Source organism: Lygodium microphyllum, chromosome 7 (genome assembly GCF_053477565.2).
Source record: "Lygodium microphyllum isolate KBCC chromosome 7, Lygodium_microphyllum_v1.1.10, whole genome shotgun sequence".
NCBI lineage: Eukaryota > Viridiplantae > Streptophyta > Polypodiopsida > Schizaeales > Lygodiaceae > Lygodium > Lygodium microphyllum.
In genome coordinates, this window is record NC_141141.1 from 164,189,387 (window position 1) to 164,261,475 (window position 72,089).

The following is a 72,089-nucleotide window of genomic DNA, read 5'->3' on the forward strand; positions in this document are numbered from 1 at the left end:
AACAATAACGGTACCAACAATATGGAATTTTTCTTTCAATATTTAGACTCAGTATTCATTCTTCCATATATGCACTTAGTGTATCTACCATCTTGAGAGCCATATCTACTATCTATTAACAATAAATGTGAAAGGCTATAATAAAAGAAAAAGTTAAGAAAAATCAAACACAATCAAAACACAAGTACTAATACTTTTTTTTTAAAGGATATTATTTTTTGGAGCTTCAATGTATTATGTTTGAATACTTGTAGTTCTTCATGGATATATTATTAGTAGAGCTGTAGTATTTTATTAAAGCCGCAGGCTCACTTCCTTGCACATTGTAATCACCAATGAGCACACAAGGCTTCAGCAACAACAAGTACAAGTTCTTCTTGAACAAGAACATTACCAACAACAAGGAATTGTGCTTTCAATATTTAGGCTCAAATATTCATTCTTCCATATATTCATCTCGATGTATCCACCATCTTGAGAGCCATGTTTACTATTTGTTAACAACAAATATGAAAGGCTATAATCAAAGGCACATCAGGGAAAGTCAAACACAATCAAAGCATAATTTCTTGTAATATTATTTTTTGAAGGATATTTTGTTAAAATCTTCAATATATTATATTTGGATACTTGTGGTACTTCATGGGTACATTATTAGCATGGTTGTATTATTTTGTGAGAGTTGGGCCTACTTAGTTGCACATTGTAATCATCACATCCATAGTTGTATTTGTCGCATCTACAATAATTGTGTGGATTATGCACATGAATTTATAATTGGAATTGTCTCCGGGCAATTGTATAGGCTAGATCTAATTAGAGTAAGATTAAAGCATGCTTCAAGGGTAGACTAATCCTAACCCACCGTGATTTAGACCTATATGAGAGTGGGAGGTCTAAGTTATATTTATCCTTTTGGTGTGTCTATACTATGGAAACTCAGTTAATGCAACTATTGAAGCTTGCCATTCACTTCTTCTATTCTATTATCTTGTATCCATTGTTGAGAGTGAGGGAGAGAGAGAGTGAGCGATGTGTTGAGCAAGGGACTGGAGCAAGGTGAAGCTTTACATCTTGTTCTTGCTTTTCTTCTTCTTCTTCCCATATTCATGGTAAGATGTGTGAGGTTATGAAATTGCAAGAGAGTGAGGGATTTGACGAGGTGAAGCTCTTCTTCTTCTTCTTCTTCTCTATCTTCTTCTGTTATCATTAGCATACTTGGTGGTGGGTGAGAAGGAGGAATGGTATTGAATTGTATTACTTGGGTCGTGGAATCAACTTCAAGCCTTCTCACTTTCGGATTACAATGTGGGAATGTAAGTTGGTGAGCTCATTACATCTCATAGCTAGTCTTATATTCTTGCTTTCTTGGGATAGAGAGAAGGATGCATGGTTAGATAGAGTAGAGTGTTGAGAAGATAAGGTAAGAGCTTGTTATTAAAGTGAGTTGCAGTTTCCAAAAGAACAAAAGTCTATCTAATGTCACAATTATTGTGTGTTTAGTCTAATATCTTGATTCTATTGTTTGAGACAAAGAACAATGCAACCACCAAGGTATCTCACACTCCTTCCATGTGGCAAAACATAATACTTGTTCACTTGAGTGCGGATGGGTTCATAGGGTATCAATTATCCACGTTTGTGAATCGCATACTTCAAAACACATGCACCTAGTTTAGGAAGAATCAAAAGAAATCCGTTCATTGGGTTGAGATTAGAAAGGTTAGATTTGTTAGATTAAAAGAAAACACAAAACACAAATTCAAAGCAATAGAAAAACTTTTTAAAAAAATAAAAAGATGCAAAAATATAAAATGCAAAACTCAAAACTCAAACTCTTCTTGCTTAAATAAATCATGTGACATTATTGTGGATTGAAAATATATTATGCTTGTTTTGTTGCATATGTATTGAGGCAAAAATTAAGAGCAAGACATGAAGTCCAAAACCCTTAAAATGCACATCTCAAAATTTTAGAGAGTTTTGGATAGTTGATGGCTCGACTTTAATATTTCGAAAAAGCAAAGCCATCGAGCAGGACTTCATTCATGAAACACAGCTTTCATGAAAGAAGGTTCAAGGGAGGAGGCAAAGGTGTCTTGCTGACCCACGGAGGTAAGCATCAACTACAATTCTGACGTTTCGAAGTATTATGAAGGCTCAAATGTATCGCATCTAAGTTGCATCATCAATGCTTTTGTGTTGCACAGTCGTCGAGTGTGGTTGTCTGTGCACTGCAGCCCGTGATCAAGCTGTCGGGTACTGAACAGCCATCCTTGATCGAGTCGAATCAATAGGGCAATGATTTGTGCTTTGCATTGCCTTACAAGGCACGCCTGAAGCATTAGCAGGCTCTGCCTCGAGTCGTCTCAACACGTGGTCGACTCCACAGCCCACATCCAATCGTCCCTACCCAACAGCCCAGCCCTATCTGTGTCATCGAGTGGCACCTGTCGTCAAGTACACGTCCTTTTGTCATCGAGTAGCTAGCGTCACGCTGTCCTGCAGTCGTCGAGTGTGGTTGCAGCCCGTGATCAAGCTGTCGGGTACTGAACAGCCATCCTTGATCGAGTCGTCCACAAGCCAAGTGGTTGTCCAGTGATCACCATGTCATCAATATATTTATCAGGACCAAGTGCCCAAAACATCGAGTTCTTTGGGCATGGAGTGCTGACGCCGAGTCTGCACACTAATTGTGTGTGGCATTGTAGTCCATTGGCGTCACCATGCAGCGGCGATCGTGTTCGATAGCTATGATCGTTGACTATAGCAGTCGTCATCACCTTGCTGTTAGTTGTCGGTAGCATGTCGTGTGTACGTGGTAGGTCGTTGGGCCTTTTGGAAGCGTCAATTGCCCACAAAGCTGAGTCCATAACCATCATCCCGTAGTCGAGTCACGACTGCAGTTGGTAGTCGAGGCAGTTCGTAATCGAGTCCGTCGGCTCCGTCGGCCAAGAGTCATCTTGCCTGATCATATTGAGTCATAAGTCACACATTTGGGATTGGCCACATAGGTTGATACATACTTAAATTCGTCACGCGTGGGTTAATCGAGTCACATAAAGTTTAGTCACGGGTAGGTTCTTTGCATCACACTAGGATTAGTGGCGCCTTGTGGTAGTTTACATGATAGATAGGCGCTTAGCTGCATGATCACATAATAAATAGGGAACTTGCCTCTTTAGGTCACACTAGAAACTAGAATTCCCACACTTCCCTACTCACTCCCACATTTCCACTCCCACACATGCACATGCTTGTGTTCCCACACTATCCTTATTCCTACACACTCCCACACATACACCTCTACCCTCTACTCCACACTTGTCCTAGCATTCTTGAATTGGTCCTTGCATTCCTAAGCCTCCTTGCTTAAGGAGAATCCTCCTCCATCCAACTATCTATTGATAAGATTGTAAAGCTAGCAGCACAAGGGCCAGAATCACAACTAGCAGACTAGATGGAGATGTATAAATCCACAAAGGCTAACCTAAGATGCATTGAGTGTAGCATCACTCACATGTATAATGATTGTTTGATAGGCAAGGCTTCTAGTAGCACCCTAACCTCAACCTAGCATTCAGAAGGTCAAAGCCACAAACACTGACCTAGAATGATGAAGAGCTAATACCTCTGACATATCTTAGGGCCAAACTAACTACCATGGAAGAGCTCATCATTGATGCCCTCATTGATGAAGGTTTGAAGGTTTAGATTACAACACCCTGACTTATGATGTATAGATTGAGATGCATCAATCTGATCTTGTCTATCAAATGCACCTATCAACCATATGAAGAATCTATAAACTCCGGCCTCTTAGGCAAATGCAAAACTCTACTAACTATAAAGACTAACCATTATTTCTTATGAGCTTCCAAATTGAGAAGATATGGGGAAAGAAGTCTTACTTGGAAGACCTTTCAAGCATCCAACCCAATGCGAAGTGGACTACTTAGCACATCAAATTCACTTAAGCTTACCAAGTGTTAAGACAGTCAGCACTTTTAGTAAAATCAACCTTATTTCTCCTCAAGGGAAGGGCAAATCACTCATTTCTAAGTTAAGAGTCAAGAGGAAACTGCTCAATGTCTATCGTCATGGAACCACAGCAAAGACCAAGCTAAGAACCATACAATATTTCAAAGTTTCCAAGGAAAAGGACTATGTTTAGAAGGAAGAGGAAGCTCAAAATATACACTCACAAGTGTCGACAAAGAGTTAGCACATACCTAGGGAGTCTTAGCTCGCCTAAGTTAGACCTTTTTTTCCATCCTTTCATTTGATTCATCCACTGTCATCAATGCCTAGCAAGTTGAAAAATGTTCTTTATCATAAAGATAGCATTTGTATCAATTGGCATAGGTGGTTGATCTAGTAGAGAACCATGTGCTCCCTGTCTCCCAAAGTCACATGCACTTTTATCTCTTCATCCGATTCACCCAACGTCATCAATCCCTAGTAAGTTGGAAAATGTTCTTTAGCATAAAGATAGCATTGGTATCAATTGCCACATGTGGTTGACCTAACAGAGAACCAAGTGCTTCACAAGCTACTTGGATTGAACTCCATTTTTTTCTCCATTCTACCTTTTGGATTTTCATTGAATATTGCTCAACAACTCCCTTATCTTTATCAATTCAAGCTACCTTGTTGTATCATCCCATCATTAATAGAAGAACCCATAATCGTCTTCTAAGTAAGTAATAGTCTATGTAAGCACATGCACTCGTAGTATATTTGCCCCATAACCTATTCATGCTTTTGAGTCCACAAGTGTGGGACAACATTTTAGGCTTTTCTAAGGTTTGATCCATGCCCCAAACCAACAATAACATCTGTCATATACATGATTCAAAGAATAGCACTCTTCCCTAAGAAGTGAATGCATATGAGGCTTTACTTTGCAAGTACAAAATTTCATGGAGACTCATGGCTCATCACTTCTACGTCAATAGCTAAATCTCCATCTTCTACTACCTTCGATTCATTTTTTGTAAGCATTCAAGAGCTCTCTAATAGTAAGGATCATCAAGCACAAGTATACTATACACAATACCATCAATTTCTATAGGTTTTGTCACCAACAACATTTTCATCCTTTCCACCTACCACAGTATTAGTAACGTTATTTGTACCATCACCAAGCCATTATTTTCTTCATCATCAAAATAGTTCTTCATTCAATAATAGGTATTAATCATCTCTCAACACTTCATCAACTATTCCACCATTCCACATCTACCTTTGATGTGAGCACCATGGGATTTGTACTCATCTGAGAGGGACATAATGCTAACAATAAATATGGAAGGCTACAATCAATGGTAAAGTCAAGGAAAGTCCCAAACAATCAAAATGCAAGTGCTAGAATTATTTTTAGAATGATATTATTTTTTGGAGCTTCAATATATTATATTTAGGTACTATGGTACTTCACGGACATATTACTATCATGGTAATATTATTTTACGAGATCCATGCTCACTCTCATTCCATTAGCAAAAGTTTGAGGTCACTTTTTAACCTTTTAACATGTAGAGAGAGAGAGAGAGAGTGCACTTTCCTATGGGGAGAAGGCTTCTATTTATTAAAAAATGTTAGAAAATCATTTTGGTATTTTTTAAAAATAATTTAAAATTTTAAAATTATTATTTTTATTAAAATTACTAGAGTAATTGTTACTTTCCAAAAGTGAAGTTCATTAATTGTTAATTTCATTGAGATGGGTTGGAGTGATTGTCATTTTTCAATGGTAATGTTTTTTTGTCACATTTCAATCATCTCTCTTACTGAGAGGAAGAAAAGATAGTGGAACCCTCTTGTTTGAAATCTTTCAATATTCATTTATTTCTCTCCCTCCATTTAATACTCCTTAGATTTCCTATTTGTTTCCTCTCCACTCCGCTACATGTTTTTGCTCTCTATCTTTCTACTCCATGGAGGCATCTTCTCAGTGCAAAAACCTAGTGTTTCTATTGAGTTTATAGTCACTTATAGTATACTTGATTAATAAAACAAGTGGGTTCCCTTGACCATAACAATGGGAATTCAAATAATCGTGCAACAAAAAAAAAACGAAAGAGATCCTTAATAGTCGGGCCTTTCTTATCATATTGTAAGGGCAAAGTAATATATTTTTGGCTTAGTGGCTCCAAGAACACGATCAAAGAATGCATAAGAAGCTTCACCTTGAGCCCAATGCCTCTAACCTTCCTCTCCATAGACCCAACTATTAGTTTTAGTTGCATTTACTTTCTGTTATGAATAAATATTTGTGTTTCTTATTCATTTTGAATATGATAAGCCCATTTGATATTAACAAACTTGTATCACCACCAAGTCTCAAGAAGTGACAACCAATGGAATGTGTGGTAGCTACTCGAGATGTCATCTACACATCCATTGGTGAAGAGCTTTACAAGGAGAGGACCAAAGTGACACTAGCTAAGAAGAGCATATATTTTTACGACCATTCTTGCATACCGCCTCTAATGAGCAATGGGGAGCCTTGTCCAACCTTCCCCCTTCCACAATTTAGGAGCAGAGAGTGATCGTAGCCAGATATAAGATTAAGTGAGAGTTACAAGTGATAAAAATTTTAGGAGGTGCAAAAATGCCTAAATCTCAACATTTCAAGTTGGCAAAGTAAAATATCTACTCTTATGGCTATAGCCATTTTTGTAGACTTCTTCCCCAACATTGAAGTCCAATCCTCATGAACCATATTCCTAGTGAAGTGCCAAAATGTTGATAGTATCCAAGAGTTTGTGGATGTACGCTAGGATATAAAGATACAAGATCAAATCACCTGCAAGGTGCAACTAGATTTTATTGTGTGCAAGTATATTATCACCACTTGAAAGATTATCATGATATTTTTGTATAGAAGATGGTATCATGTTTGTGGGAAGTTGGTGCCCCTAGACCAAGACATAAGGGAATTTTCTAGAAATTCAATATAAAATATTAATGTTTGGTTGAATGGCGAACTTTTGATCATTATGAAGCTAGCGTCAATGTGCACATTACGACGATTGAGGACAAAGTTGCATAATGAAGACATCAAACTTCCTACTTCATTTAACTTCTATGTTGATGATAAAAATATGAAAGATTGTTTATATTATTTATTTTGATTTACATTCACAGAGCATCATTATAGATTATACTTTTTCACAATGAGTATTCTCCAAAAAACGCAAGGCTTTTTTTTTCACTCAAGATGCTAACTAAGTTTTCTGGAGATTGCAACCTTCTAGTAAATGTAGAAAAATTAATTTTGGTCAAAAAGGCATTTGCTTTTCACGTGTTTGGCATTAGGCATGGATGCCCATCTTTAAGGGTCCCTTACTACATATCATGTGTTGCTCACACCATTGTAGTGGGAGTTAAGTACGTAATTTTCATTCTTACTCAAAAAGAGAATTTCTTCAGCGCATAAAAGGCTTCATAGTAAACACATCACACATGTATTCTAATGAGTTTAAATCTATGGCCATGAGTTACTCCACTTTATATTGTCCAAACCCTTCAATGCTTAGTTTCTTCCTTGCTTATTGAGCACTTATCATCTCAGGTATAGAAGTTTGTTAAAACACCTAATGAAACATATCAAAATCTTTCATGTCAACCTGAAATGCTCTTAACTACCAAATTTCTTACTCTAATTACAAGTTGAAGTGTGTTAAGCCCACCATACCTTCATCACCCTTACCACTTGGTTGAAGAGCCCTATTCATTAGGGTGATAGAAACTCTCTCCATTTTTTTTCCCTTCACAATCTCAGTTTCATCCAAGTTGATAATACAAATGTAAATCCCATTTGCGATTATATGCTCTAGCCTATAAGACCTAATCATAGCTGTATATAAAGTCCTCAAGTCAAAAAATGTGTTGTTACAACTGTTATACTTCCATACTCTCTTTTTTCCAAGATAGCTATCTATGATGTGAAAGGGCTTACCAAGGACTTTAAAGACTCTCTAGTTGATGTTGCATCTTATTTATTAAAATAAATATGCCTTTGGAAGCAAAGACTCCTTGAACCTTTTGTTCTTCAATGACTTTTGCATAACTTGAAGAGTTGAGTGTACCTTTGTCTACTAATCCTCACTTTGTCCAAGGTACTTTGGATGTCCTCTTTATCAAGGCAAGATCTTTGAAAGAACTTTTTAACACATTGTTCCTTGGCCTTCCTAAACTTATTCTTGACCAACATATTCCTTATAGCTTTGTAAAGAATGGTGTTGTTGTAGCCTTGCAATGCTCTCTCCATGTTTCTCGTTTCTTTGTCTAGATTGGGAATGGCCCTACTAGTTACAACAAACACAATTGCACATATATAAGCATGGATTCATAATGCATTCACAAAATGAGCACTTATTTTAAACTTAATGCTTACAAAATACAATAGAAAACTATAACTAGTTTAGGGTGAGTGACCAATTGTTACCATATTGCTGTTATTTTTCTCCTACAACCTCCACTTCTAGCTTGAGTGTCTTGATATTCTTTAGACTTGCCTACCTTTTACACAACTCCCGAGCATCATTTTCTTCCATATCGTTGTACATAGTTGGGTTTTGAGATATTTTTCATTGGTTCTCTTCTAATTGTCTCCTCATTGTATCTATTCCATGGCATAACCACTAGTTCTCCAACTTCAAAATGTCAAAATGGCCTACTAGATTCTGAGTATAAGCTAGAAACCCTAGACGAATATCTCTAAGATACCTTAGAAACGAGGAACATTAGGAGAGTAAAGGGGTGTTTCTTGTTGTAGGATCCACAAGATACAACTTTCCATTAGTTCATAGTTCAATAGTCGTTCTACCCTCTGATCTCATTGCTTCCATCACACTCGGTGTGTGAATAGACACCTTGTTTCTTTTACAAAATAAAATCATACTCATCATCCAAATCAATATGGAGGTCATATGGACATTGTTTGTGGTTATCCATGCTTGCAATCAAGTTATCAAGAAGTGATCCATGGTTACAATATAGATGTGATTTACAGTCCCTCAAAACAAATATTTAAAAATGAAAGTGAAATATATTAAAAAATTCATTGAAGGTTAGTTTCTAAGCGGTGGCAAGACATCAAAGGTAACAAGTGTATGCGATGTCTTCAAAGTTTATCTCATCAATGAATAATAGACAACAAAAGTATTGAGGTACAAAAGGGAATAAATTCCTCTGGATTGTGAAATTTTTTCCAATAATATCTTTTACAAATAACATTGTACTTTCTTTCTCTTCAATTCCTTACATGCCCAAAAAATGACCTCAAATCTCCGATGATGTCATTGTAGTCCTCACTTCAACAATTGACGTGTGGATTGTGCATTTGAATTTGTAATTGCAATAGCATATGCTAGGTCTAATTAGATTAAGATTGAAGCATGCTTCAAGGATTGACCAACGTGAATCCCACAAACTAGGTAAGGTGTTTGAAAGAGGGCAAAAACCCTAATTCACAATTGTGAAACCTCAAAAATGCAATGGGACACAACTCTAGAGAAGGGGCCTAACCCTAAGCCTAATCATGGTCTATATAAGGGTGGAAGGTCTCAATTATATTTAGCCTTTTGGTGCATCCATATTGCAAAATTTCTATCAATATATCTATTGAAGCTTACCATTCACTTCTTTTATTCTATCTTGTCTCCATTCTTGAGAGTAAGGGAGAGTGAGAGTGAGAGGGTTGAGTGAGGGACTAAGGAAAGGTAAAGCTCTACATCTTCTTCTTCCCATTCATGTTAAGAGGTTTGAGTTTGGAGTTTTGTAAGATTTTGAGATTGTGAAAGAGTGTGGATCCACCAAGATAAAGTTGTTCTCCATCTTCTTTCTCTCCTTCTTCTTCTCTATCTTCTTCTATCATCGTTGGTGCACTTGGCGGTGGATGCAAAGGAGCAACAACATCAAATTATGTTGCTTGGGTCATAGGACTTCAAGCCTTCAAGATTTCAAACTACAATGCAAGAAGGTAAGTTTGTGAGCTCACTACACCTCAAAGCTAGTCTTGTATTCTTGCTTTCTTTGGATAGAGAGAATGATGCATGTTTAGTTAGAGTGGAATGTTGACAAGACAAGGTGAGAGATTATCACCAAAGTGAGTTGCATCTTCTAAGAGAATAATAGTTCCTTCCATATTATGATTGTTGTGTGTTTAGCCCAACACTATTTGCAATCTGTCTTTCAAATTCCTTGTGCTCCTTTTTGCAGGAATCCTACAACACAAGTGCCATGTATGGGTCACCTTTGCAAACCTTCCTCCATGGCTTGATGATGAGGTGGAAAGGTTAGCAAAGGCTTTGGTAGGAGTCTTATATGTTCCAATGGATACCACTCCCGCTAGCAAGCTCAAGGCAGAGAGGAAAGCTTGTGTTTTGTGGAAATGTAGGAATGAACCCCCAAAGTTCCTAAAGATCATGGATCCATATGACTTTGAGGTCATTTTGGAGGTGTGATTCTCTCCCTTGTCTAATTAAGAATCCTGAACGAAAAAAATATAGTATTTTGAATCACGGGGAGAAAGAAGATGGATCAACTAAAACTGCTTTCCAAAACGAGGATCTCTTTGCAAAAGGAGATCTTCCACCTAAAGGTGGTTCGCATGTAAGCAAATCCACTAAGAAATAGCCCAAAGTGTCTCCCAAAAGACTCGCTCACACATCTTTGTCAATTTAGTGTCATTGAATGTAAAAGGACTCACCTTTGACAAAAGGAAGAGAGTATATTATAACCTCATAAGGAAGTATAAACCTATTGTATTAGCTCTTTAGGAAATAAAGTTGGACGAAATGGATGTTTCAAAATTTTCTCTCTCAAGATTCATGGTCTTTGCTGATAAATGTGATCATGGAAAGGAAGGAACCGTGATAACTCTCAAGGACAACTTCAAACAAAGCATGTTTTGGAAGGGGGTTGATGGGATTGTAGTGGTGGTGAAGTTGTATCTCAATGGTGAAGAAATTGTGATCTATTCTATATATGCTCCTAATATCTCTACTAAACGAGCTACCTTGTGGTCTCTCATTTCAAAGAATCTCAGCAATATTCCCACCCTCTTGGTTGGAAATTATAATATGATGCTAGGCTAGAGGATATATCACATGGGGAAGGTAGCATGCTCATAATTCAATGTAAGACACGAAATGATATCAAGATCTTGCATGATCTACATGATCTAGCACTTGTTTTTAAGGGTATTTTGAGTGTTGAGTTCACTTGGCATAATAGACATGCTGGTGATACATGGCATGCAAGCAGATTGGATCGAATATAGGGCAACATGGATGGATGGTAGTTATGTGGTAATGCTAAGTTTAGGATCCTAGTTTCTAAAGCTCCTTCTGATAATTTTACCCTTAGGATGGTGGTTGTTTGGCAAGAGGACAATGGAACCCCTCCAAGACTTTCTTTGCCATCTATTCCTCTTTCTAGCTCTATTTTCAGATGTACCTTGAAATTCAGCTTTATTTTTAAATCTTCCCTTTTTCTCAACCTTTACCTCTTTGATATTTGACATGACATCACCGTCTTGGTACCTACATCCTTTCCACACAACAATGTATTCATTGTAGTAGCAGTTGCCATAAGTTGTGACATACTGTAAACAATGGATTTAATGCAAAAATCCTAAATTTCCTTTAACAAATCACATACATACTTCTCCACTTGCGCATGAAGGGGAATTGACCGAGATAAGAAGTAACATGCAACAAAGCATCCCAAAACTTATTATTGTATTAGTCCAAGTGGTTCCATGTCATCATTATGTCTACTTCAAATGTGCTCATCAACTAGTTTAAAGCAAACATTTGCATGAACTTAACCCAAGTGGTAGATGCTCTTCCCTGAATAAGAAGTCTAGACCACCACTATAATGTATTTCCCTTCAAAAATGTGGCTACCTTATGAATCTTAAATACCCTTGTAAAGTTGTCTCTCAAATATAGTACGGGGGAGTTTCAGAAACGAGGAAAATGAAAACAACAAAAAAACAAAAGTTTCAGCCAAAAATTGAAAACGATGAAACAAAATTTCGGATTGTACTCTAAAATAAATATATTATTACATGGACATATAATATATCAATCCTACAATAACATATATCCAAGTTTTATATGAAAATTTTGAGTCCATCTCATACAATCAAAATCAAGATTCAACACGTGTCACGAGTGAAGACTCAATAGTTGAGTCAATTTAACACACTTAAGACACAATTTTTAAAACTTTAAATAATAAAATAAATTATTATTTATGACCCATGAACCATTGAAAGACTAATATCAAGAACGATGAAACCAAGTTGCATAATAGTGGAGACGTGTACGTCAATCCCTCGATCATGGCATTTACAAGCTAATAGGTTAGATTCAAATCTTCGTCATTCATTCTTTTTAGGATTGATTTAAACAATTTTATCCTTTGTTTTTTTAGTTTATTAAGGTTAGATTCAAATATTCATCATTCATTCTTTTTAGAATTAGTAAATATTGGTGAAATGATAAAATAAAAGAAAACAATCTTTTGAACGTATGGCGAAAACGAAAGTGTAACGAAATTTCAAATGTACTGAAAAAAACGAAAACGTAAAACTTTAACAAATCAGATATTTTGAATGGACGGGGAAATGACACCTTCTCCCATAATTATTTTACTACGAAGAGATTTGTGCCAACTCTTCGACATGCTATATAGTATGTTTTCTCATTTCATTTATTTTTTAAATTTTTTTAGAGTACTACTATTTTTATTGATTTTATTTATTTATTTTATTATAATTACTATTAAGAAGAAAAAATCATCATCCTTGCACGTCGAAAAAATAAACTATATTTAAAAAAATAAAATTACGAAGCATAACATATTTTTCCGTAAACAAGTGTACTACAGTTTTATGATAAAAACATATTGTTCTTATCACTATCAATGGACACTACAAAGAAATAGTCACAAGGCATCCTTCAAGACTTCTAGAAAAAGGGAAACTATGGCTTTTAGAAAAACATCACTAAAACAGTTTGTTGCAACTTGATACGACATATAAAAATTCGAATCATCTTGGGCGACAGAATGTGAAAGCATAATTGGAAGACTAGCAATGTGTGCATCCTGTGGTATAGTCACAATGCAACATCATGTTATCAACTCGCAAAAGAACGATCCATCTACAAAAGAAATACAAGTTACAATGGCTTTGTCAAGCACTATTCTCATCCTTGCATGCAAACAACACGAAGTCAACATGATGATAACTAAATGTCGACCATGTCTTGTGAAGAAAGAGAGAAACAAATATGTGGTGTCACTCTTACTAGACTACACAAAGTGAATTCTCAATGCAAAGCTATTATAGCTTCAACTATTGAGTATCATTGATACATCCATCTCGGTCTACAAAATGACGAGCGATTGCGAACAAAACCTTTGACTGTTGATCTATTCTTGATAACCCTCTAGTCTCTTGGAATGATGGATCACTTTCGCAATCATCTACTAGAATTGACTTGACTACATCCGATATTGAAAATGTGTTTTCTTTCAACATGCTACATAATCCACTGATCCAAAAGTACATGGCTATAGCAGAACATCCACATCCAAGGGCAGGGCTTTACGTCCTCAACAGGTAATCCATTGAAAGGATTATAGAGCTCCATCGTGAAAGCTCTCCATTCGACCCAATGCTCCAAGCAGATCACGAGAATGAAAGATGTTATAGTTTGCTTGAAAATGTAGTCAATCCAAGCCAATGACATGCATTCCAAAGAGCCAATCAACACAAGTTCGCATCCATCATATCACGGAATAATAACTGCCTCGTTGAAAGAACAATGTTCAGGACGGAGGGCTTGCCTATAAGAACCTCACCCTCCCTAGATATCACCTTGGAAAATGCAGTGTTTCCATTCTTATTCCCACTTGGCCATGCCACCTACAACTAAAAGAAATGTAAATGTTCAAAATCATGATCAATGACTTGAACTACATATACATACATATTCTCCTTTTTACATCCTCCATGTATTGAAACAACGCAAAAACTTATCTACAAACGTACTTCACTTCGAAACATGATGCATGTCTAAATACCATCAGTAAAATTACTACATAACAAACATGTAATACTTGCATATAGAACTTCAAACTCCTTTACTGAGCTACAAATGTCAACCATGTTTTAGTGCTAACATTATGATTATTGTAAACATATATTTACTATTAATCTATGGAAAAGTCATGGAGAAACAAAGCTCGTATTAGGGAGAGAGAAAGACTGTTTTGAAGAAAACTTTCGTGGAGAGAGAAAACAGTTATGAAATGGTTGTCCAGAGAGAGAGAGAGAGAGAGAGAACAAGACTGAGCTAATTACAAAGAAACATTAAGGTTTTGGAGAGAAATTTTGTCTCTATCAAGTGGTGTCAAATAGGAGAGAATAAGAGAGGGGGAAAGTTTTTCTCGATTGAGAGAGAGAGAGAGAGAGAGAGAGAGAGAGAGAGAGTGTGTGCGTGTGTGTGTGTGTGTGTGTGTGTGTGTGTGTGTGTGTGCACGCGCCAGCGGGAAGGGTTAATTCATCTTGAAGAAGAAGATTTTTTCATGTGTGATGCGAATGTGGAAGTGAGGTTGTTATTGCACAACGCATGGGTAATTTGCCATTACTCATGTAAAAATTTTCTTTTTTGTTTAAAGAAGATTCGAATGAGATTTATATCTCATTTTTCTTCTAAATGACTTTAGAACAAACCTGCTTTATCATACGATCAAAGCTACCCTTGCTTGTCATAGCAAAAACAGAACCCAAAAAAAACAAACAAACAAGCAAAACAAAAAATAAATCCAATTCTGCATTAAATGCAAACTATTTTTGTTATATCTGCTCTTCTATATCATACTCTTTGATCTCCAAAGTACCATATCTCTCTCTCTAAAATTTCTTTTCATTTCTCTATACCTTTCTCTTACCAATATCATGGCTTCTCACGGGGTCTCTCTTTTTTATGTGTCTATTCCCACTGAACCTCAACACATGGAAGAGGCTCATCCAACTACCTAACACATGCACAAGTAGCATCCCAAAGTTACCGCTTCTTTCAAATCCGATGGAGATTCATCTAGTGTGGCAATTCTCCAAGCTCAAGTCAAAGAAATGCATCCCCAAGTGGCTAAGGTGCACACTCCCCGTTTTCCATTTGTGCACACAACCATGAGGATGTTGTCTTTTCAATTTCAACCACATCCCTTTAAAGGGGAAAAGAAGAAATGTGATGAAACAAACATTGATTCATGGCTGGCCAAATGGACAGGATTTTTCATTTGTATCAGTTCAATAACACCCAACATATTGAGGAAATACAAATTATGTTACAAGGCAAGGTGTATGCTTGGTGGGTGCAACTATGCCCTAAGTCAATAACATGGATTGATTTTCAATCCATTTTTCAAAAATATTTTGTGAATAATGATTGGATTGAAAATTTTTGAAAATGATTTGTTTGATACAGAAAAGAAGAGCTTGGATGCATACTCACAAGACTTTAAAGATTTATTGTATAAAACAAAGGCCTTGGACAATCCTCGAGTGCTAGTCTACATGCAATCGGTACCTTTTTGGATTGCCACCGAACTACCAGAATGAGATGCTCTACAATCCCTTTCATTTGTTCAAGGACGCCTACAGGTATACAAAAAGTTTTGATAACATTTTGGTTGCAATTAGGAGTAGCCAATCGACAAGGGATTTCTATCAAGCTATCTCGATCTTTAAGTTAAAGAAGTCGACTACCCCAACATCAACTCATTAGCCATCTTCAAAGTTACATAAAAAGGATGGCGAGCATAAGATCACTCGTAGTAAGGATCGCTTAGGACCATTACTTCACTTGCCATTAAAGAGGATACTTTTACGATGATCATGAGTGCTCCTATAATAAAAAGAGAAGTCTTCTAAGACTTTGATAAATACTCTAGAAGCTCTAGGTATATATTTTGAAATCTTATTTAAATATTGTTTTGTTAATGCTAGCAATGAAAATACTGCTTCCATGAACAAAACTCCTTATGATCCATGTGACCTTTTAAAAGTCACTAGGCATATAAATAGCTAAGAAATTACCATTTTGTTTAATCATTCTACTTATAATTTTATTTCTTCTCGTTTGGTACAAAGTCTTTGACTCCACACAATACTCACTCATTGAATATATCATATTCACTATACGAAGGGCCCTATGGTGAATCACTAAGATCAAGTGGTATCGGACTTGAATTTTTTGATCTAACAATACCATCAAATTATGGATTTCCAACTCATGAGCCGTGAAGACCATGTGGATGTTATTGTTGGCATGTCATGGTTCTTTGATAAGTACTCTCCTTATATATTGATTATAAAAATTCGTGTACTTTCTTTTGAGCTTGATGATTATTTTCATGTGATCGAGGATCATTTACCCTTCCAGATCATAAAAAACAATGTATAAATACTTATATTTGTTTTATTTTAAAAATTCAATCATCTAATTCTCAATGTAATTTAATTTCTTTTGATAATAATCTTAATTTGATTTCAAATATAAGTGAGTATTTGGATCCGAAATTACATAAGTATGCATATGTTTTTCCATCTGAATTACCTAACAAACTTCAACCATCTCATAGAACCTTTAGATCATAGAACCTTATACATTTAGCCCAAAAGAGGAGGATAAAATAGCCAAGCAACTTCAATACTATTTAGTTAAGGGATTTATTAAACTCATAAGTCCCCATGGTACGTGATTGTTCTTCTCACTAAAAAGAAGGATGGCATGATGTGTTTCTATATTGATTACAAAAGTCCCAATAGGATGACCATCAAGGATAAATATATGTTACCTATTATGGATTACCTTATAGATCAACTTTGTGGTGCATGATATTTCACCAAAATCAATCTTAGGTCCAATTACCATTAGATACGAATCCAAAAAACTACATTTCGAACTAAATATAAACATTATTAATTTTTAGTCCTACCTTTGGATTGTTCAATACTCCCATAACTTTTCAATTGACGATAAATGACTTATTTCGTCCATATCTTGAAAAGTGGATTGCTTATTTTCTCAACAACATCCTTATTTATACTAAGTCATCAGAAGAACATGCTAATATTTACGCATTGTCTTATGCTTCTTAAGGTGAAAGCAATTATTTGCCAAACTATCTAAACATGAATTTTTTCACATGGAGTTATTATACCTTGGCCATGTCATCTCAACGGATGACATTGAAATTAATCCTTACAAATATGAGTAGTACTCGATTGGTCTATTCCCGAGACCATAAAGTAAGTAAAATATTTTTTAGGTTTTACTAGGCTTTTTCGAAAATTTCATAAAAGACTGCTCATATTGTTAAGCCCTTGACATATTTGTTAAAGGATATCCAAAGCAAGAAAAAGCATATTAGTCCACCAATTGTTTGGACCAATAAGCTCAATCAATGTTTTCAAACATTGAAATGACTCATTACCACTATACCGATGTTGCAAATCATCGATATGAATAAAGCTTTCAAGGTTCATGCAAATGCAAGTGACTATGCTTGAGGTTTTGTTCTTTATCAGGATGGCCAACCTATCGCATTTGAGATAATTGGCCATTGTCTATGCACTTAAAGTATGGTGTCAATATTTATATTGTGCCAAATTTATTATTTTGACAAACAATTAATCAATAAAATATATATGCGATCAACCAAGTCTCTGTGGCCGTAAGACAATATGCACAAAGCTTATGCAAAAGTTTGACTTCAAGATTCACTATGGAAAGGGCGCAACTAATATTTCTCAATATTCTTACTCAAATTCTTGAAGTTAATGTCTTATCCTTCTCCAAAATTTCAACTGATTTCTATGTTTCTCTCAAAGGGAGTCACCAAAACGATCTTCACTTTGGTAAGACTTGGAAACTAGTTCAAGACGGACCTAGTATCCTGAGAAGCTTTGGCGGTCCCGATTCTTCAAAGCTGACAACTAAGAGAAAGATAATAAGGAAATATTCCATTCATAATGGATTTCTTTTTAAACAAGGAAAAGTGTTTTGTACATTACTCAAGATATCCGCAAGAAAATTTTATATGAGTATCACAATGCGCCAAGTGCTAAACACCCTAGCATATATCAAACTTTGGTACTTGCTACTTTTATTTGCCACATATTAAGACCATGGTTGAGCCTTATGTGTGTGTAGTAACAACTTAATAAAGTTGAACAAAACATACGCATGGAGATAATGCATCCTTTATAAATTCTCGATAGAAAATTAAGTAACATTTCTATGGATTTTGTAGTAGGATTGTCTTATAATCGAAGTCACGACACAATCTAGGTTATTGTCAACCATTCATGAAAGTGACTCGATCCATTTCCGCAAAGACCACCATGAAAAGCTACGAGTTGATTGGTCTCTTTGTCAAACATCTTTATAGACTTATGGTTTACCTCACGAAATAGTCAATGATTGCGATCTTAGATGTATGTCATTTCTGACAAACTGTTTTTCAATAGGGGATATGATTTCTACATTTATTTCCCCTAGACAACCTAATTAGGAGCATTACCTACCTCAGATTGAGTTTATATAACTGTGCTAAGCATTCAACTATTGATTATAATCCATTTATGCTTGTATACGATTATGAGCTAGAACCACCAATTACCATAGAGCCCAAGGGGATTAAAATGCAATCACTAGTAGACTTTCTACATGATATGCAAGAGATGTTGACAATTGCTAGGGAAAGCATTAAAACCACCCAAAATCATGACATGTTATATGCTAATGAACATCATACTCTTGGAGAGCTCTAAGAAGGCATGTGGATTTACCTTAAAGTCCCAAAGGACTCTGATTCAATGACTACCAGCAAGTGCTATAAATTATCTTCCAAGTATTATAATCCTTTCTAGATTGCCAAGAAGATAAGTAGCATATCCTATGAGTTAGACTTACCTTCAAAAATCCAAGTTCACCCTATGTTCCATGCGAGTTGTTTAAAAGAACAAGGACAAAGTGAGCACAAAGTGAGCATATTGTCCTGATTAAGAAAGTCTTACGGCTTAAGGATATTGCCTATTATGTTTCACTCGAACTTGAATTGGTTCTTGACCTTAGGACTAAACAATCTTGTCAAACCATTTATCCCGAGTACTTGGTCAAGTGAGAAACCACCCAAAGATGGAGGCTACTTAAAAGTTGGTACGTTCATTGAAGAGTAATTGTTTCTCATAAGGGGGAAAAGTGTTACTTCTTTGGATGTCCAAATGGGCACCAGTAGCAAGGTCACAATGGTTACGAAGTGACTTAATGCAAATGCACTATGGACACCTCAGGTTAGGGAAGCCGAGTCCTATTTAAAGGACTGAAGGCCCTATTCTACAAGTTCATTGTTTGATCACTGCTCTTGGACTCTTGGCCCATTTGTCGCTATGATTGGAAGGTGAGTGATGTCCAATCCCTTTTATTGTGAGTTTGGCTTGCATTGAGTCTTGTCTGTAGGTTTAGATCCTAGGAGGATGTTTCACAAGGTCCACGACTTCGCCTATCTTTAGGTGTTTGCCATGGTCAAGGCCGGCTTGCAAACCAAGAGGCCATTTGTGCATGTCAACCTACATGCAAAAGAGGAAGGGAGGAGTGATGGGTTTGCAACTTGGCAACCCCAATAAAGGCTACTAAATGCTTGGTAACCAGACCTGCTCCTCTCCCATGCTCAAACCCAATCCCAACCCTCAAGGAATGACCCAACCACCCTCATCATAAGACACATTTGATCCATTATTGCCCTGCCATGAGACATCCATCAAGACACTTCAACCCCATTATGGAATCTTGGATATTGTAGCATCCTACCATGAAATACTAGGGTGAGCAAGACAATATATCAAACACATGAAAATGAGAACATCTTATTTTAGACTTCTTGGAGTTCCTTTTAACTTTTCACTACTATTTATTACATTTCGTACTTTTGATCATGCTTTATGATGAGACATCATTGCAAATTCTCCCTCCCTCCCTCCCACCCCCCCCGCGCGCCCATGCATGCACCCACTTACGTGTAGCACGATCCTTGCCATGTTGTCACCTTCCACACACTTTCTACTGAACTACACACTTGGTACTTGCTTTACCTCTCTAATATGATTGTTCGATCCTCACTGCATTAATGACTCGCACTTTTCAACCAACTCCTATACTGCTCTTATATGGCTTATATTACAGTGGTTACACACACACTGCCATGTGGGTGCCCAAACATTCAATTTTCAACGAATCAGAAGCAAGGGAAGAGGCTATGATCGGGCGCAGACCACTTACACACTCGCTCCGGCCATTACCCGATGGTAACCTGTCAAACCTATTTCACTGCAGATGGAAGAGGACAGGGGCTACTCTCCGCCCAAAGATGTCCACTGCAAATACTGTGCAGGGACAGCCTGGCATCAGCAAGAACCTAAGACACTCAATGCATCAGCATGTCTTGGCATCTCGTCCTGTCCGTCCGTCAGCTTATCGCACCCCCAAATACACAGAACAGAGTCTGTGATGTGTCAGTCATCTCCCCCGCCCAGGTCTTGGGCACAGGTTGGGCAAGGTATTGGCGGTGTGTAACCGCCCTTATTTGAAAAAACTACGTACTCGTTACAAACAACATTAATTACGTTTCCATACCCGTCATTATATTCAAAAGTTTGAATAAAAGGCTCAAGAATTGGTCGAGAGATACCACATGATAACCTAGACCAATTCAGCAGGGCATTGCAATAATATGCAACTTTGTGCATCTGTCGACCTAAACTGTGTCACGGGTAGATAAGGTGATGATATATGTGCTTTTGCTAAAAGAACCCTAAACCTATGTTGCATGTCCTGCCTCAAGCAAGAGTGAAGGCTGCCCTTAAAACGATTGGGGGCAAGAAGAATAAAGTCACCTTAGCTCAAACCTCTGCGTTCCGGGCTTCAGATATGCTGGAGATGGCGATGCTAATCGACCAGAGACATCCATGGGCATGGTAGAAGTCTCTTTACATGTCACATCAAGGTTTCTTTCCATACTTTTCAAGTGCACCTATCAAAAAATCTCTTTCTTTCTTTTTCAACCTGCAAAACAGGGATGATCTTCCTTTCAGCTGCTATATACTACACCCGATTACTCACAAGAATTTGTGAAACAGGTGAAGACCTGACCCTTACCACCTGTGCACACAACTTGTTAAGTACAATGACGTTAATGATGATTGTCACAATGATTATGATAATGGTGTGGCGATTGCTATGATGATGATGATCATGCTGGTTCACAACATTGATATGTAGGAAAAGAATCGCTTCATTGAAGATACCTTTTTGCTGATCCTAAACTATTATTTGTCGTCTTCTTTGATGGCTTTGATGCCTTTGGAGAAAATCCTCTTGGTTTCTCCTGTGGTTCTTCAAGGGACTCCTTTCGCTGGCCCAATCCAGCACTTTCAAGCTTCTTCCACAGACGTTTCTCCAGCTCTTCAATTCTCCTGTCATCCGCACTCAAAGTTTGACCTCTTGCTTGTTCAATTTCATCAGCTGCAATGATATTGGAGCTCTGATTGATTACTATTGCTTCAGAGCTCAAATCATCACTTTCCATTACATAAGAGACATGAACATTTTGTGCCTCATCCTCAACACTTACGGTCCACAAGCCCCCTTCTTCTGAAGAATCATCATACTCTTCAATAGAAGCATCACCATCACTCTCTTCTGAAAAATAATCATGCTCCTCACATGAAGTCTTCTGAGAAGAAGTTGCATTTTCTTGTACAAGGACATCTTCAGCTGAAGAGAGAATTAGGTCCTCCTCGAGCGGCTTACTACAAGTGTCAGTGTCATCTATTGTGTCTGTAATCACCAAAGCACCATCTACCAATTCTGTATCAATAGCTACTCTGTTATCTTCTGCAAGGTCTTCCATTTTTGATTGTTTGCCTAATTCCTGGACTGTAGAATCAAATGGGACTGCAGAAATGGCACTTGTTCGCAACACATCAGCAGCAAGTAATCCATCCAATGTGGCTGTTTTATCTCTTACTCTCAATGTGGGCACCTTCATTTTAGTCCCTTGGGGCAAACATCCAGTGGCATTTTCTGAGGAATTGCTTAGGAGCTTGTAAGAGGGCTTTTTCATGACTTTTCCAAAAAGGATAGGTTCACCTTGAAAGGATGAAAGAAAACTGCAAGGAAACAGATATTGAGTTTGTCAAGATAGACTCATATACCTGGAACAAATTACTAACATAAAGTTATGTAAAAGATACCTTTCAGCAGAATTTATGTCTTTGAATGTCAGGAATCCAAACCCTTTGCAAATAGGATCACGTGTTTTTTCATTTCCAAGTACACTTGGTTCAATCTGCAATAACCCTTGCACACCTTTAAATGCCATTTGAAGGTCTCGCTCAATGTTCCTTTTTTTGGGCAAATCTCCAATCCTAACTTTCACGCCATTTGGAGGTGGCTCCAACACTGCAATGATTCGTAAAACGGAAAATTTTTATAGCTATTTCAATAAAAAGCAAGTAGACTAGGTCAAACTCTAAGCAGTATAATCCCTTAGTCAAAACAACCTCAAGTTCCCTGAGACTGCAAAAGAAAAGCAAATCAAAGAACAAAGTTGCTCCAATTAGCTGTAAGACCTACAAGAGCACATCATGTCCATGAAATATATCCTGGGTGCTTGAAAAGAGAAAAACGAAATATGAGAATAAACTGGACTGAAATATTTAGGTAACTAACAATGGGCATAACAGTCTCCAATTAACCCAAAGGTGGTCTCAAGCCAACTTATCCTGCATAGGACACTGCACATGTGAAGCTGAATCTTTTCCCTTCATATCCTGGGTGCTTGAAAAGAGAAAAACGAAATATGAGAATAAACTGGACTGAAATATTTAGGTAACTAACAATGGGCATAACAGTCTCCAATTAACCCAAAGGTGGTCTCATGCCAACTTATCCTGCATAGGACACTGCACATGTGAAGCTGAATCTTTTCCCTTCTCTTATGCATAAGGATGTCAAATGGAGTCTTCATTTCTTAAAAACTAAACACATCTTCCATTTCTGGAAGGTTTCTTATATTCCGAGAACTAAGCACAGCTTTCACTTTCTTAAGGGTTGTTTCTAGCATAGAACTTGTCTAAAGGTATTTTCAAGCCCGTTAGGGTAAAGGCACTAAGACTTGGTCTAGTAACATAATACTTCTAAGGTACAAGGAACTCCAATCTCATGACAGGTCAGTTGGTGTAGCGGTGTAAGAATGAAGGAGAGAAAGCCCTCGTATTGGAGGTCAAGGGTTTGAAACCAAACATTATATTGGTCATGTTAAGACATTTTTCATCCATGCTTGCTTCTCACACCTTATCAACATTTTCAACCCTAATGTGATTGTTTTCTCAACGTCACCTCCAGGCATTGCTGCATCTCATCATATAATTTTTTGTGTTTATGGTTCATACATCTATTGCACAAGAAATTAAGTTTTTTAATAGATCAAGTAAGATCAATGCAGCTCTTCCCAAGTGTCAAACTATTCACAGCTCTACCCTAAGTTCCAACTCTACTAAGCATAGTAAAGAGTTTTTAGTAATGTGAATCTTATAAACTAATCTGGGAGAGCCCTCTAATGGTAAGATTCTTAGCGCTCATGTCATTTACACACTTTATTTATGATGACCTATCAATTTGGCAACTTTCCACTAAGTCATTCAGTCTCCCATTCTTCCAATCATCATAGTACCAATATCCTCACTACAAACATGTCACATGCAGCAGCTGCCTTGTGTCAACTTCTTCATTGCTATTGTTGAGCATCCACAACTCACCACCCTCATATTTTTCAGGCTTTTGTACATGTCACAAACCATGTGAAGTTACTCTCAGCCTTGAGAATAATGGACATTTACATTAGTAGTGCTCGACAATGGCAAGACCTTGGAGTATTTTCAATATTTAAGGTTCATGTGGGAAACTCTCAATTTAGGGTCCAAGAGTGGTCTTTGACCTTAATGTGAAAGTCTAGGCCAAACTTTTTGCAGAGGCGAAGCGGAAGCAAATAGAGAAAGAGAGCTGAGAGCAGGCACAGTAATCGAGGAGTTCGATAACTCAGAGCTAAACAGTGTTTGACAATGATAGAGTGAGAGTGAGTCGTCGGATAGTGTGTACCAATGTGGTACACACAAAGAATAAAAGAATGTATTTATACTTAGGGTACGGTACACTTACACCCGTTAGGGTGGGCTCAAGTGTGAAGTAATATATACATGAGATACATAGGAGAGCACGTAAGGGCCTTTACACCCAACAGCCTCCCACTTAAAGGTCCTAAGCGAACCTTTAACCAACTCCCACAAGTCTAATGCAATGCTCATATTGAGCATTTGCAAGACTTTTAGTGAGAACATCTGCAGGGTTATCCTAAGATTTGATCTTAGTCAGGGTGACTAGACCATCATCCAGAACCTATCTGATAAAATGATACCGAACATCAATATGTTTGGTACGTGCGTGAAACATGGCATTCTTAGCTAGACATACAGTGCTCTGGCTATCACATCTAAGTACAGGTGTTTTGGTGGGCAGCCCAAAATCCTTGACCAAACAACCAAGCCAAATTGCTTCTTTTGAAGCTTCAGTGGCTGAAATATATTCAGTCTCAGTGGTAGAGAGTGCTACTATTTTTTGCAATCTAGAGCACCAAGAAACCGCCCCACCCGTCAAGGTAAAGATATACCCGCTAGTAGACTTGCAAGTATCCAAGTCACTTGCCATGTCTGCATCACAATACCCCTGCAAATCCAACATACCCTTGCCATAGCAAATACATTTTCTTTGTGTGCCCTTAAGGTACCGTAAGATACATTTCACTGCTTCCCAATGTGCTTTACCAAGATTTGACATGAACATGCTTACAACTTCCATTGCATAAGCAATGTCAGGTCTAGTAGCAATCATAGCATACATGAGTGAACCACAAGCTGAAGCATAAGGGACACCCTTCATGGTACTGGCTGCCTTATCATCTTTCGGGCAATCTACTTTGCTAAGCTTAAGATAGGGTGAAAAAGGTACACCAAGAGGCTTAGCATCAGCCATAGAAAAACGATCAAGTACTTTGCTGATGTACTTTTCTTGTGAGAGAAATAGTTATTGCTCTCTATCTCTATTACATGCATGCCCAAAATATGATCAGTTGTACCCAAATCCTTCATAGAAAAGGCTGAATTCAGCTGCCTTTTCAATGCATTAATCTGGCTTTTATGCTTACTAGCAATAAGCATATCATCCACATAAAGCACAAGTATAATAAAGCTTCCATCATCAGCCTTCTTAATATATAAGCACTGATCTCCACTACTCCTTTTAAAACCATATGAGAGCATGAAGGCATCAAACTTTTTATACCATTGTCTAGGAGCCTGTTTCAAACCATACAAGCTTCTCTTAAGCTTACATACTAAATGCTCCTTTTCATGTATAACAAAGCCTTCAGGCTGTTTCACGTACAGCTCTTCTTCCACATCACCATGCAAAAATGCAGTTCTAACATCCATTTGATCAAGTTCAAGATCCATAGATGCTACAATGGCAAATAACACTCGAAGAGTGGTCATTTTGACAACAAGAGAAAACACTTCCTGAAAATCAATGCCCTCCTTTTGTGTATAGCCCTTGGCCACAAGTCTGGCTTTATATTTGGGTTTGATATCCACACATTTGATTTTATAGATCCATTTGTTGGGAATGGCTTTTCTATCCTTGGGCCAAATCCCAAGTATCATTCTGATACAATGATTTCATTTCTTCCTACATAGCTAGCTCCCACTTTTTCTTTAACTCATATGATAAGGCCTCTTTATACGTAAGAGGCTCACCTTCATCTATGAGCAAAATGCAGTCCAAAGAAGGATCAAATCTTTCTATAGGCTTTCTATCACGTGTAGACCTTCTTACCCAATGATCAATGTTATCAGGTAATGGATCCACATCCAAGGAAATGTCAATGACCTCATTATTTGGCTGCTGAACTGCATGTTCAGGTTGCTGTAATACAATTTCAGGCTGTTGTAATTCATTTTCAGCATGCTGATTTTGGTGCTCAAGCTGATGTTCAACCTCCCCTTGCTGCCCATTTTCATTTGGCTCAATAATGATACATTGATTGTCATAATCAGCATCAAAAGGAGCTCAATTTTCGGTGGGCTGATGGCTGCTCAAGTAATTAATTATGCTAAAATTTAACTTTCTTTTGTCCGAGTCATTAGATGTGACACTTTTCAGTAGCTTTGACTCATTGAATATCACATCCCGACTGCGTCGTACCTTTTTTATGCTTGGAACCCAAACTCGATAGCCCATTTCACCTTCATCTCCATAACCCATGAAGATGCCTCTATAAGATTTCATGTCAAGTTTGATTCTGCTATCAACAGGTACATGTACATAGCATTCGCAATCAAAAACTCTGGTCATATGAAGCAGGTTTGCCAGACCAAACCTCCTCAAGGTGCCACTTTCAAGTGCACGATGTGGAGATCGGTTGCAGATATGCACCACAGTTTGAAGTGTCTCTCCCCAAAACGATTGCGAGAGATTAGATGTGGATAGCATGCACCAAATCTTCTCACATAACGTGCAATTCATTCGCTTAGTCACACCATTAGAAGATGGATTGTAAGGAGTTATAAGCTCTCGTTTAATCCCATTGTCATCACAAAACTCATTGAATTCTTTAGATACATACTCTCCCCTATTATTTATTCGTATGCATTTTAACTTTAGGCCTTTTTGAGTATTAACCAATGCATAAAACCTTTTAAAAACATCCAATGCCTCACTTTTCTGCTTAAGCAAGTAGACCCATAGCTTCCTAGAAGGGTCATCAATAAAAGACACAAAATAATGAAAACCACTATGAGTTTTTATTGGCATGGTGCAAACATCAAAATGGACTAAATCCAAGATACATGCCTCCCTAGAGGCTCCATGAGAGTAGGAACTCTTTATATGTTTACCAAAAATACAATCATCACAAAAGTCAAGCTTTGAGCTTTTCACATCAACTCTTCCAAGTGAAGAGAGTGCCTGCAAACCCTTTTGGCTCATATGTCCAAGACACTTGTGCCATAACTCCATGTGTGACTCTACTTCAGCAACTACGACAAACTTTCCAAGAAGTGCCTTGCAATAGAGATAATACAGAGTCTCCTTTTTACCACCTCTAGTGATTAGCATAGATCATTTTTGTATTTTCCACATATCACCACCAAAAGTAGTGAAGTAACCTATGTTGTCTAGCTGCCCAATAGAAGGAAAGCTCTTCTTGATGCCAGGAACATACCTAACATCATGAAAAATCAATTCCTGACCATTTTCTAAAGCCAGGTGTATGGTGCCCATTCCTTCAATATCACATGCATGATTGTTGCCAAGGTAGACTTTTCCAAGATTACCTTCTGCATAAGTAGAAAAATACTCCAGAGATGGAGTTACATGAAAAGAAGTACCGCTATCAACAATCCACGATTGTGACAAACCATCATGAGCTGACAACAAGACATCTATCACATTTGTTTTAGTGATATACATGTTCTCTACTGTCACAGCAAGTGGATCTGAAAATGCAACCAGCAAATCAACATCTTTATCATCTTCTATTTCCTCAATGACAACACTAGATACCACATTTATTTTTTCTCTCTCTTTAGGGATAGAGCTACCATCCTTGTCATTCTTCTTGCCTTTTGCATTAGCCTGCTTCTTACGTTCTTCTTCCTTTTTAAAGTACCTACAATTGGACTTTTTTATACCCTTTGCAACCACATTGATAACAAGTTACATCTTGCTGTTTTTCCTTGCTTTTGCTGCTGCGATTTTTGTTTTTATTTGCAAAATTATACCTTTTTTCAAGTCTTCCTCTTACATTGTAGGCTAATCCAATGTTTTCCCCACTTGCCTTGCGTCTAATCTCTTCATTCAGAATAGAACCACGCACATCATCAAATGTCGAGTTGGGATTATTGCTCAATGACACAACCAATGCTTCCCATGAATCGAGCAAGGTCATGAGCAAGAAGATAGCCCTCAATTTAGGATCAAAAGCTAGCAAACCTATATCCTGTAACTAACTCAAAATACTAGTGAAAGCATTCAAATGCTCTGAGGCAGATTTGAACTCATCAAGCTTCAAGTTGACCAACTTCCGCATGAGATGTACCTGATTGATAAGAGTTGTATTCTCATAGTAGCTTTAAGTTTCTCCCAAACTACATAGGCAGTATCAAGCCCCTTTATATCAACCAAGATATCATCTGTGATGGCCATTTTAATGTAAGTAATGGCCTTTTTATTCATTTTAGTCCGATCCTCATTTGACAAAAAAACAGGCTTATGTTCTTCTAAAGCATCATCACAATCCTTTAGAGAGAGTAAACCCTACATACGATCTTTCCAAAGATCAAAACCATTTCCGTCAAATTTATAAATCTCAAAGAGATTCTTTGTGTCAGATGTAGATGCACTGCCAACCATCTTCAACAATACACAACTACAATAAAGGGTTGAATGCTTTCAGCCAATAGCAAGGTTTCTGAATTGTAACAGCAAGTACACACTCTTGTACTTCTATTGTGTCCAATAAGTAGATGTTTAGCTGCAAATTTCAATCTCAAGTATTGATTATAGCATATGCGCGAATCAAATCTGATACATTTATATTAAGGATAGCTCCCACTTCAGTAATGCATCACCAAAATTCCCAAATGCAATGACCCAAATGTTGCATTTACCATTGTTTCACTGCATAGTGAGTATTCAGCAATACATGTACAAAGAGAAGCTGCCCTTTTTCAGCATTTGAAGCATCCAAAACTCTAAAAACTCCCACTCAATAGTGAATCTACTGTAAATTTCACTGTCCAGTCTCAAAACAACTCAAAAATACATCACCAATGTGAAAAGCCCCAAAATTTCTGCAATGAATCTGCTCCAATTGCATAAATACATCTTTCCGAGCATCAAGTGCGGGCTAATGTTACAGAAATTTCACAATTTCTGCAAAAGCCTCAAATATCAAGGTCCAACAGTGCAAAATTTCCAAAAAATTGACTCATCCAAGCAAAAATTTCACTTGCATTTGAGAATCCCCAAAAATTCTAAGGCCTGTGCACTCAATGTCTGCAATTTATGGTCCAGAGGTCACTGCAATATGTGTCGAGCACCAAATTTGGGAAAAGCCCCAAATTTTAAGAGATAGATTTGCACAGATTTGCACTTTGTGCTTGTATGTGTGAACACCGGTAGAGAGGGGAAAATAAGATGAAGTAAACTAAAGAGAAAAAATGGCCCGTTGACCTTCTGCCTCTGCCCGTCATTCATGCGACTGAACACCTTGTCGCCCATCACGCAGCAGTTGCCTCCAGCCCCATCGCGCATCAGCATCGCCTCCAGCCCCGTCGCGCAGCAACGTCGTGCAACAGTTGCCTGTCGGCCGTTTAACGCCCGTTATGCCTGCACCCAACCTGTCACCTGCACATTATGCCTGACCAGTCACTCGACCAGTCAGTTGACCTAATCTTGCTCGTCTACTCCTCAACGGCTTGCGTGAGCCATTGGCTCTTATACCAATTTGCAGAGGCGAAGCAAAAGCACATAGAGAAAGAGAGCTAAGAGTAGGCACAATAATCGAGGAGTTCGATAACTCAGAGCTGAACAATGTTTAACAGTGATAGAGTGAGAGTGAGTCGTCGGATAGGTGTGTACCAATGTGGTACACACAAAGAATAAAAGAATGTATTTATACTTAGGGTACGGTACACTTACACCCGTTACGGTGGGTATTCCAAACAAAAACATTAGTCAATTGAGCCTGCAACCCCTAATGTGAGGATACAGTAGGATTTGTAGAGAAAACAGAAAGAATGTACAAACATGACTAACACACAATGAATTCAGACAAGAACACAAATGAAGAAGAAGAAACTGAAGAATGAATGTTGTAATGAATGAATGATGAAAGAAGAGATACAACCACATGTGCTAAAGTAGTGAAGACTGTCCAACAGCCATTCTCTCTCATGGGAGCAGGCTAAGGAAGAGAGCCACAAAGTGTCATCCGCTGACAATGGAGTCCAAGTGAAGCAAAGCTCAAAGGTTGCTGAAGAAACCTGATGCAGGGGAATGAAAACAGTAAGGCAGTAGGTTCAATGTCGAAACACAATAATGTCTAAGGCTGAGAGTGACGGAGGACAACAGTGTACAGCCTGGAAAAAGCGCCTAGGAGGAGAAGAGGACAGCTGGAGTCAAAACGCAACAATCAGGATCATGCTGAACTGAAAGCACAACAGTCAAAACTATGATGGTGATAGAGACAACAGCAATAGGAGGTGTGATGAGGAGGCGGCAGCAGCAAATGGAGGAGAATCAGGGTGGAAGACTGCTGCCAAAGACACAGCCCCCACAGTACACCACAACACGTGGCAGGTGGCACCAGCTGAGTGGGTGGAAGCAGGCTGAGAAGGGGGCAAGAGCTATAGATGGTGGTGAAAGTCTGGATGTGAGGGCAGCAGCTGTATGAGCATAAGGCAGCAGCCAGCCAGAAGAGAAGATGGTGATCGTGATGGAGAATTGGCACTAAAGGTGAAGACGATGGTGTTAGAACTGGTCATATCACAAGTATACAAGCGCCCATGGCCTAATTTATAGGCACTCTCTTTATTCGTTGGCCAACCTATTTTGTGGTAGGACAACTCCTTTATTTTTGTGGCCACATTCCATCATCCATTCAAGTACTTGTAGTTTCTTGGTGTAGAGAGAGGGAGCTTGTGGAGTGTGTGAGCTGGCACTCGACCATTGTACTCTTGTCATAGTGGATTCATATTCTTGGTTACATCTTGTGCATTGTCTCTTTCATCAATCTTGTATCTTTCATTATGCTGCTGCGTTTTTTGCTCTTCTAACATAGTATCAGATGTTAAGGTTTCTTGATCGAGATACACTCATGCTCATGCTGCTGCTGCTTTTTTGTGACAAGAGACTAAGCTTGTGCTTGATGTTGGGCACTTCTAGCTGAGGTGTTCACATTTTCTTTTGCTTACCTTTGAGGCTCTCACATGTTTTTTGCCAACCAATTGCATTCCAGATTATGCTCGATCTGAGTTTGATGCTTGCTGGTAATGGATAGTATGCCTTTCAAGGTTGACTTAGATGGCTGTAGTTGCATTGCTGTGTGCTTAGGTCACTGTCAATCGTCGTCCTATCCATGAGGTGCCAACGTCATTGCGTTGACTTTGTGGTGCAAGGTGCATCCTATGTAGCTGTTGACGATTCTGTTGTACTGACATTGTATTCTCTATTCATGCGTCCGTCACCTATGCAGTATTTGACTTGTGTTGACCATCCATGCTGCTGTGTCCTGTACTTGCATTGAAATGCACTCTATGTGTGCCTGCACTAACCCTTGCATGTCTTCCATTCTAGTGGCTATTGACGTCCGTGCAGCTGATTTGCTAGTGACATTTACAACAGTTTTCGTTTCTATTGCTGATGCTACAGGTGTGGATTGATGACAAATGGCTGGATGGGGCTGACGCTTGCCTGATGGCAACCTCCTAGCTGCTGATGGTCGATAATGGGACTCATGATACCAATGGTTGTGTGGCACTGCTGATGGTAGATGATGGGACTCAAGATATCATTGGCCTGATGCGGTGTTCCTCACCTTGATCATCATTATTGTCCATAAGTCTGTGTTTTGACTTGATCTTTTGATTTTCTTACCGTTAAGGAACAAAGCTGACCAAGTATTGGAGGCTCACAAGCTTAGATTTTTTAAGCTGTTCATATGCAAGCCATTCTTTGTGATGGTTCAAACTTCATGCACTTGAGTTGCTTGCCATTACTCTTGCGTGCTTTGAGATCTTTGCAGGCATTCACACTCCCTTTGCTACTCCCTCCTAACCAATGGTTCTTCTCGGCTCTAATAATGTTGCATACCCTCACATGCTCCTAGCCAGAAGGGGCAAGTGCGAGGGTGGAAAGAGGACATACTAATGCTCTTTCATTGTTCATGGATTTGATGTGTGTAATCGAGTTCATGTGTTCAGCGCCAAGTTCATGCTGGGGTGCATGACATGATGTATTCGTGTGGTCTTGCATGAGGGGACCCTAAGGGCATGCATATGCTCTAGTGGAGGAACCTTGGTGTCATAGCAAGTTATCCATGGAGCTTGTGTGGTTACAAGAGGTATAAGGCGGCTAGCTTGACTACTTTGCTTTTAGAGAGGAATTATAGCATTTGGACTTCTTCTTCACGGTGCTTTTTTTTCTGACGTGCATCCAGCAAAGTGCATGTTACTAGACTATCCATAGTGCATGTTATTAACACTGTTTGTGTGAATACTATCAGGTGAGAGGAGAGAGGGGAAAGTCTATCTAGAACAAAGAGCTCACATTACTTATCATGTCGAAGAGAGGGAAATTCTCTGTCATGGACAGAGAATGATAGTGGTTGCTTGGGACCATAGAAAAAAAGAGAGAGATATACAGAGAGAGAAGTGACGTAAGGGAGAGAAGTGTTGCAAAACATCTATATCTGACTTTGGGTGTTCATCCTAGGAGTGGCAATGCTAGTGGTCTTGGTAGTCCGACAACTCTTGATGGGAGGGGCAACCACGTGCCACATTTCAATATAGAAATGGAGAAAGGCTTAGGTGGCACATTTTTATATGCTCGTCTCTTTTCCTTTCTGTTATGCAAGCTGCCCCTTGCACAAAGGGGAAAAAGGCCTTCAAGTCAGCATTAAAGACAAACTATTTTCCCTCCACTCTATAGTCCATTTTATAGAAAATTTCTCACATTTCTTGTCATGAGGACATAAAAATTTTGATGCTTTGCTTAGCATTTGATTAAGTGTTAATCGAATGTGCAAATGTGACGTCAATGTGTGATGTGTAAGTTCTTTCACACTGACAAGCCAAGGAGGTAGAGATTAGGAGAATAAGAGAGAGAGCTGATGCTGCAATTTTCCAGCCATTGGTAATTAACCCACCAACCATTAATGGATGTCAAAGAGCTGCCCCCAACTGATCAAGAGGCCGTTGGAGGCACGCGACTACCCTTATAGACTCCCTACAGGTAGGTGACTGTAATTTTGGGACCCACAAGGGCAAGCAACTACATGTAGGTCTCCTAATGATAGTGAGCTGTCGTCAATCAACCATTCACAGCAAAGCAACATTAAATTTTAGTCTATTTTATTGAGAAATGTGCAATCATATCCACCATAGCCTCTGTGTAAGAAACAAATAAGGCAAAGAGACACATTGCAAATAAAGCCTTAGACTAGGTCATGTATGCATGGTTTATTAAAACCACAGTTGGTGAATACCATGGTCACTTTCCACCTTTCTCCACCTACCAATACCACCTCCTGTAAGCCTATAAAAGACACTCATCCCCACACTCATTCTATCAATCATTCTCATCAGTTGTACTTGCATTATGCTTGGATAATATCAGTTGTTCTTCTTTGTCAATGCTTATGCCTCATTATGATTGTCTATTTGGTCATTTGTGATCCTCCTTAGCATGCATCCTCAATATTTTAACATGGTATCAGAGAGAGTTTCAAGGTAATGAGTCATTAGGCCACTTATTAAGTCACTTTAGTTTGAAATTTTGGCTCCCTCCACTTTCCCATGAATCTCTCACCTACCTCCATAGCTACCCACCTTCAGTGGAGGACTTGAATCTCTCTTCCCAAGCCATTTCAACTCGTGCTTCCTTCTGGGAAAATCTTCCTTGACTTAGGGCGCTCCTCCCTATCATCTCAAGGTGTGACATTGTCGCCTCTCAACTCTAGCATTGCGCCTGCAACGAATCGCTGCCCAAATCTACGCCATTTTCGTTCGTACTGCTCAATCCACCTGCACACGCTGCGATGCTAATGATCATCATAGGACTTTGGTAGCCTATCTACCAAGCTTCATTTCTATAAAAAAAAGTTTTGAAAATGATCAACTATTCAGTTTACACGAGCTGAAAAACTAGGCTGCCCCCAGAAACCCTAATGCAGACTCCATACCCATCAAACTTCAAGTTTCTGTTCACTTCATTTTCTCACTTTTTTCAGTCAATTGGAGTTTTTGCCACTTGGGCTAGAATTCTCACTCAGTTTTCAGTAACACTTGAGGCATCAAACCAGTAAGAAGGAGACATTGTGGAAGATTCAAGTTCAATCCAAGAAGATACAAGCACAGTGTACATTGAGACTCATCTAGTGCTTTTAGCACTTATGTTATCTAACACAATCAGCTTTGCCTCTGATCAAATCTGAGTTTTTTTGTGCTACTCCAGCATCAAATCAAGGAGGGGAAGACTCGAACTTGCAAGGCCTTGAAGATCCTAAGTTCAAAGGGCATACTAGTTACCTAATCACCTAGTATCTCTTGATACTAATCACCTAATGCTTCTTGGCACTTGTGCTCAACTGAAATTTGAAATTTTTGGAGCTGATTTGCTACTGATCTTGCAACCTCAACATGGGCAAGGACTCACTGACATCCCAATTCGATGGTGTCGGATTCCATACATGGCAAACTAGAAACTGATCCTAATGAAGAAAGGGCCAAGGCTTGTGGTCAATTACAAGTGGTCAATAGAAGAAACCAAGGAAAGCTACACTTTCAGTCACATGGGATAATGATAAGGCTCAAGCTATTATCAAGCAAGGACTTGATGATAGCTACATTCATCATGTTGATGTTTGTGAAACCTCTCAAGCAACATGGGATCGATTAGAAAGCCTGTTTGGAGCTCATTCAAAATCCTCTAAATATGGCTTACTGACTGAATTTTTTAGGCTTGACATGAAAAGTAGTATCTCACTTGCAACTCATTTGAATTATATGAAAAGCTTGTTGACATAACTTGCAGGGATCAACTTGAAGATGGATGAAGACATTTGCATTGGAGTGCTTCTCAAGAGTTCTCCACCCGAGTTTGATAATGTGTCTACCACATTAATCAACATGTCAAAGCCGAAGCTTGTGGATATCAAAGCCTTTCTCCTGGAAGAGGAAAAGAATATCAAGAGCAAGGGAGAAACAAGCATCCCAAGAGGAGACCAACAACTCCTGTATGTGAAAGGGAAGAAGAGCATAGTTGTTTTGTAAGAAAACTAGGCATATTGAGAAATTTTGCCATGCTAAGAAAAGGTCTCAAAGAGCATATCTTGCTACAATCAAAGAAGATGAAGACAACGATGAAAAAGAAGAAGAAGAAGAAGAAGAAGAAGAAGACATTCAAGAACAAAAGGATAGGACTCACCAGTTCCTCTTTTGTAGCTCATTTTCTGATAGACTTTTTTAAGTTTAAAATGTGAACTTGCCTAATGTTCCCACCATAAGCTCCTATACTCCTCATGTAACCTCTGCACACTACAACCTCCACACTTAGTGAGGCCTTGTAACAACCTCTAGCTTTGTATGGTTGGTTCTTTCCATGTCTACACTTAGCAAGGTTCTACTCATGACAGCCTCTGTGTACTCAATGTCTTTCTTGGTTGTGATTGAGGAGGAATGTTGAGAAATGTGCAATCACATCCAACATAGCCTCTGTGTAAGGAACAAACAAGGCAAAGAAACACATTGAAAATAAAGCCTTAGACCAGGTAATGTATATATGGTTTATTAAAACCACAGTTGGTGGATACCATGGTTACTTTCCACCTTTCTCTACCTACCAATACCACCTACTGTAAGCCTATAAAAGACACTCATCCCCACACTCATTCTATCAGTCATTCTCATCAATTGTACTTGCATTATGCTTGGATAATATCAGTTGTTCTTCTTTGTCAATGCTTATGCCTCATTATGATTGTCTATTTGCTCATCAATGATCCTCCTTTGCATACATCCTCAATATTTTAACATATTTCAACGATGAGACTCTGAAATTTCTCTAGCTTCCTCTCCATTCTCTTAGCCAATTCATAGCTTCCCTCTAAGAGATCTCAACCAAATTCAATTGCAAGAGGGTGCAAGTGAAAACTTTCTTCTGCTAAACCCTAATTTACAGCAAAAATTAGGGTTTACCAACCACCCTGGAAAGAGTGCTCAGAAATTGGGGCCTAGTACTTGAAATCCAATAGCTGAAATATGGGGATTTTAGAGAATTTCAAGAGGCCAACCAGCCTCTATTAAGTGTGGGGCAGAATTTGTCATCTAAGGAGCAAACTGAAAGCCAATCCCAAGCAAATCAATGGGCAAATCAATTTGAAGGCTTGCTTATTGCTATGGACAGCAAGACATATTGAAGATTGAAGAAGATCAAGCATGATCTCAGTGTACTTCAACCTTTAGCAATACAAGTTAAAGAAATACTACATGAGGCCCAGTTTTGGGAACAACTGGGTGTCCAATATCCAAGATTAAGTGATAACATTTGTATTTCAATTTATGTGAATTTTGTGCTTGCTGTAATTAGTGCTTAATCAGGTTATTTATCACCCTATCCAAAAAGGAAGAATGGTTTCATTTCTCCTCTCAAACACTTTGTGTTTGTATGCAAAGTATATTTTCCTCCTTTTCCTTCGCTCTCTACACACCCTTCTTCTATCAACACCATAATCTCTCACGATGCATCTCCTTTTGATACACCTATTGCAATCAAACCTCAACACGTAGAGGATGCATGATCGATTTCTCCCGAATCTAAACACCCACACGGCCATCGTCCCAAAGGATCTTCTTCCATGAAATTTGGCGCAAACTCATCCTTTGTCGTTGTTTTAGAAGCTCAAATTAAAGGCCTACGATGGGAATGGGCCAAGCTCGGCACTCCACATTTTCCATTTGTACCTGTAGCCATGGGAACATTGCCTCTCGAATTCCAACATGATCCCTTTATAGAAGAGAAGAAGGAATGCGATGAGATCAACATTGATTCATGGCTGGTCAAGTGGACAACTTATTTTGATTTTAATCAGTTCAATGATACTCAATGTATCAAACAAATACAAATTGTGTTACACGAGAAGGAAGGTATACACTTGGTGGGTAAGGCTATGTCCCAAGCCAGAGATGCAAGCAAATTTTCAAATTGTGTTTCAAATGGGGTTTGTGACCAATAATTGGATTAAATTGTCATAAGTTGTTTAAGCTCAACATGGGGAAGAAGCCCTTGGACCTGTATTCACAAGAATTTAAAGATCTTCACAAAACAAATGCTTTCAATGACCCACAAGCAATACTCTACATGTGATATCTCTTCCGTTTTCCCTTGGACTATACCAAAACAAGGTGCTCCATAACCGTTTACATTTCCTAGAGGACGTAACCCTTTACTTTGGCTGTGATTAGGGGGCAGCCAATCGACAAGTTGCCTCCACCTTCAAGCTGAACAAAACTTCTACCTTGGCAACAGCTCATGAATCACTTTTGAAGTCGCGCAAGAAAAAGGATTATAAGTGCAAAGCAACTCGTGTCGAGGATCATTCTAAAGGTAGTTGTTTTGCTTGCAATCAGACAAAGTATGTCCAATAAACAAGAAAGGTGAAGTCGACTGCAAAGGCTTTGGTAAATACTATAGAAGCTCAATTTTTTCTGAATTTTTGGCACAAGATCGCTTTGTCCCAATGCGTATAGTCGTAATAGTAGTTCTATAAATAAAATTGTATTTGGCTCACAAAACCTTTAAAGGTCATTAGTTATATTCATGGCCAAACAGCTACAATTTTGATTGACAATAATTCTACTCACAACTTTCTTTCTTCTCAATTGGTGCAAAGACTTCAGCTCCACATAGTAACCCGTTGACTAATAATATCATGTCTCTTATGCAAAGGGCCCAACTATGGATTGTTTAGATCGGATGGTGCCAAGATCGGATCTTTTGATATAACACTACCATGAATGCCTAGACTCTCTATTAATGAGCTTAGACCATGTCAATGTTGTAAAGAAATACTTGTCTATAAATAATAACAACATTGGACATGGCTGCTAACCATGCTATTCCCAAACTTCATGGAAATTTCTAGCCAGCACAATCAAGACATAAAATTCAAAAAGAATACAAGACTACTACCAAAAATCCATAGGATGCATCCCTTACTAGTGTTTCTCAATTGTTCTAGCCAGCAATAATACTAAAACATAAACTAGACATAAACCATACCTCAATTATCAACAAGAGAGCCACATCACACTCCGAGAGATCTACATGGGACTCGATCTACAAGATCATATACATAGAGAAAGACACTCTTGCAAGTTGGAGTGACTTTGATTGGGTTGGAGATATCGACACTTGATACTCCACAATTTTTCTTTTTTCCCTTGGATTCGAGAGCTATCTCAAGCAGTAAGAAGTAGCCTATTGTGGCCCGATCTTCAAGAGAGGCTAAGTATCATGCCCTTTTGCTCTTCCATACATGAGGTGGTGCGACTCCACAGGTTGGTTGAGATTGGCTTTCCATAGACATGACCTATAGTGCTATGAATGGATAACTAGAGTGCTCTTGCCTCTTGCTTTGGCAAAGAACCATATGTTTCATGCCCATACAATTTACAAAATACATCGAGGTTCAATACCATTATGTTTAGGAGAAAATCATGGAGCCCTAGCTAGAGGTGGTCTACTGTCTGCGGAGAACAAAGCAATATATCTTTTCATGAAGCCTTTGTCTTAGGCTTCTATGCTCCATCACATGAGGTTACCGGTTCTTCAAACACTCCCCAAGATGTTAGGGGGTGTTAGCATTCTTGTGTATTTTATGCTAGTCATCTCTTGGTTGTGAGTCCATCAAAATCTAATGGAGATATAAGATCTTAGACAGTTCATGCATATCAATTTATAGCCCTTGCATTTCAATGCATTTCCATTTTTAATGCATTTTAGAGTGCTCATACTATCACACACAATGAAGCAATTCCACTATATTTCAATTTTAGTAAATTCAAGAGTTGCATTCACACTCAACTCGCTCATTTAGGCTTTGACGGCCAATTTTGTCTGGTGGGCTATTGAATACAGCTGCCTATAGCAAGTTGGCCAGTTTTAGGAGCTGCCTGCTATATGTACCACCCCCACCTATGAACATATGCTAGGGTTTGCACAAAGAAAACATAGAATGTACAAACATGACTAAAACACATTAGCTTAGATAGTCACACAATAAACACAAAATGCAAAACGCAAAAACAAAAACACAAACAAAGAAAGAAGAGAACTATAAAGTGAATGAATCAATGTTGTAGATGAATGGAAGAGTGTACAAAATGCTCAAAGGCAAAGCCATGAATAGTGTCGGAGAGTGACGTCCACCAAAGACAGGTCCTAAGTGCTAGAACCACCAGTCGGAGCTGAGAGAGTGCTGAATAATAAAGGGTACTAGGCTGGTCACGAAAGCGCTGCAGTCTGGAGGGTGAAATCAAGTAAATGCAGCAATGTACCATTGGAGAAGGGCTAGAAACTAATCACCCAAGGTGGAGAATTGTCAATTACAGTAGGGGAGGTGTGAGATGATATAGCTGGCCAGCTGGACAGCAAAACACAGATGTAGCAATCACCTGATGGAAAAGATGGCAGCAGCCTGTTGCCTAGCACCAAATACTAAGAACATAGGCTGAACAGGTGTTGTGATGAAGTGGACAGCTAGCATCTGCAATGGAGCAACAAACGTAGTAAATGGGGATCTCCAAACAACGATGCAATGGCTGGAAACACACTGCCTGGGGCTGGATGACGATGGGCTGTAATCAGTAATGGTTGGACAACAGATGGTAGGTGGCTAATGGTTGAAATCAGCACAATAGAGTAAGAAACCTGCACAAAAGAATCAACGGTGGGCTAACCTATCTATTTATAGATGCAAAAGGATCCTCCCAAATTTGGGTTTTGCTTATGGGACACAAACCCCCTAGGACTGCATACCATTCGATGGACCTTTTGGTACTTTACATGTTTTGGGGCTGTTTTAAAGAGCTAACCAATTTGCAATGCATTTTTATATCAACATCCTGTCTCAAGCCCAAAATTGGAAATCAAGAAGGGACTAGAAGAAAAGCTCAAGCCCATTTTTAGCCCAAGGTGTCCCACCCCAAAGCAACCAGGGCATCGAACAAAGGGTACATATTGATTGCCCACTAGCCTACTAAAACTACAAAGGCAATGATTATCTTACCACGGGAGCCCAAGTGATCACCCCATAGAGGCCAAGGCATCAGACAGAGTGTCCTCGTCAATTGCCTGATAGCCTACCAAGACCTGCATAGACAAATGAAACCACTTTGAACCCTTATTTTTTCGAGAATAGATGGTTTGCGGCATGTCAAGTAACTCAACCATGGGGGAGAATGAAAAGGGATTATTAGATCCAACACATCAGAAAACAAACAAGCTATCCCAACCACTCAAGGGTGTCAATGATGAGGAAAAGGGGAGGTAAGTATGTAGATGTAGTAATAAGATGGTGAAAATTTTGCCAATGGAAACAGCTCAAGATCCACTCAAGGGTGCTCTGCACAATGAGATCCATAGAGTAATGTTATATGATGAGACATGCACTAGGTGCTACTTGGACAATGTCCCTCTTGGGAGAATTGTTCACTTGCCCAAGCACCCTAGTACAAAGATTATGCTGATCATGCAATGCAAAGTGGAAGTAAAACAGGGAAGGGAAACCAATATCAAAGACAAGTGCGAATCCTATAGAATACTAAGGATAGAAACCCCTCTCAATCATGGATGTCAATGCTGAAGGAGGAAGAGAAACCTGATGTCAATCTTTGTATGGTGCAAAGAAACATGATGAATTTGGTGATGAAGATAAGGATGAAACACCCTAACTAGAATAACAAAGTAGAAGTCACCACCATGATAGCATCAAAAGAGATGCTGCACAATCCATCTCAAGAAGAAAAGCCTCCATACTAGTAGAAGAGAAAATCTCCTAAGAAGATGAAACCATGAAGGAATAGTGCGCATCTCATGTCTCCAATCTAGGAAGGATCAATGCAAACGTGCATATTAATCCTATATTGAAATACAAAATCATGCAAGAGAGATCAGAATTTGCAAAACAAATGTTGGTAGTGAGAGGCTTCGAAGCTAAACAAAACAAAAGTGAAAAGTAAAGCTAACGATCCAAGCTGCATTCAAGCAAGCTCAATCCTCAAGCTCCAAGCTCCATTGCCACGTGCGAGACAAGAGGAGAAGAGAAGAAGAAGAAGAGAGGAAAAGATGAAGAGCTTCTCCACTACAGTCCCTCACCCTCACACTCAATTCCTCACTCTCCCTCTCTCAAGCACAAGCTCAAGCAAGCAAGAACAAGAAGAAGAAGAAAAGAAAAGAGAAGAGCTAGTTTTGGCCACACACAAGAATGAGCTTCTTCATTCACTTTTTGCCTTTTATACAAGCTCTAATCCCCTTTGGATACCCATTCCTTTTTTACATGACCGGCCATTTTAGCTCAGGTCCTCTTTTCCTATTCCCTTCCTATTTACATTGTGCTTTCACCGATGTCCGTCTACATTTACAAATTGCACAAGAGGGAGCCTAGTGCTCTCTTACAAAAATTCAGGGTGCGCCTTTCCTCTTTTGCACTTGCCCTAAACTTTAAAGGTTGTCCTTACTCTTTGGGCCTTTTTTCCTCCTATTTCTTCAATCGAGCCATCATTTTCTGATTTGCCCTGCATCTTTTTAATTTTCTTTTGGCTTTCTTTGCACTAGGGTTAACAAAACCCTAGCTCCTCATACCCTAGGCTAAAATAGGCTAAAATTTTCTACATTACAAACTAGAACAGATGATGTAAAGCTAGTAGGAAGGATGTAATTGGGACTATACGTGATGCGCATGTATTCTTCAAACTTCTCATTTATCGTGAAACTTAAAAAAATAGAAGAAAGTGAAGGTCAAGGTGAAGCATTGTCTTCCTCACCGAGTCCATAATGCATACTTAGGGTCTCCAATGATGGAGAAGCCAGAGTAGGATCCCAAGAAGGAGTCTGAGACATTGGGAAATGGCTACGTGTCATCAGTGTATCTTGCACAAAACCAAGCTATAACACCACAAGATACTCTTTAGAATAATATAGACTCTCATACCATGTGAAGATATGCTAGGATTTGCACAAAGAAAACACAAAATGTACGAACACAACTAAAGCACAATAGCTCAGACAATAACACAACAAACGCAAAACTCAAAATGTGAAAACACAAACAGAAACAAAGAAAGAAGAGACTTTGAAGTGAATGAACCAATGTTGTAAATGAATGGAAGAGTGTACAGAATGCTCAAAGGCACAGTAGTGAATGGTGTCTAAGAGTGACATCCACCAAATGTCGAAAACAATGACGCACCAAAGAGACAGTAGGGTTTGCAGGGTGAAACACAAAGTGTGTACGCCAAACACTAAGAAAGAAAAGAAACTCAGAAGAACACGATGATGATGCACTCAATCATGCTATAATGAGAAAAGTTGATACAGTAAAGCCGAAGCTCAAAGGATAATTGCATTGTCCGGTCTGAATCAGGCAGCAGCACCTGTAGGGAATCTGCACAGGGAAGGGAGCAAAACGCAATCCTTCGGCAATAACGATATCAAAGATATATGCTGAAGGTGAAGGACAGCTGGCAGCAGCACCTGTAGGGAATCTGCACAGTGAAGGGAGCAAAATGCAGTCCTCCGGCAATAATGATATCAAAGATATATGCTGAAGGTGAAGGACAGCTGCCAAGGGAGCAAGCGCAGTCCTCTGATGCCGTCTGAGTGGAGGAGAGTGATCACCAGCTATCGAGGGAGTAGAGCGGAGTCCTCTAATGCCAAGAGGAGAGTCTGGGCTGCAAAACACAAATGCCAAATGATGGAAGTGAGAGCCAGGATGCCAAACCCAGACTCCAGCAGCTCAGATGATGACACCAACTGTAGAGGATGTCGCCAGTCAGAGCAGAAGCCACCACGATGATCAAACGCACTGTGCAGAGCCTGGAGAAAATGACACCAGCTGAGGATGACTGACACCAGATGGCTGGAGGGCCAGAGCACAAGGTGTAGAGCCTATTGGGGAAGACGCCAGCTGTGGAGAAGTGATGCCTGAATGGGAGAAGGCCTCTAGAAGCTGAAATGCAAGCAAGGAGTGCCCAGATGATGAAGGAAAACTGACACCACTGATAGGGATGGTAGCCAGGGTGTGTGAGCTGTCGCCAAGGTGTATGGATGACACCAGCAGACGATGGACTCCAAAACGCCAGCAAGGTGATGGAGATGGTGAGGAAGAAGCCAGGGTGTGTGAGCTGTCGCCAAGGTGTATGGATGACGCCAGCAGATGATGGACTCCAAAACGCAAGCAAGGTGATGGAGATGGTGAGGAAGAAGCCACCAACCACAAACCTCGATGTCCTCCTGCAAAGGGTGTGGGGGCAGTGGCAAGGTGTCCGATGACAGAAGGAGAGAGGTGAACAATGAGTGTGTAGAATGTGTAAAGAGGTGGCCTATAAATAGGCATGCACAGTCTAGGGTCGCGCCCGAGTGATGTGGGCACCCACCACTAATAAAGTGCCCAAAAATGAGGGCGCCAGCCCTTTTTGGGGCTGTCAATGCGAAACCCTAACTGAAGGTGATGAACTGAAGAAATGGTTTCTCAACACCAAAGACAGATCCCAAGTGCTGTAGCCACCAACCGGAGCTGAGAGAGTGCTGAATAATAAAGGACAGCAGGCTGGTTAACAAAAACATTGAAGTCAGGAGGCTGAAATCTAGTAAATGCAATAGTGTACCACCGGAGATGTGCTCAAAACTAATCTCTGAAGCAGAGAATTGTCAAGCAACAGCAAGGGAGGTGTGATATGATGCCAACGGCCAGCTAGACAGCAAAACGCAGATGCAGCAGACGCCTAATGGAAAAGATTGCAACAGCCTGTTGCCTGGCACCTGGAAAACACAGGCTGAACCAGTGTGACGCTGCATCAGACATCTTCAGTAACAAAACAGAAAGAGGCTGTAGTTCCACAAATCAAAGCAGCAGGAGGCTGCATTCTCAAGTTTCAAGCAATAGAAGGCTGTGTTTAACAGCAGTTGAGCAACAAACACATAAGTCTTCATCGAATGATGCAGTAACGATTGTGTCTTTCATTAACAGCACTGCAACAGCTATGACTTCACAATCGAGGTATTAAGTAACTAAGTTTTTGGGCAGTCAAGGCAGCTGGAGAACAAGACAAGCAAGCAAACGACTGGAGTTTTCTGAAATTTCAACCAGGTGGACAAGCAGTAGATAGCTGCATTTGGCAGATGTCAGCCCAACATTGATGAGACATTGAGTTTTATAACCACAATGGCCAAGATTAATATTTCCCACATTTGATTCAGCATCTAAGTTTTGATTCTCCATCCTGTTTTGAAACACAATAAAGACACTTTGACCAACTTCAAGTCTAAACCTAAGCTGTAATGCACTTTAATGCAACTTCTAATGTCAACATAGCTCATGGTGGGACTACCCATGGACCAAGGTCTCACAAGCCATGCTAAAATAAACGCAAAAAGAATCTAAGTCAGCCTTACTGAAAGCATGATTGTCATCACGAAATCCTAGTTCATGGTGCAAGTGATACTCCTATATTTGGCTCTCAGCCTTTCACATCTCTTCCTTTGGGATTATTCTTTAATGCACATGGGTCAATCATGTTCGTCTTTAAAATCTGCAAGGTCACAGAACCCATCCTATAAAATTCTTCAACATGAATGCCGAATAGTTTTCACATACAGACATGCATGTGCACATGCATGATATAAGTCGGGTGTTGAGGTCACTATGAACCTCAGACAAGACAAGGAGGTGATGAAACTGCAGGACTATAATTTAATAGGCTTTTATTATCCTTTGAGTTCATTCAACAGAATTGGTGGAAGTTGAACCTATTCAAACCTTCAAAATACACATTCACCAGGAAGTATTCTGGCCATACCTTTTTTAAGTTGCTTAATCTCAATCTGTGTCCCTGCATTCTTCTTTTTCCTCAGCAAAGCAGCGGCTTGTGCAGCTTTGTCACGCTCCATTTCTTCAAGAATTTTATCTTCAATAGAGGTATCATACATTTTTCCATGGCCAAAACCCAATGGCTTTGTGTCCAACCATTTCTCCATTGATCTTCTGTCCATCTCAACAATATAATTAGTCTCTGAAACTGGTTGTCCTTTCTTTGCATTAGCGTATGATGCTAGTAAGTTTTGACCTGGAAAAGACCACAAGCCACATACTAGCAACATTAAATGGCTGTAAAAAGCCTGCCCTGCTCTTTGTTATTTATTAGTACCGCTTCTTTCTATGTTCAAAATTCTGAATGGAAAAATTAGCTTACACCTTTCTATGCACTACTGTGCTTTGCAACTTGCAACAATCTCATTTTACTTGCATATACCAAATACAATACACTTTTTCATAGTTTGCCTATAAAAAATAAACAGAGCCTATCATTAAAGGTTTCTGCTCAATATGATAACGAAACGGTGCTCGTTCACAAGCAAGCATTACACTCCTATCGGTAATTTATCCCACTGCTTTTGTTCTTAGGTTTTTGCAAAATCCTGAATAGCAGGATTGATCACAGCAAGTGGAATGTCCAAACAGCTTAAGGGTCAGAATGACATAGTTTTCAAAAAGACCACTACATAGGGAACTTTGAATCTTTCTAATAAGTATTGAAACATACATTTTGGATTATGCAAGACAAAGCCCGTCAGATGCTTGCCTCCCATCGAAAACCTCACATACATTGGAGAAGAAATCTGAAAGTAGCAACAATGGCATGAATCATTCTCCAGTCTAGACTGAGAAGTTAACTTAAAGGCGCAGCAAAGAAATATCAAGATGAGGGAAGAACTCACCGTATGCATGTCTGTGCTTTCCACTAAAGGACAACCTTGAGCCCCTAATAATGATCCCTTTACTCCTAACAACGCAGAACCAGACCAACCTGCAGAGATGAAAGCCCGCTCTGAATCCATCTGACCAAAAGCTTTACAATCTAGAGAAGCAAGCATGTACATTAAACAGAAGATGCCAAGGTCTTTAAGAGTTTCATTTAGCTGAAGCCTAAGCACCAAACTAGATGTGTTTCTTATTGACGCCTCCATTTGGACTCAGATTCTAGATTGTAGTGTTCATTCTGCTCAGCTAGCCACACGATAAACAAAACCATCAGTGACGCAGCATAAACCGTTCAGATTTTCTTAACCATTTCCACAAACAAGTATGAGTACAAGTAGCATTCTGCACTACAATTCCTGAAAAGGAAGCATACGTGCTGCAAACGGAAAATTTGTAGATCAGGTGAGCCTCCACTCTCCTACCACTACAAATACAGCGAGAAGGAAAACAATACGTAAGTACGATATTCAAATGATTAAGATTCAGAAACGTTTGTACCGAGGTTCTTGCAAGAACAGCATAATTCATTGCCCACATCTAACAGGGAAAAACATGTGAGACACAACTGTATATATCATAGAATGCAAGCGAAAATGTATCAAACCCGTCGCCATCGATTGCTCCAGGCTGCTGTTCCCCGAGCGTCTTCTTCCTCCTACCAGCTCATCATTGCTCCGACCTCTCCCGCAGAAGGTAATCCAATTCAAGCATCTCTCTCTCGGTATTTCTTCTCGTTTCTCGGTTTATATTCAAGTGTGTTCTCTAATAATACTATGTCCTACTAGTGTAGTACTAGGCGCAGAGTGCACCTGGATTCTCTTCGAAAATCTATACTATTACTTAAGGAGAGGTGGGGGGCAGGTGCCACGTGGCAGCCCCCCACCTCCCCCACAAAAAAGAAAGAGAACGCGAGGGCGGGTGCCACGCGTCCAGCACCCGCCCCCCGCAAAAATGGCGCCCGGCCCAGCGCTTTGCGCCGGGGCCAGTCTAGGCGCGGAGCGCCTCGTATGTTTCATGTGACAAGGGGGATCAAAGGAGGTTGATATAAGTGAGAAACATAATCTCAATTTTAAAATGAATAAATGATGCATGCACACACACTCTCTCTCTCTCCATCTTTTCTTTCATATATGTTTATGTGTGTATAAGCATGTGTGTATGTATATGCATACGTACACATTATTTTAATGCATACATATACACACATTTTTTTCTTTTTGCCTCTTCTTATTTTTCCTATGCTCAATGTGTGCACATGTGTGTATGTGTGTGTGTGTGTGTGTGTGTGTCTCTCTCTCTCTCTCTCTCTCTCTCTCTCTCTCTCTCTCTCTCTCTCTCTCTCTCTCTCACACACACACATGTGTGTGTGTGTGTGTGTGTGTGTGTGTGTGTGTGTGTGTGTGTGTGTGTGTGTGTGTGTGTGTATATTCTCTCTTATACATTTTTACATGTGTGTGAACAGGTATGCATACATATATGTGTGTGTTTCACGTATATGTGTGTGCGCATATATTATTTATATATTTTTATAATCAATGTGCATTTGTGTGTGGTTTTAGGGCATGTATACATTGCATGGATATGTTTAATTATTAAATTTATTATTCATTTTTTAAATCAACTCTTTTGTTTATAATGTATGTGCATTTTGAATGTTTTTAGAATATGTACATATTGCATACACATATTCAACCATTAAAACATCATGTCATTGTGTGGGTGTGTGTGTACCACGTGCAAAATTTCAAAGGTTCATCTTTCCCTTTTCCATAATCATATCCTATGTTCAATTTAAAGAGAGAGAGAGAGAGAGAGAGAGAGAGAGAGAGAGAGAGAGAGTATGTGTGTTCAATTAAAAGAGAGAGTGTGTGTGTATATGTACATGTGTTCAATTTTGTGTGTGTGTGTATGAATAAATATAACCCCACTCAACCTTCATGAAAAAACCCTCTTTATTTTTCAAATATCAAACTTCTCCTCCTTGTGCGACATAGGCTTGGGAACCTTCTAGTTGGTTCGAGATCCCTAAGGCAAACCTTTAAATAACATATAGAGTAGATATTTGTTATACTATCTTCTATAGTATATTATAATTGAAAGATCTATATGTACTATATTATTTATACTTCTATATCTATACCGTCTATACTATATTATACTATACTCTATATACTACTAAGTGCTCTACACCTAGATTCTCTTGCCACTTTGTAGGGGTGATCTCTCGGTGCCAAACAAAGAAACCTTTGTGTTGCTTATATACCTTCTCTCACAGTCCAGGTGGATCCTTCTTGGGTGGTGACCCTAAGGTGGTGAACACGTAGCTTGAAGATGTAGCTCGAAGATGCATGCATTTTGATGGCTAGGAGCAAGGTTCGACAATGCACACACGATTTGACGAGGTTCAAAGGTGTAGGGTTCAATGGGGGTAGCACATGTCCTATCATGTAGGTAGGTGCAAGTGGATTCTCATCACTAGCAAACGTGCGGACACTTCACAAGTGGATCTTTCCAAGGTGGAGCATGCAAGTCATAGGGGGCCAACACATGGCTGCCACAAAGTGGAGGTGACATGTGCTCACCCTCGCTAACCTACAAATAATAATAGTAGTAGATAAATATGTGAATATATATATATATATATATATATATTACATTAGCTTAATTATTGTATATATACATTAATAATTATATATGTATTATAGTACAAACCTTTCTTTTCTTATGTATGTTTATGAGCAAGGAAACCATGGAACATTCGGCCAAAGGATATACCCACAATGTAGATTTAAACAATTAAAAGGTATTGGGACTAAAGTGACTAGGATGGAGAAAAGATTAGTTAAGTAAAACAAAGTTGGCCTTACAAGGACACTAGATTTTACATGCATGTGAAAAGTATAATAAAGTGAGAAGTAAAGGGAGCGAGCCTTGAGTGAAAGCTCGCAAGCAAAAGCAAGAGCTATGGTGGAAGGAGTAAGAGAGCAAGAGTAAGAGACACAAGATGTGGGAACTCCAATAGTCACAATGTGTATGAATGTATATATAATTATTAAAATGTGCATGTATATAATATATATATAATCATTATTATATATATTAAAAATTATATTATATATTAACGATAAAAACTATATGATCAATATAATATTATTAGTATTATATCTTGTATGTTAATCATATTATATCATACATTAATATTATACATTTTTAGTAATATGATTTTTAATATTATATAATCATGTAACTTTTTAAAAAATATGTGTATATGAGTTTAAAATTATATATGTATATAATATTGAAATTATATCATATTTAAAAATATACATATATGTTTTTTAATATCTAGCTTGCCTAATGCTTTCATTCTCTACTCAATAGAACTCCATTCCAACCCTCCCAATATTGCCAGCACTTCTCTCTAGCCTTCTCTATCTATTTTTCCACCCCATTGTTTCCCTTATATACACCTTCCCTATTGCATGACCGCCACCACTCTATCCTCTAGGTGCTTTGTTTCAACCAACTACCCTCCTCTAAAAAGGCAAACAAATGACAACAATCCATCAATACTCTCCCTTTCTTTCTCAACTTAATGAGAACCGTGATTATCTCAATGTATGATAACCATAATTATCCCTCCTATAAAGAGAGGCAAAAGAGGAAAAGAGCAAGATGGTAAATGGCAATTTTATTCTTTCATTGGAGAGAGAGAGAGAGAGAGAGAGAGAGAGAGAGAGAGAGAGAGAGAGAGAGAGAGAACGGCTATAGCCATAGTTGAAGTTTCAACCACCATCTATGCATGTCATCCTCCATGCCCAAGAATGTCGTCCCTTCATCTTCTTTCTCTCTTCTTCCTTCCCTCACTTTCAAGGCTTGCATGTGTTATTGCTTACTTCTAAAAACCACACCAACCTTGCCTCTACTCTTGAAGTGCAAGTGGAGCATGGCTTTCCCCATTTCTATGAGCTATGAAGCATGTATCGACCTCATGAGAGAGAGAGAGAGGGGTAAAATAATCCTCTAGCTTTGTGAGACTTTTTGGAAACTCTGATCACAAGAATCGTGAATTCTCGCTTGCAAAATGGTGGAGGATAGACTAGGAGGATGGGATCAGGGGCAATCATGGCATCGATAAAGAAACAAAGAGAGATATTTGTAAAAAAAGAGGCACTAAAGTAATTATTTTTGGCACACAGAGAGAGAGAGAGAGAGAGAGAGAGAGAGAGAGAGAGAGAGAGAGAGAGAGAGAGTTAGCAGCAAATGCGGGGGGAGGCAAGTGACCAATGCAAGGCACTTGCCTTTTCTTTTTCTTTTTTGGATAGGGAGTACTGTGGGGGCTGCCACATGGCACTTGCCTCCCACTCCCCCTTAACTAACAATAAAGATATTATCTATATCTATATTATACTATCTATTGTAATTGAAAGATCCATTGAGCCTCCTACCAAACAATCCTAGATGGCACCCATAGAATGATTTTAAATGTGCCTAGGGATTTTTAAAAGCATCTTTAACACCCATAGAATGATATTATCTATATCTATATTATTCTATCTATCCACATTTGTGTGTGTGTATGTTTTTCCCACCCAAAACATGTTTTTCTATGCACATAGACTTCTAGATAGGTACACCATATGCAGTGAATTAGGGCTCAAATCTCCTTAACTCTTTACTTTAGTATGGTTGTAGAATTTATTTTACTTACCATAGTTAAAATCTAACATTATTGTGAAGTTTTAAGTTTTGATCTTTTTTTCTTATTTAAGACATTGGCCATGGCTAAACATGTAAGATAATGATACGATTCATTTATAAGTCAAGCTAATTACTCTATGATGGTGAGTGTTTGTTTTTTTGTGTGTCTATGCAAGAGACTGTGTGTGTGTGTGTGTGTGTGCGTGCACATATGCACGCATAAAATATTATAAACATAATGGTTTTGCATTCATCTATTTATCTAATTTGAAGACATTTATTACTTAGATGTTTCGATACAAGTAATACATAAAAATCTTGAAAGAAAGCTAACTATATCATCTCGATAGCGTAACACATTTTAAAATCGTTTTCAATATGTAATTCAAATGTCAAAGGAAGACTAAAGGACATCTATATTATATTATAATATGTGGTAGGGGGGTGTGTGTGTGTGTGTGTGTGTGTGTGTGTGTGTGTGTGTGTGGAGCATTAAGTGAGCACATTTAAAAATGTTATTTATTCAAGTAATTGTTGTGCATGCTCATGTTTTGTTGCAAAACATATAAGATAGTAATACAATTCATTTATAAGTCAAGCTAATTAGTATCTCATAGCTTGCATTGCAAATGTGAGTATTTGCCATATGCATGCTACAACATTAGCAAGCTTTTCTTCTAGTTTCAAGTGGTGGCTACAATCTATTGATGGTGTGGATAAAATAAAACCTAGGAAAATGGTTTGGGCATTGTCATTGGAGGAGAGGGATAGCGTATTGCATTATTACATGTATACTATGTTGTTGTCCCATGGGTTTTTGCAAGTGTTATTAGAAGGAGGGCAAAAGTGGATGGACACTATGAGCTCAAGATTGGTAATAGCATATAGTGCTCATCATAAAGAAGACATGGAATTGCACCATGTCTATCGCTTGAAGGATGCTTTATGTCTATTATTTTTCCTCGAATGTCATGGTATGAACAATTTTACCAACCTATTTGAGTCTTAAAGCCCCCTTATCTCCATTGTTTTTTATAAGTTCAATCAATTGAACATTTCATGTATACCCTACATTGCATGAATTTTGCACAAAGGAGGATGTCAATAACCATGTTTAAATTAGAATCATTTGCTTGTTTGTGACATGTGCAGTCAATTATATTGATGGATATAGCTGGAAACTCTTGAACTCTTGAAAAGAGCACACACATGATAGTTGTATGAAACATGGTGTTGTGATAAGGCATTTTATTTCCAAGCATAACTACACGAGCACAAGAATATCTATTTGGAGGGAGCAATGTTTTTAACTCTAAGATCCATGGCCCACATAAAAGCTCTGAACATTTTTAATTTCTCTTTTCTTTTCTTTAACTTTGGAAAGCTAAAAAGAAAGCCAAAGAGATGATTACTCCTTGCCAACCATGATATAAATGTGTATACTAGGAACGATGTTTGTGTTCATAAGTCAAATGCATCGAAGATGTATGACTTTGTTGTATGTTCTTTTGTTTCCTAATGGGAAAGACAATTGGCATGCGAAGATCACTTATACTATTGTGGATGAAGATATTCTTGTAGAGCATGTGCCCACCAATGAGGATTGTGTCATACACATGGAGTACCATGCATTTCATCTTCAAGTTTTAGATGACGCTTTGAATATTTTTTTCAAGTACGTTGAAGATTTCTTCTATATAAGAAACTTTACATGAAACTTAAGCATGTGTCGTTAAGCTCCATGCATCTAAAATATCTCTTGTAGGGTTATGGAGCACATAGTTAAGTAATGCCTAATGTTTTATAAGCTCAATAACCATGAAAAATAGATAAATTTATCACTCACATCAAGATAAGTACTTGTAATTTTAACATGCATAAATAGAGGTGCACAAATAGTGCTATAATGCATGCACACATATGCACGTGTGCGTGCGTGTGTGTGTGTGCGCACGCGCGCGCACGCACACACACACACACACATTTCACACATTAAAATCTCACAAAGTAAATGCATTTTTGTGTGTGGGCAAACATATGTTGCTTATTATGGTGCACAAATGTAAAATTATTTCAATGAACCATATCAATGAATAGCCTAATCAGAATCCTGCCATTTCACACGATAGGTGCAAAGCGCCTCATACTTTGAGTGTGAAGCACACAATTTCTTCTTTTCTAAGCAAAGGGAAGCGATCATGCTTCCCTTTGCTCACAAAAGCACACAGCAAATGAGGTGAAGCCTTGTGAGCTTTGTAAGTTCACAAACCACACAATGTGCAGTTAGCAAGTCTAGCTAGCAATGTCGGCCAAACTAGCTAGTTTATCTATTATAGACACAAGTTTGTCCTGACTTTAAACATTTTTCAAAATATAACAAAAACTCCATTGTTAACATGAAACTCCCTATGAGTAAAGGTTAGCTTGGCCTTCCTAATGAAGGCCCTACAAGCAAACGCAGAATGAGAAGTTGCCCATGTAACAATGGACTATCCATTTTTGGGAGCCAATAACTAACAAACCTCATAACATGCACACATTCTCTTTCTCCTTTGCCTACATCATTCCCACCCCCTCCCTCCATGTCTTTTTTCATGTATTCTCCTTCTTTCCTAAACTACATTAGCATCAAGCAACATACATACCAAGTGAAGTGAGCTCTCTTTCTAAATATGGAAACTGGAAGAGGCGAGCACATATGGTTGTGTTAGGTAATTATGGTCAAGGCTTCTTAAAGAAGCCATTGCCATCCACAAACAAGGAATATAAGCTAAGACTAGAAAAATCACCACATGATCTTTTAAGAAAGATTCTTCTTTTTAACACCCTTAATTCTCACCCAATACTTGTGCACAAATCACCACATGATCTTTTAAGAAAGATTCTTCTTTTTAACACCCTTAATTCTCACCCAATATTTGTGCACAAACCTACTTTCACTTCTCTTGATTTCTTTGTGTCTTGCCCTTCTTTCATCTTCTTGCCATGGAGTCCTTCCAACTTACCATCGAGGAGGTTTCACCCCCAAACCTTGAGCCCCTTGTAGATGCCACTCCTTGTAGCTCTCCAACTTCATCAACCTCCCATGGAGCACTACCCTAGTCCACCCCAACACACAAACTATCTTGGAGTAGCTCCTCCCAAGCTCCATGATCCACGTTCAAGGCCATAAATATACCCTCTCTGTAAAGTTGACCTGCCATGGTGAAGCTATGGTTGCCTAGCCATGGTGAAGTTGACCTGCCAACGCTCTCCACCATGGCCATGGAGGACATCTTTGGTCCCATCCTTGATAAGGAGTACCAGTTGAGCAACCTTTCCAATGCCTTTAGGTTCTCGATAGAGGCTCTCTATTTGTTGCAGGCCAAGGCATTTACTGTCTCTAAGAGGATAGCCTCTCCTTTCTTCTCTCCTTTTGATATACTCCCATCGCTTAGCCCATGACCTTTGGGAGTACCTCTTTGTCAAGGCGAGTCATATATCCCACAATCTACCCTCCATCAAAACCATGAAGGTGATGTGTGGACATCACTTCACCTTGCTCTTCCCCCCACCCATCCGTCTTAACCCTCTATGCCAACTTTCATCACCTGCAATGGGCATTGCCTAGTAAGTCCTCAAAAAGGAGGATCAGCTTACTAGAACCATTGCCCAATAGCCCGGCCGAGCAAGACTAACCACAACAAGAGTGCCAACCTCCCCAATGCTCCGAAAATTCCACCTTTGCCACTAGCCTCTCTACTAAACTCACCCTCCTCAAGTCAAAGGGCCAAAAGAGATAGTGGGAGGAGGAGACCCCAACGACAACAAGCCCCTTGCCCTCATTTCTACCCTTACTAGTTAAGATGGCATATCCTCTATTGTTATGCCCCTCTTTGCCAACTTGTCCTAGCAACTTGTGATGATCCCCCTAGAGTTCAACTCAATCATTGAACTTCATCAGTGGGTTCTTATCGAGGCAATAGCATAAGCAATAATAGGACCTCACTGCTTAAGTGGACCACTTCAAGCAGGTCAACACCACTCTCTCCGAACAACTTTGGCAAAAGGATTCCACTCTCCAGGAACATTGACAAAGATTGGAGACATGCCACTAGGTGAAGCTAGCCTTTGTTGATGATGTCAGGAGTAGAGCATAATAGTTGGAGTGGGAGAATGTTTTTTCTCCCAACGGGCATGGTTAGAGTAGAGAATCTGAATGACATGATCCCACTTTGCCCGAAGATAATTGAAGAACTCTAGCACAACTATGAAGCGAAGTGGCTCAACTAATGGGAAAAGCTTAAACAAGAACTCCGGGCTGCCATGACCGGCTCCTGCTCTAAGCTCTTGCTTTTGCCCAACAAATCGGATGAGTTAGACTTTGATGTTGTTGGGGTAAAAGGCCCTTGGGCCTGCCCGTGTATAGTGATTGCCGATATTCTTTATTCATATATATATATATGAAAGTGCAATAAGGCTGTCATAACATTGTTGACAGCACCTACATTGTGTGTGCTCTTCTCTCCCGCATCTCTTGCATCCCTTTCAACTGGTATCAGAGCCACTCCTTCGCGAGCTCGCCCCGGCATCTACACGAGGTATGAGAGCTTGCTTCTCACTCAGTTCTTAGCCATTCTTTGACATGAACAGGAGGGTTTCATGAAGAGGCAGCCATAGCTTCCATCATTGAAGCTTGTTCTCTTCACCTCTTGCTTGGACTTGTCCTAGGCTTGTGTAGGCCTTCATTGGGCTCTTGCTTATCCCCTACCCACCTTGATTTGCCCACCCGATTCAGGTAAGCTAAGAGTCTAAGTTGATTTTGGCATGCTCCGGATGCAATGGTGATGTTGGATTTGCCAAATTTTGATGATAGAATATTCTGCAATAGATTTCAGGTCTAAACATGTATTTGTATGCCTATGGCTTATGTGATGCTTCTACTGATGTCTATTGATACCGGATTACTTGTGGATGTTATGCCTCTTATGTGAGACGCATTTGGAGATGATTTAGCTCAGTCATTGACTATTTTGAACAGTCCCAGATCTGTCCAAAATAGGGCAGCCACATGTTACTTCAATTTTATGCTTACAGGTCTTGGCATTTGATGTCTGATTATGCCCGATTGGTGCCCATACATAAGGGAATTTATGCCTATGGTTTGCCTATGGATTTGAGCTTGGATTGAGCACTGATTTGCTCAATTTACAGAGGTTATATGCTGCTGGAAACTTCAGGGCTGAAGCTATCTAACGATTTGCCAGGTTATGCCTATTGCATACGGGGTGCTCCTAGCTACTTGGGTTGATGTATTCACGCATTTGGATGATGCCACATAATTCTTCTATGCTCCGAAATTGTTTTGAGCTAAGATTAGAGCTCGATTTTATGGTTCACTATCACTTCCTTGTAGCAGGCATTTCACTGTCATGACGTGGTTTATGCCTAGGCTACCCAGTGCAGATTATGATATCTTGGTGAATGCGTTTGGTTGGTTGTGGATGGTAGTTGTTTGAGCCTCATCTCGACACTCATTTGAGTATCCCCTTGTGAAGTTGGACATTGACTCGGCTTTTTCCATTATGACTTGGCTTTTTCCGTTACGACCTTGGATGCTATATGGGATTTGATGCTCTAATTATGGATCTTGGCTATTACTTGGATGCACTTACATGTATTGATCAGTAAATTGCTCCCTTGTTTTGGCAATTTCCTATAGAGCTGTGATTGCTCGTTTGCATTTGATATGTGGGATACTTACTGATCAGTGGACTTGGATAGTGCTTGGGATTTATAGTTATGGCCGTCCTGCTTCTCTGTTGTATAGCATCTATGTTGTTTGGACTGCTATTGCCCGTGTACGTAAGGGAGCAATTGATCTTTATGGCCACCCATGTATGCACATGGTTTGCTGCTATGTATTTTATAGAGCTTCTTACTTGGATACTTTTACACAGATATTTGGGCTTTTATTGGAGCTTGATTCTTGCAGGTTTATTTGCTACCTGTCGTTCTTGGGTGGACATGTATGTCAATACATGGTATGAGACACTGCAAAGCTATGTTTACTCTTATGTTTCGAGGATGCTTATTCATTTATGGCTCCAAGGAATTCTTATGCTTTTATGGCTACGAGCTACAATGGTTGGATATGTCATGCTTTTGTCTGCTAGGCTTGTCCATGTGGGAGCTTTTGCATTCGTAGTTGATGCCTTTGTGTTCTCCCCTTTTGGTTTGGATGAGTCCCCTTTGCAGTATGCTATGACGACTTCCAACTCTTCTAGTCATGCAGATAGTACTCTTGATGAGCTTGTTCTCTCTGATGAGAGTTCCCCTAATTCTTTGAGCTCCTTGGATGTATTAGATAGCCCTACTCATGCTATTACAGAGTAGTTGCCCTCTTCTACAGGTTTTACAGGTTTTGTTTGCTTTCATTTTGGAAAGATAGGGCATGTGAAGCGTAAATGCTTCAAGTGGATTAGAGAGCAAAAAAGATTGTGCCGCACTAGACATGAGAGCAGAGTCAGTGATACAGTAGGTGAGACCACTGCCGATAGTGGTATGGTGCATGTAGTTACCCACATGATGCAGTTGAGCCTAGACTCCTCGCATCGTGTTACCCTGCAGATTACTTGCTCAGTGATACGGCCTATACCTTTGATTGGCTTTTAGACAATATGGCATCTTGTCATGTTACTTTGCATAGAGCTTGGTTCTCTTCTTACAGGGAGGTTGACAGATGTATTGCTTTGGGCCTTGAGCAGGATTGTCATGTTATTGGTACAGGGGATATACACTTGGCTTTGCCAAATGGGTCTTCTCTTATGCTCTGTGATGTCTTGCATATACCTACGCTCAGTAAGAGCTTGATCTCTATCAGTCAATTGCATGGTGCAAGATATTATGTCTCTCTTGGGGATACTTCATGGAAAATCCATCGTGGTTGCTTGGTATTGACCAGAGGTGCTAGATATGGCAGTGATTATGTAGCCGAAACGGAGCTTGAGATAGGTAGGAAGTTGGGTGTTTTTGATCTTCAAAATAGGTAAGTATTTTGGGATATTCTGGTTGTTTGATGATTGAAAAACATGGAGAAATTAGTTCAGTATTTTGCTTTCGATTTGTGTTGTGTTTAGAGTAAGTTAACAGTAGGAAATCACACCCGAGAGGCATAGGGTTTGCTGCTGTATAACAGGGAGAGAATCGGGAAAAACAGGGGGAAAATAGAGGAAATGCACATTTGAATGTGTAGGAATCGCTAGGAGAGTGATCTGTAGCATCCGGGGAATGACCAGCAGGGTTATAAGTTCTGGAAGGGCAAGGGAATCCTCATTTGCAACCAGCTGAGAGAGAGAGAGAGAGAGAGAGAGAGAGAGAGAGAGAGAGAGAGAGAGAGAGAGAGAGAGAGAGAGAGAGAGAGAGAGAGAGAGAGAGAACTTAGGCGACCATTCGATCGATCAGGGCACGGAGTGACGTTGCTATTGGCGATCCCCAGGTATATAGATCTCTCCCCCATCACTCCAACATCACTCCAACATCACTCCTGGTAAATTTGGTAGTCTATAATCATCGATGTCTTGAGATGTTGGATGAATTTGTGCTCGAAAGTGCGTCGGGCCAGCAGAATTGGACACCCGATTCAGTGTCTGATTTTCAGACTCGGATGCTCGGACTATCGTCCGATCAGACCAACCCGTTCGACTCGGACACTCGGACACTCGGACTAACCCCCTCGGATCGGACGAATTAGGACATGTCAGCAATCGGACCACATGCCTGGTCTGATCGGACCACTTATCCGATTTTCGAAAATCGGACACCTAAATCTCGTCCGATTCTGAGACTTGGACTGCTCAAACTCGGACCCACCTGGTCCGATTCCTAGAATCGGACCACTGGTAAATCGGACACACCTTAGGCAAAAAAAAAAGGGGGGAAAACATCAAAACTTGACCCCCACGAGCGACTGGAAGTGCAACCCGCTCCAGGAAAACATGGCGAACGCCTTGTAGGCAGTTCCCAACGTAGGAGTCAAGACCAAGGGACAGAGGGACGGTGCTGGAGCACTCCCCAGCGACCTAACGCGTTGAGAACGGAAATCCAATCGGAGGACCTGTGATCTCGACCCCCCCCGTGAACGGTAAGAAGCAGCGCAAACCCTAGAACCCACTAGAACGGCCAGGACTTGAGCAACAAAGCCTATCAGGCCCGAAATGAGCGAGAGTGAGTAAAACGTCGAGGAATTGCTTGCGGCACTCACATTGAATTTCCGCACTTGAAGTACACTTAAGAAAGCTGAGAGCCTGATTGGGCACAAGTGCACGAGAAATGACACACTCATCACCAAGTGACCATAAATTGAGGTTTGTATTCAATAATCAAAGGAACTCACTCAGATAAATCACTCAAGGAACCCACCAATAGGAGAGGACCCAAGACATAGACAAACAATTGAAGCGCAGGGTAGGACTAAGCAAGGAGCGCCAACGACGAGGATCTGTCAAGACTATTCAACCTGATTGACAGCGCAGTGGGGCACAAGAATTCGACCATGACGGAAAAAGCTCAGACCATCGGTCTAATGAGGAGCTTGATTTGCGTGTATTCCGAGATGCTATACAACAGATGGTGAGCAGTTACGACGCGCATGCCCGGTACGAGCACCGCGGCAGGACAGCAGACGCAATCATTGCAGATTAGAGGAGGAGAGAAGGCTAGCCCGCAAGGCATTGCAGGGCATAGCTGATTATAATAGGGATCAACAGGCTAGGAGCCAAAGGCAAAGCATGGAGCTGCATGAGGTGTAGCGAGTGCTAAACTTGGCTGGCCGAAACCGAACAGACCATGAGAGAGTGCTAGAAGGAGACCTGACATTGAGCGAGCTCCTCATGAAACGGTTGCTCGATAACACCGCAATAGAGTAGAGTGCCACCACACTAGTGACGTCTCTGCTTGCAGGATTGGGGGAAAACCAGGGCTCAAAGAGCCAGGCCAAAATACCGATTGTTGCCAAGCAACTCGATAAGTACCAGCCGCATGATGATCCATACAGCTTTGTTGAGCAGTTTGAGCAAGTCTGCGAAGCCAATGGCCTCAATGACCAGACTCAACATTCGCAAGCATTCGGGCTTTGCAAGGGTAGGACGTGGTATACAAGCCTGGATGCTGTGGAACGAGCCAACTTCAATAATCTCAAGGATCTCTTCGTCAAGAGGTACGCCGAGCCCAGATACTCTGATAACCTGCTAGTACGCTTGATGAATGTCAAGCAGAAAGAGAAGGAGGACATCCCCGCGACTACGTGACCCATGTGAGAAGTCTCTTTAAGAGAATACCTCTAGGCGAGCGACCGACTGACAGAGTAGTTTCAACTGTATTCATCAACGGAATTCGAGACGAGGAGTTATATAAGGCATTGGCAGGCAACTCAAGCTTGCAGCGAGATGTGGTGGCTAGAGTTTTTGAGGAAGCCATCAGAGTCGATGAACAGCTGAAAGAGCGGAGCTCTAGGAGCTCAAATCTAGAAGAGACCAACCCGCGAAGCTCAGAGAGAACGTCAGCCTCTAGTGAGCGGTCAATCCCATCATCCCAAGATAAGGGGAAGGCCACCGAGATAGACCAAGGCTTGGCTGAGGTCAAGATGGAATTAGCCAAGATACAAGACATGTTGAGATGACCAACGCGCCCGCACATCCAATGCGTGTACTGTGGCGGAAACCACTTGCCGGCCGAGTGTCAAGACCCTAGGTCAAGACCTTGTGCTAACTGCGGTAGGTTCGGCCATGATGTCATGCATTGCAGACTACCAAGAAGACTTCTGTACTCGCAACCCTACAGCCAGCCTTATCTAGCTAGCAGGCCGCAGCCATTCTTCAGAAGGGGAGCCCCCTTAGCTCTTCCTGTGCCTAATGATATGAAACCAGCCATCCCTAGAATGGACATAAATCCTACAGGCATACCTAGACCGCTTGGTCCTTATGTGACCCACCCACCGAGCGACGCCCCAGTACACTACATGGAGGAGCCAAATGATGAAGAGACCTACATATACCCTTATGTCTCGCATGACGACGAGGGCAACGCGGTCCTCATGGATTATTGACCCGTGACGGTGATGGCGTTAGGATGACGACGAGGTAGAGGCCTAGGAGGGCAGCCCAAGATCCAGTCACTTGTTGGACTTGTGGACACCCCGGTCATGTCTCATCATGATGCCCTAAAAGAGAGCAGCAAACTAGGGATAAGGCTGACCAAAGGTGCGCAGAGTGCGGAATCACCCATCTTTTCGTAGACTGCCCAAAGTGAAAGCCGTCCTCTAGCTCAGCCAACTTGCCATCCGTCCCATTGGGGCTGTTTGGTGTCGAAAACTCCGATGGGGAGGCCATACCTATTCCCTTGCGAGTTATGACCCAGGCCCAAACGAAGCAGGCCGGCATCTCTCTACCGAGACCTAGCAATCTTGACGCAACCTCAATAGGAAAGAAAAGCCGCAAGTGAAAAAAGAAGAGATCGGAAGCTAAGGTCGCACTAAAGACCGAGAGTGCTGCGACTCTACCCACGAGGAAGAAAGTCTCAGACACGGAGGCAGAGACTTCAGCCCCTAAAACAACCGAAAAGGGAAGCGCTAAGGTAGGGGAATACCCACATCCAAAGCGACAATTAGAGGCCATAGGAAAGGTGAAGGAATGGGTGAGGGAGGCTCAACAGCATCTCAAAGACGCTGAACCCATCATAGAGGACGAGATCGATGATCTCTCCAGCATAAGCATGCTAATATCGCCGCCTCAACCTAAGTCGACCGAAGCAACTGTACCACAAGCAGTGCCACTGAGATCAAGCCTAGACGCAACAGAGCCCCAGATCAGCCGCGGCCATTGGCCCGGACAGTCTAGGCTAAAGGAAGGACGAGTATCTAACGATCTCCTGACCACACTAGTGACCACCCCTGTAACACTTAGCCTGGGAGATCTACTTAAGCAGCACCCTGCCCTATGGCAAGACCTTAAGCAGTGGGTCGAAGGATCACACGAGCAGGTCGTGGCAGACCCTCGAGATCAGGATGTAGAGACGCAATTGCCCAGTTTGACGCTGCACTCCGTGCCTAAATCCTTGCACGTCAATGCCTTTTGGGAAGGCTTTGAGATGCACGCGGTCCTGCTAGTCCTAGCCCTGGGTGACACAACAAGGAAGGGAATTGTGGACACGGGATCCGGGGTTATTGTGCTTAGCCACACAGTGCTTCAGACTTGGGGAAACCCGCATGTCGAAGCTGCTATGTTTAATGTCACGCTAGCAAACGGTATGAGAGTGAAGCCATTCGGGGTATTGAAGAATTGGCCAGTGAAGATCGTAGGTGTCCAGTTCTCTGTCGACTTTATAGTCATGAAGGGAGTGGACTACGATGTCCTATTAGGCCGACCCTGGATGCGCAACGCTAGAGTCATCGAAGATTAGGGTAATGGCTTGATCTTCGTTGGCAATAGAACAGACGCCGTAAGAATAGAGATGGACACTTGGAAGACCTCACCAGTCGACCTAGATGCCATCTCTGCTATGCTCAAGGGGAACACTCAGGTCAAGAAGCCCTATGGGTCCTTGACCAAGTATATCCCATGCCCAGAGGATGAGCGGGACTGGATGCATGTTCTCGCTACAATCTACCTGCCATTCTCAGACCATGAGGCATATGAGCAGGCCATCAAAATGATCGGCAAGACCAACGAAGCACTCTCTACACTAGTCTGCATGATGCTAGCAAGCCTCCATGGAAAGCCTAAGACTGTCACCTTCCAAATGCCATCCAACAAAAGGGAACTCTAGGGGGTACTGGAATACCTAACGGACCAGGTATCTGGCAACCCAGTTGCCAACTTCAAACCACTCCAGGATCTCTTAGAGGATTCCAAGTGGCAATGGACTAGGGTGCACGAGTTGAACCTCATGTATAACTGGGCCCTGGTTCCTGACCAACGACACGAGACATACCAAGCCCTAGGAGACGACGAGCAGTCGAATGACAAAGATTCCAGCGATGAATACGAAGACTGCCAATCCTTCAGTGATGAGAGTGAGGGTGAAGTGGATACCATAGAATACGACACTGAAGGACGAGAAATTGAGCAGATACGAGTAGATGCCAAGCCGCAAAAAGGCAGGCCCTTAGAATGGAGCAAGGAGTCATGCACATGAAATGTGATCGTGCTTGATTGGAATGCATAGGAGCCATAGACCTCGAGCAAGCGGGCCTAGCCCAACCAGGAAACGACATCAATACTTAGAGCCGAGTCGCCATTTGAACTGCGGCCACCAGGGGAGACCACCTCTTCTAGCGAAGATTGAGGGTTTGACTCTGAATCGGAAGTTACTTCGGATAGTGACCCAGAGATCCCTAGGCCGCACATGACCAGACGCACCAAGAGGGACTTACCTGTCCACCTGAGGCGCAGACGGTTAAGGTAGGATAAGGCAAAGCATCCCAAGGATACACGATAAGAAGAACAGCGGAAACCGCAGGACCTCCCTAAATGCTTCACTAAATTCAAAAAAGGGGATAGGGTAGTGGTCCTGTTAGGTGCCAAGCGTCAAGGGCAGACGAGTGAACCAATCGAAGGACCAACCAAGGTCAAGGAGGTAGACCTAGCCTTGGAAGGGGAGACACCCCGACCAGTGTTTTCATTGCCGATGACTTGACTAGTAAAGAAGAGTTGACTCTTGTCGCTCTCTTGCGGGAGTACATAGACGTATTTGCCTGGTCCTTAGAAGAGCTACGGGGGGTAGATCCGAGTGTTGTGACTCACAACATACCCATGATGTTGGATGCAACGCCGGTCAAGCAGCGTACCCAATGAATCCAAAACACGCTCATGCTATCAAAGAGAAAATTGACAAGCTGATGAGAGCTGGATTCATTTACGAACTTGAGCACACAGACTGGGTATCACCCATAGTCATTGTGATGAAGAAGAACGGCAAAATTCGAGTGTGTGTCAATTACAAGAAGGTGAACGCTGCTACGAAGAGAGACAACTATCCCTTGCCATACACCGAGCACATGCTTGAGAGGGTGGCAGGCAAGGAAGCCTACAGTTTTCTGGATGGCTTCTCAGGGTACAACCAGTTGCAAGTGCATCCTGTAGACAGGCACAAGACTGCCTTTGCCACTGAGTGGGGCGTCTTTGCATACATAGTCATGCCCTTCGGGTTGACCAATGCCCCTACCACTTTCCAATGCCTCATGTGCACCATCTTTAAAGACATGCTTCGTAGGGAGTTAGAGGTCTTTGTCGACGATCTGTGTGTCCATTCGACCTGGATCGAACACTTAGACAAACTCTGCACAGTCTTTGAACGATGCCACTTATATGGTCTCTCCTTGAACCCCTTGAAGTGTCAGTTTTGGGTGAAGCACGGATGCATCTTAGGACACGTGGTGTCGAAGAACGGCATTGCCACTGACTTCTCGAAGGTCAAGGTTATTGTTGACCTTCCACCCCCAATTAATTACAAGGGAGTTCAATGCTTCTTAGGTCACACAGGATACTATCAGCGGTTTGTGCTGAACTACGCGCTGATCGCCAGGCCACTGTACAAGCTGCTAATTGTCTTCGAGTGGACCGAGGCATGCCAACGGGCATACGAAGAATTGAAAAAGGCTCTAACAACAGCACCAATTCTACGAGCCCCAGATTGGACCATTACCTTCCACATGCACATCGATGCCTCTAAGTTTGCCGTGGGGGCAGTGTTGTGCCAACCTGGTGAGCATAACTTAGATTACCCAGTGAGCTTTGCTAGCAGACAACTCACTGAGATGGAGATGAATTATTCGACAACAGAAAGGGAGGGATTAGCCATGGTGTTCGCCGTGAAGAAATTCCGGCATTATCTACACCTTTCATCTTCTTCGTGGACCATCAAGCCCTACTTTATTTAGTGAAGAAACCTTGTGCTACAGGACGCATAGCTCGATGGCTCCTCCTGCTCCTAGAGTTCGATTTCTCCATGGTGGTACGAAAGGGAAAACAGCATTACATGGCGGATCACATGTCCCGTATACCCACAGGAGAAGCCGTCGGACAAGGCATTATTAACGAGTTACCTGATGCCCACTTATTCCACCTGTCCATGAGAGAGATCTATTTAAGGCTGATCTAACGCCATACTGGGCAGACGACATAGTTCAAGTGCTCGAGCACGGACTACCTGAACGACCAATAGAAAAGGCACGACTTAAATGCTTGATCCTGAAGATCCAGCCCTACCAGCTGATTGCAGGCCAACTCTATAGCATGAGATGCACGATGTGCTCTCAGAGGCGCACAACGGTATCGCGGGAGGACACTTTAGCGGAGAAACGACAGCACGAAAGGTGCTGCAGTCTCAGCTATGGTGGCCCATGCTTTTTCGCGACGCTACGCGATTCGTCAAGCAATGTGACGAGTGCCAATGGACAAAAGTCATGATTCGTAAAGATCAAATGGAGTTGACCCCAATCATTGCTCGTCAACCCTTCGAAAAATGAAAAATTAACTTTATAGGACCCATTAGTCCTGTAGCGCAGTACTCACAAGCCAAATACATCGTAGTGGCCACAGATTACCTCACGAAATGGGCAGAGGCAAGAACCACACGAAAAAACGACGCTAGGACGACTGCCAAGTTCTTATGGGAGCAAGTGATCTCGCGCTTCGGTTGCCCCATTGAGCTGGTTAGCGACCAAGGCACACACTTCATCAACGAAGTGATAGCACATCTCCTATCCACCTTTCTTATCATCCATCACAAATCCTCACCATACTACCCTCAGGCTAATGGCTAGGCAGAATCAACTAACAAAATTCTTTTCAACGTCTTGACTAAAGTAGTCTCAGCCTCACAAAGCGACTGGGACAACAAGTTAATGGCAGCCTTGTGGGCCTACCTCATAGCTTATAAAATGGCCGTCGGCCAAACCCCCTTTAGGCTGACCTATGGGACTGAAACAATTCTACCATTAGAATTCTTCGTCCCCAGCCTGAGAATAGCACTCCAAGAACGATGGGAAGGGAAGGAAGCATGGACGCAACTCCTGGTCGAGCTGGAATGCCTATCAGAGACTCGTCTTCTAGCCACCCATGCGTTTATCTGCGAGAAAGCCGGACGCAAGAGCTGGTTTGACAAGCATATCAAGCAGCGCGAGTTTGAGCAGGGTGACTTAGTGCTCCTCTACTCAGTTAAAGGACATAAGTAAAAGATGAAATTCAGAGGTCTCGGACCCTTCAAGGTTCGGGCAATCAGCCGAACCAGTAATGTCGAGCTTGAGACCCTAAACAGTGAAGGAATAGGCTTCTTTAATGGCAATCATGTCAAGAAGTACTTCCCTCCCACTCATCCTTTGCATGAGCCACCAATGCTAGAACCACCGGTCAAAATACGAGTAGCCACAATCACTGAAATCAACGATGATGATGAGAAAGCTGTAGAACCCGCTTACCTCCGTATCACGGTCACCACTGCCAAGCAAACATGTGCTTTCAACGCCTTGATTGATGAGGGAGTAGACTTCAATGTCTTAACGCACAAGCATTGGATCCAACTGGGCAAACCACTACTTCAACCCACAACTGCCAAATTAAGCCCATATGGGGCTCAATCTTACGCACTTCTCAGTAAGTGTAGAGTCGTCGTTTCTATCGAGTCTGAGACTGTTCCAATGCTGTTTTACATGTTGCCCAGTGCTATAGACGCAGGCATGGAGTCGCTGCTCTGACGAACCTTCAAAAAGCAGACTCACTGCAATATTGATTATGAGTCGCAGCGCATCCACCTAGCAATCGGCAACGTGCGCATTGTCACAGCTTTTAGCAAGGGCTGTGCGACACCATCACCGTCCGCAGGGCCACCGATAGAAACATCCGTAGGCAAGATTAAGGAGGGGGTAGTGCGCGTCCACCGCTCCCAGACTTCCATAAACTGCAGCCCACAACAACCAAAACAAGGACCCAACAGCCTCGCTTTCAATGGGTGCCTAAATAGCCACAACAACCGCCTAGGAGTCGACGCACCTATCCGCATAAGACCCAGAACTCTAAACCTAGGAGGCCAAGACCAATCACCGAAAGCGCCGCGTGATTAAGTAAATATGGGTCCCTAAAACCCTCTTGTGTGCGCAAGGCTACTATGAGGGAAATGCCTCACTGTGGATCCCTAAGACCCCTACGGCCAAAGGCACCAGTCCTACGCCACCCTCAAGCTTGATTAGCCCATGTCCCCCAACACCTCAAGACCATAGGCTGCAGTGCTCTCCAGAGCCCCAGCCATTCGACTCATCTACGCTTCGGCCCAAGGGAGTTGCACAAACCTATCGGCCCAAGCAACAGCCACCGCCACAGGTGGCATCATCCGACCAAGTCAATCCGACTCTTCACCGCAAAGCTGACTGTGGCAGCCCAGCCGCTGTGACTGACCCTAACCCGCCCACCTTACAAACAGCTCGGTTGCAGGCTCAAGGAGACTCCCAACCGCAACTATGTACTGTCAAAGCCTCTAGTTCTAGCAAACCTCAACCACCCATCGGCCTTACGCCCTCCTATGAACGGAAGTCATTTCTAGCGCTATAGCCGTTGACCTTGCGGAGGACACTGGAGATGATGTGGTGGACTGCATCAAACGGCTCGATGCCACCTTTGTGTTGCTAGCCCTCAGCTATGACCGCTTGGACTTGGGTCTATTAGCGGAACCCTTTGCAACAGAAGTGCGCAATATGCCTTGCTCTTGGGAGACTTTTGAATTTGCCTTTGCACAGGCTTCTCGCTCTACTGCTGAGTTGCTCGGCAGCGAGGTCTCCAAAGAGCAAGCCATTAAGCAATGCCTCATCACGTCATATGATCCATGGACCACTTCTGCTATCACTGACCAAGAGATCGCAAGGTTATCCCACCTTGCTGATACTGGATCACCCTTCTTGAGGCGGTGCTATGCTCTTGGGTTGCAATGGGAGGTTGACGGATGTCGCATAATGACCAACGCCGAACAACACCGAGCCATCAAAATGGCAGAGTATGATCCCACCTACGTCACACCTACCTCGTATAGAGTGTTAACCACTCTTCAGGGCCAACCCATGGACGAGCATATCTCAGGGCATCCCTATCTTGACCGCCTCTTAACAGAGAAAGAGCTTCACATTGCAAGTCGAGTCGACTCTGGTGTGAAGAGCACCCTGCCACAACACAAAATGAACCACGAACCGGCTAAGTAGAGGCTGCAAATACATTGCTGGCCACAAAAACCTGCAAGAAAACTCTCATTCTCACCAAGAATCCATGCCCTCAAAACACACAAGAGAGAGGCACACAAGAAATTAGGAAATTCTTCCATCCTCACCCTCTTCCTCTTCCTCACTCTCCATTAGATTAGGCAATGAAGCACAAGAGAAAGGAGCAAGAACAAGGAAGATGAGAGTTGTGCCAAAATGGGAGAGAGGGAAATGAACCGTGACAAGAGAAGATAAAGGAAGAGAGAGGGTGTAACCACCTCAACCTCCCACCTCCCCAAATCCCACGACTGCAACCACCTCCTTTTCCTTTCTTGAATTATAAAATTCAAATTTGCATACATGGACTAAGGTCTAAGGACCTTTCAATTTTTGGAATGAGACAAAAGGGTTTGACCTTTCCTTTTCCTAGCAATATTTTATAATGTGTCTCTTTTGGATTACACATTTTACATTGCTTCATATTTGAAATTTTGACAAAGGGGTACAAAAGCAAAGAGTAATTTTACAAAAAGTTGTTTCCATGTGAGGACATTTTTGTGACTTTATTTGCACTAATTTCTTGGTTATCATTCCTCCCACGCTTAAGTGTGAAGCGTCCCCGCGAACAAACTTGAAGAAGAACCACGATCAGCTCTTGGAAAAGTCTTTGTCTTCATCTTCGGTCTTTATTTCTTTTCTTCAATCTTCTTTGAATTGTCATTGGATAGGGAAATGAAATAATCACAAAAATACACACACAACTAGGTCGTTGAAGCCTAGGTTTAAACACATGCCAAATAAAACTTCAAGAAAATACCCGAAAGATAGGGTTCTTCAACAATTTGCAAACGAGAACAAGGTCACACTCAACATGAATTGAAATAATAACCACACCATAAAGAACATAAGAAAACCCGAAAATATAAAACTAAAGCACACCTTAGCGAAGGATTTTGCATTGGAGTTCTCCCACCCAACTCATATTGGAAAGAAAAGAGAGGCGAGTTTTATTGCAAATGTTAAAAAGAGAAACAACAAGAAATAAAATTCATGAATAAAAGGATAAAAATTGGTATATATATTTGAGGAAGGCATGTCTTGGTGAGGAAAGTTATGTTAGGATAGATATTGCATACGAATAGGCTTTAATAAGTGTACTTTCATAAGGTTAATGCATTAAGGTTCACAAATTTATATAAGAAAAATAGATTTCATTGTGAGAGGATAAGGAAAAAGAACCCGAAATCAATTTGTGATCACAAAACACCATGATGCAGAGATATCGACTTTTTGTGTAGATAGGGGATAGCAAGGCATTGTACAGGAGCAGTATCGGCAGTGAGTAGAAGAAGAGGGTGAGTTAAAATTTTGCTGATAATGGCTGTTAAAAGTTACAAGCATTTGGAGACACATGTAGGGTTGGTGAACAAGGATAGGCCAAGACAAGGTATGGAAAACGAGGCATTGGACAAGGCACGATGCGAAGGATTGAAGAGGAAGTGACTGGTAGAAATGGACGAGGTGAAAGGAGTAGACAAGATGTACAAAACATGGCACAAATTAACAAATTAAAGAAGATTGGGACGAGAGGAGAAAAGCCTAAGTATTGCCGCAGGAAGGAGACGGAATTTGGAAGGCTAAATGGAAGTTAAGAGCATGGCGATTGAGAGGCATAGTGTTTCTGAGAATGGGTTAAAGGAAGGGAGTCACTATTGGCACACCTTCCATGTCCAGAGGTTGTTGGCCACCGCATGTGGTTTGAATTGTTTGAACTATTCTTTTACACAATGGGAACAGGGTCCAGTAACCCATCTTCTTCTTATTGAAATGTTTTGTTCTTCTGATTAGACACAACACATCTTATTTTTGTAAAGATGCAACCAATAAGGGGAGAAGGAGAATATTGGCATCGTACTCTCCATCATCTTCTTGTTCTTTCTTCTAAATATCATCATTCATTGTTGAAGAGAGAAACTATCTGAAACCTTCCATAGCTGAATCTCAAAAATTGTGTTTCTTGCAAGCTCCATAGCCACCTCTTTCCTGGCTAGTGCACCAAATGAAGAGCACCTTGCCACTATACAAAATGAACCATGAACCGGCTAAGTAGAGGCTGCAAATACATTGCTGGCCACAAAAACCTGCAAGAAAACTCTCATTCTCACCAAGAATCCATGCCCTCAAAACACACAAGAGAGAGGCACACAAGAAATTAGGAAATTCTTCCATCCTCACCCTCTTCCTCTTCCTCACTCTCCATTACATTAGGGAATGAAGCACAAGAGAAAGGAGCAAGAACAAGGAAGATGAGAGTTGTGCCAAAATGGGAGAGAGGGAAATGAACCGTGACAAGAGAAGATAAAGGAAGAGAGAGGGTGTAACCACCTCAACCTCCCACCTCCCCAAATCCCACGGCTGACCACCTCCTTTTCCTTTCTTGAATTATAAAATTCAAATTTGCATACATGGACTAAGGTCTAAGGATCTTTCAATTTTTGGAATGAGACAAAAGGATTTGACCTTTCCTTTTCCTAGCAATATTTTATAGTGTGTCTCTTTTGGATTACACATTTTACATTGCTTCATATTTGAAATTTTGACAAAGGGGTACAAAAGCAATGAGTAATTTTACAAAAAGTTGTTTCCATGTGAGCACATTTTTGTGACTTTATTTGCACTAATTTCTTGGTTATCATGGTGACTTCCTCACAAGCGTCCTCATATACATCACACACGTAGGAATTCGACCCTTTGATCTGGACCGCGCCGCTCAACTGGAATATAACCCCAACTTCTACGCTTGGCTCCTGCACAAATAGAGCGACGCCCTTTATGTTGAAAGCCCTTGGCCTCGCAACCTCCAATCCTGGGACGGATTCTTCTTTTTCAAAGGGGGAAGGGGTAATAAGGGAATAAGGTGGAATGTAAAAAATAAACAAGATAGAATCTAAAAAGTAAACCAAGTAGGAAACATCAGTTAAATTTGAAAAGCAAGGGTAAGATGTAATGGTAAAAGTCTGGGAGACTATGTTCAATAAAATCTGCTATGCTTTTATTCTTCCAGCAAATTAGTTGTCAAAAGCACTAAAAGTGGAAATGGCTGAACTTGCAGGTGGCGATCATGGCAAGCCAGGACAAAGCGGACAAGCTCCCCTTCTCAGAGGAGGAACAAGTAAAGTATGGCCTCACGGTGGAAACGAGATCCTTCAACCAGTTAAAGTTCCGCCACATCTTCAACCTTGAAGACGTGGCCATCGAAGAGCCGACGGTACGCCAAATCATAGTGCAGTGCCACTTGCAGAAGTACCTAGATGCAGTGGGCCGGAGGGTGGATTACACCCAGTTTCTTGCGCACCTTCAATAGGAACAGAGGCACCATCACGGTGTGCGACAATGAAACCACCAGACAGGTGCAGATCGAGTTGACCCCCGAGTTGGTGGAAAGGGCATTAGGGCTCCCGAATAAGATAGAAAGAAAGCCGAAAAGAGACATCTATGCCATGTTGGGAATGGACAAGGTGAAGGTCCATACCAATGATGGAATTAGCCTGGTGGACATCCCCAACCCAGAAATCCAGCTGTAGGCAAAGATGGTGCATGCCTTGTTCTCAAGCTAGAGGTATAATAGCATAATGAGCCGAATCAATGTACCTCTACTCGACAGCATTGCAGCGCAATCGCTGGATGAGGTGAACCTTAATGGGTTTGTGAGGAAAACAATAGAGGCTTCGGCTAAGGCCTTGGCAACAGGAGGAAGAGCCGTTAGAGGGGAGTCCCCGTCGTCCTGATCAACCCGCAAGGCATCATCCTCCAAAGCCTCCACCATAGGGTTTGGAGGTGTCCTTATGGCAATAATCCAAGAAGGACTAGGGGAAGGACGAGTAGGAGAAGACAAGAAGGGAGGCGACGAAGGAAGTGAGGAGTCACCATCACAGTCCCCGCCTCACACAGAAGAGCAGCAAAGGTCGTCAGATGAAACAGAGACTGACGCAGATGAAGAGGGAGAATCCTAGGCACCCCACAGAGGCATGCGGAACAACGAACCAAAGCCCTGCATGGAAAAAGAGAAGAGGAGCGAAAGAAGAAAGAGAAGGAAGATCTAGAAAGGGCTCGAAGGGAGTCAGTCAAGGATGAGGAGGAGAGA

General features: G+C 40.8%; 1 protein-coding gene across 11 annotated transcripts; it reads right to left on the reverse strand.

Annotated features, from left to right (window-relative positions):
- Positions 1 to 13,457: 13,457 nt before the first annotated feature.
- LOC148034205 (RNA-binding (RRM/RBD/RNP motifs) family protein) lies at positions 13,458 to 46,821 on the reverse strand. Of its 11 annotated transcripts, none has more exons than XM_087682204.1 (9): positions 46,631 to 46,821; positions 46,400 to 46,450; positions 45,984 to 46,272; positions 45,809 to 45,884; positions 45,065 to 45,331; positions 22,349 to 22,556; positions 21,401 to 22,264; positions 20,802 to 21,158; positions 20,336 to 20,761 (listed from the first exon to the last, which is right to left on the reverse strand). In XM_087682204.1, exons 3-8 carry the CDS (start codon positions 46,230 to 46,232, stop codon positions 21,095 to 21,097), a joined length of 1,728 nt encoding a protein of 575 aa, XP_087538330.1. In that variant the 5' UTR covers positions 46,233 to 46,272; positions 46,400 to 46,450; positions 46,631 to 46,821; the 3' UTR covers positions 20,336 to 20,761; positions 20,802 to 21,094. The 11 variants fall into 11 exon arrangements, with proteins under 11 accessions (XP_087538332.1, XP_087538333.1, XP_087538330.1 ...); XM_087682205.1 differs by having other exon boundaries at positions 46,593 to 46,821; XM_087682211.1 differs by having other exon boundaries at positions 20,341 to 20,761; positions 45,984 to 46,072; positions 46,631 to 46,820.
- Between the last annotated feature and the right edge of the window lie 25,268 nt (positions 46,822 to 72,089).

Excerpts from the sequence above, each read along its gene's own strand:
- LOC148034205 (XM_087682206.1), bottom strand. The coding sequence starts at position 46,232 with ATGGAGGCGTCAATAAGAAACACATCTAGTTTGGTGCTTAGGCTTCAG. Across the intron at positions 45,885-45,983 it reads AAAGCACAGACATGCATACG|ATTTCTTCTCCAATGTATGT; the intron begins GTGAGTTCTTCC and ends TGCTACTTTCAG. Across the intron at positions 22,265-22,348 it reads GACATAAATTCTGCTGAAAG|TTTTCTTTCATCCTTTCAAG; the intron begins GTATCTTTTACA and ends GTTTCCTTGCAG.